The sequence below is a fragment of the Urocitellus parryii genome, chromosome 3, assembly GCF_045843805.1.
Source record: "Urocitellus parryii isolate mUroPar1 chromosome 3, mUroPar1.hap1, whole genome shotgun sequence".
In the NCBI taxonomy this organism is placed as follows: Eukaryota; Metazoa; Chordata; class Mammalia; order Rodentia; family Sciuridae; genus Urocitellus; species Urocitellus parryii.
Window position 1 is genome coordinate 198,659,538 of NC_135533.1, and position 71,097 is coordinate 198,730,634.

The 71,097-nt window shown below is 43.8% G+C and overlaps 3 protein-coding genes across 5 annotated transcripts; 2 read left to right on the plus strand and 1 right to left on the minus strand.

The window, feature by feature from the left end:
• Positions 1 to 12,190: 12,190 nt before the first annotated feature.
• Positions 12,191 to 26,935, plus strand: Ackr2 (atypical chemokine receptor 2). Its single transcript, XM_026408085.2, has 2 exons — positions 12,191 to 12,276; positions 25,087 to 26,935. The coding sequence occupies exon 2, from the start codon at positions 25,124 to 25,126 to the stop codon at positions 26,276 to 26,278; it is 1,155 nt and encodes a 384-aa protein (XP_026263870.2). The 5' UTR covers positions 12,191 to 12,276; positions 25,087 to 25,123; the 3' UTR covers positions 26,279 to 26,935.
• Positions 26,936 to 34,341: 7,406 nt separating this feature from the next.
• Cyp8b1 (cytochrome P450 family 8 subfamily B member 1) lies at positions 34,342 to 36,339 on the minus strand. 2 transcript variants are annotated; one of them, XM_026408101.1, is made up of 2 exons: positions 34,911 to 36,339; positions 34,342 to 34,507 (listed from the first exon to the last, which is right to left on the minus strand). In XM_026408101.1, exons 1-2 carry the CDS (start codon positions 36,232 to 36,234, stop codon positions 34,428 to 34,430), a joined length of 1,404 nt encoding a protein of 467 aa, XP_026263886.1. In that variant the 5' UTR covers positions 36,235 to 36,339; the 3' UTR covers positions 34,342 to 34,427. The 2 variants fall into 2 exon arrangements, with proteins under 2 accessions (XP_026263886.1, XP_026263885.1); XM_026408100.1 differs by having other exon boundaries at positions 34,342 to 36,339.
• Positions 36,340 to 59,288: 22,949 nt separating this feature from the next.
• Positions 59,289 to 66,442, plus strand: Znf662 (zinc finger protein 662). Of its 2 annotated transcripts, XM_026408098.2 has the most exons (5): positions 59,289 to 59,530; positions 61,046 to 61,172; positions 61,819 to 61,935; positions 63,933 to 64,034; positions 64,717 to 66,442. In XM_026408098.2, exons 1-5 carry the CDS (start codon positions 59,456 to 59,458, stop codon positions 65,745 to 65,747), a joined length of 1,452 nt encoding a protein of 483 aa, XP_026263883.2. In that variant the 5' UTR covers positions 59,289 to 59,455; the 3' UTR covers positions 65,748 to 66,442. The 2 variants fall into 2 exon arrangements, with proteins under 2 accessions (XP_026263883.2, XP_026263884.2); XM_026408099.2 differs by lacking the exon at positions 63,933 to 64,034.
• Positions 66,443 to 71,097: the final 4,655 nt, after the last annotated feature.

Sequence of the window (71,097 nt, forward strand, 5' to 3'; positions counted from 1 at the left end):
GTCTGGTATGATGGTAATGTGAAATGAAACTATTGTGAATTTTATGGGTGAAAGAGTCATGGGTCACATTCCCATGGAAGGAAATGCTAAATTTCCATCAGAGGTTAGAGAAAATAAGGGCGTAATCTTGTTCCCATCTGAGCCCGAAGATTACTCTTACATGCTAGGTGTGAGCCCACCAGGGTCTGTGGACCCTGAGTTAAGACTCTTGGAGTCTATTGCCTCTGACTCATTTCCCCTTACCCTTGTCTATTCCCAGGCTTCTCTAGAAACCTGCCTGCAAATTGGTAATAACTAGCAGAGAGATCTAGGTGCTCATTAAACAACAAGGCCAGACTCCACAGACACTTCCTGAGGCCTTCACTGCCTCAATGGTCTGTTGGACCCAGAGATACATAGAGGAATAAGATGCAAACTTCCCTTTAATAAGCCCCCTTCTGGTAGAGGTGAGGTCCCTTAGTAGCTTATGATGAAACTTCAAATGAATCAGCGACAAGATGTGAGGCTCTGGGAAAAGAAGCTTCATCCCATGGCCAGGAAGTCCAGGTGGAGTCTCTAAGAGGCAACACAGGCGCTGAGGATGGTGATAGGTTTGTGGGGCAGTGAGCTTAGTGGTTAGGTACACAGACTCTGTCATGAGATGGCTTGGGTTTAAAACATGGTTCTATTGCTTACTAGTTGTGGAACTTCATGCAAGTCTCTCTGATCCCTCTGCTCCAGTTCCTCATTTGTAAATGGAGGTGACTCTGATACCTCCTAGCAGTGGTATAAAGATTAAGTGACTTTAAGTGCTATTAATTATGATGATGGGTTTGATGGCCATTTGAGAAGTGGACAGAAGGGTGAGGCCTTTCTAGATGTCAGGGACAGCTCGAGCTGTGCAGAGACTGGAGCCTTTCCTTATGAAAGGAACTGGGTAGGGACTAGGGGCTGCCGGTCTGATGGCCTAAGGTGGAACACAGACAAGCATGCTTTTATTTTATTTTGCGTCGGGAATAACATCAAACCTGTGATTTTACCAATATTACTCCCAAAGACAGGGTTAGACTGAATAATTTAGGTTTTAAAAAGTGATAATTTGATTAGAGAGTGCATTGATACGCCCTACACATGGCAAAGGGCCATGGCAAAAAAACAGGGAAGTTGTAGTGATGGCTGCTTTGAGTCACTGTATTGGAAGATGGGAACTACCTTCACTTAATGGAATTTTCCAGATTCTCCTGGCTCAGCCCAAGAATCCCCCAAACTCTGAATAGGACCCAGAGGTTGATGCAAACACATGGTATGTGGAAAAAGCCCAGAAACACCACACCCTTTAATTTCTAGTAACACTAATAGGCAGGATTTCAAACCTCAGCTCACCACCCAGAAGTGGGTTATGAAATTAGGGTCATGACTAGCATTTAGAAATATGAAACAGATTAGAATAAAAGTATCAAAGTGCACCCAGATGACCAATAGAATGCACTTCCTACTGTTGGTTGCAGGTAAAACCATGTGCTGCATTGGAATCAGACCTGGCTTCTCCTCCTGCTCCCCCACTGCTATCTCACAGTGTGGTCCTCGGATCTCTGAGCCTCAAAGGCATCAAGTGGCTGAGAAGGTGAAGAGCTATGTTTATGCCAGGGTTTCTGATTTAGCCAAGGTGTTCCTGAGCCTGCCTGGATGCCATGTCTGTGGGATTGTGTTCTCTGGGAAGGAAGATGAGGATCAGGACAGTCATACTCCTGGGCTTTCCGCAGTCCCCCAGAGTTCCCTTTTCCAGACTTCAAGTCCACACCCAGGGTTTCTGCTTCCAAACATTCCATCACTTTTCCAGTTACAGCGTTTCCTTATCTCTCATGATTTCCTTCTTTTGTGGCCACCCTTCCCACTGTGATATGTGATTGGGTGGAGTGCTGCTCACTCTTGAAGTGGTCTCTCTGGGCTCCATCTCCACCTCTCCAGAGACCCACCCACTGTGCTGTGGAGTTGGAGGGTTTGGCGGGGGCTCCTGGGGACTTTGGCTCAGCAATTTCCTCCCAAAGACTCATTCCAAGTGTGGCTGGGTGGCGACCTGAAAGACAGTTTTTGGATAAAGTATGTATATAATTGTTGTAATGGGGTCATCCTGGAACAGCTCTAAGATAAAGATTTGAGTGTAAATTTTAGGTTGAGCTATATTACATTGGCATTTTTTTCTTTAAATTTGTTCTTTTTATACATGACCGTGGAATGTATTTTGACATATTATACCTACCTGAAGCATAACTTCCCATTCTTGTGATGTAGAGTTATACTGGTCATGGACTCATACATGAACATAGGAAAGTTATGTCCAATTCATTGTATTATCTTTTCTATTCCCATCCTCCTGAAATTGGCATTTTTTATAAGTCAAAGAAGGCCAAATATCAGTAATATCATATGATTCCATATTTTCTTACTTATATTTCAGAATTGAGGATTGAACCCTGGGGGTACTCTCCCAATGAGCTACATCTCCAGCCCCCCCGCCTTTTTTTTGAGACTCCATAAGTTGCCGATGGTCTCACTAAGTTGCTGAGGCTGGCCCCAAACTTGTGGTCCTCCTTCTTCAACCTCCCAAATTGATGGGATTACCAGTATGTGCCACCGTGCCCCGATCTGCTAATATTCTATTTGGCAGGTGAAGTAGACATGAACGGGAGAGTGCAGGAGTGAGGCAGGAGAGAGAAGGCAGCCAGCAAAAAGATTCATTTTCTAACCACCTTCTCTGTGGGCAGTTGAAGCTTCATCCTCTTGGATTAATTGAGGGAGACAGCACACATCACATACCTCATTATCCCACCAGAGGAGCAAGGAAAGTGAGTATTTATACACACTGACCTCAGCTTTGGTTGGGGGTTCTTGGGAGCCAGGGGCTAGGGAAATTATGTTCTTGGAACTGCTGGCACACTGCACTGGTGAGCTGGGGCACAACAGGCATCGTTCACTACAAAGATACAGCCAAAGACACAGCAGCGTTAGTAAGGACTGTTGGATGTCGGCCATGGTGTCCTGAGTATGGGAGGGAAAGGGCACCAGAGGTCTGCCAACAGCACGTGCTTCAGGAGCTGTGCCAGTGCATTCCAAAAGTGCCTCTAGTGTGCACTTTGAGGCTCAAACTCAAGTCGACAAGAAAATGCAATCACTTTTCTCCTGAACAGTTGTTTTCTATCATGGGACCCCATTCTACAGAACTAGGGAAGTGAAATCTCAGCACTTTGACAGTCTTACCCCTTTCCTAGAATTCCATCAATTCCAGGCAACTGGTTGATGCCCAGACCTAGGATCATGGTGGGCTCTGGTTCTTGGTGGCATCTGTCCTCATGAGCCTCCACTTAGTCCTCATGTCCTGCTTTCCCTGGTGATCACCAGCCCCACACATCCATACTCATGTTAGTCCACCAACACCTTCAGGCCTGACTCTTTATTGAAGGTATCATTTGTTTGCTTCGATGCCAGTCTAGGACACAGACTTGGGCTACCTGTGGCATAGTTCACCTTGGACTCACCATGTTTCAGGTCCCTCTGCCCTTGATTCCTACCAACTCTAGGATTCTGGCCAGGAGGCAGGAACAGGGTCCCTCTGATGTCTACACTGGTCTGCGTCCCTCTTACTTGCTCTTCCCCAGTTCTGGGAACATTTTTTAACTTTGTATGGGCTAGAAAGAGAACCTTAATTTCCTCTAATTCCTGTACTCAAAATCCAAGAGAAAATTTGGAGATCTTCCCTAAGGTCTGGCCATTTGGGTGGCAGGAAGGCCATATGGGAGAAACATGACTTAACGTTTTAAAAGGTTATCTTGCCTTAGCCCCCAAGGAACACACCCTGGCCCCAGATGAGACATTGCAGCACTAACCTTCCACAGGTGCCCTGTCTGCTACTTTCTGCCTTCTGGCCCTGATAGCTTGTGTGATGTAAGAGAGAAAGTTGTTAACTTAAACAATGGGGTCCATGGTATAATTAACTCAGAGTCCATGGTATAATTCAGGGGATCCCTGAATTTGGATGGGAAACAATTAACATTTTAATTTTCATTAGCTCCCTTCATTAGCCTCCTTCAATTACAACCATAGGCAACAAGGCACAGTAATGTCCGCAGGACCTGCCCCAAGGATCTTGAAATATCGTTCATATTCCTCACTGCCCTGGACTGAGTGTGTGTGTCCTTATACCCTCCATATGTTGGAACCTAATCCCTATTGGGATGGTGTTTGAAGGTGGAGGCCTTGGGCGGTGTTTAGGTCACGAGGGTGGAGCCCTCCTGGATGGGATCAGTACCCTTATGAAAGACCCCCAACAAGTTCCCTCTTTGCTCTGTCAGTGAGCTCACGGTAAGAAGGCATCACCTGAAGGGACCCTCAACAGACACCGAATATGCATGTGCCTTGACTTAAAACTTCCCAATCTCCAGAACTGTAAAAAATAAATTTCCAGAATACACAGTTTATGGTATTCTGTTACGGCATTCCCAAGGGACGAAGACTATCACTATTGTGGCAGTTGTAGGATCCATCACTAGGTCGTTTTTCATATGTTAATCTTGATAATGCATATATTGTCATATCATGAGGGTTTAAAAATGTTAGTAACTATTTCAGAATAAATATTTAACTTTTTTAAAATTTCTAAGTTGTGGATGGACTCCAGTACCTTTATTTATTTATTTATTTATTTATTCATTTATTTATATGTGGTGTTGAGGATTGAACCCAGTGCCTCACACGTGCTAAGCAAATGCTCTACCACTGAGCCCCAGCCCCAGGTTTAACTTTTTAAGATACATGCGGTTATGGATCTGTAAGAAATAATACAGAAATAATCAAGAGTACTTTCGCCCAGTTCCCTCAGCAGTGACCTCTTGCATAACTGTGGTGTACCCTCACAACCAAGGATTCCACATCGATTATTCAGATGTTTCAAGTTTTACATGCACCAGTTTGTGTGTGTATTTTGTTCTGTATAATTTGGTCACACGTGTAGATTCATGTGACCACCACCACTGTGAACACACAGCACTGTCCTGTGGCTACATGGATCCCTCACATGGTCCTTTGAAAACCAGACATTCCCCCCTTCTCCCTTCCCTAGGCCCTGCCATCCACAGATCTGTTTTTTATTTGTATAAAATTTGGATCATGTAAATAATGTCATGTAATGGCATCTCTTACCTTTAGAAATTCATGACTCTCAGAAATACATAAACTGTTGAAATTGTTTTTTTTTCCCCGTCCAGCACAGTCCTCTTGCAACCCATCCGACTTGTTTGTGAAGATCAACAACTTGTTCTTTTGTCTTATTGGGTGATGTTCCATAGCAGGCATGGACTGATTGCTTAACCATTTGCTTGTTGAGTGACCTTTGGATTATTTCCAGGTTGGAGCTATAATTGTTTTTTTTTCCCCTAAGTGTATTTATTATTTTGGTATTGAGAACTGAACTCAGGGCACTCTACCTCTGAGCTACATCCCCAGTTCTTTTAATATATTTATTGATTTTTGAGAAAGAGTCTGTCTCAGTTGCTGACACTGGCTTCAAACTTGTGATCCTCCTGCCTTAGCCTCCCAAGTAGCTGGAATTCCAGGTATGTTCCACCATGCCCGGTTATAATTTGTATTAAATATATTTTATTTTATATTAAAAGAATATTGTTCTGAGAGGGAATCAAAGGCTTTGCTGGACTGTCCAAGGGACCCATTGGTACAAAATGTGATTCTAAGGGGAGAAGCATCTTTCCCTTCACATGATTCCCTTCCATCCACAGAGACTGCGTGGGAATGGGAGCAGAAAGGGGCAGAAATCTAAGAGCTTCACCAGGTCCTCTGAGCTCTTGGGGTGATATCTGAAGCAGATAGTCCCTGTCACTGAAGGGACAACCAGAGTTGAGCTGCACTATAATGACAGGAAGTGAGCCTGTGGCCTAGGGAGTCATAAGATGACAAGGCACCCAGCCTCAGGGCAACTTGAAACCTAATCACGTCCCAAACCTCAGGAAAATCTGCCTTTCTCAGGGAGCTTTGAGGAGAGAAAGCACAGTGGTAGATGGAGCCCCACTCCTGCATGCAGAGGAATGAGAACAGCTGCAGTAAGTGAGCAGTGGGGAGGATGGGAAGTTCAAGGAGCAAAGGCCCAGAGCTAAAGTGACAGATCCCAGGAACTGTGCAGGGGCCATCCCCAGCTAGGGACAAACCCATTGTCAAAGGACAATGTGATATCAGCTGACACTGATTTCATCTGTTGAGAGTTTTCTTAGTTTAGTTGTAGAAGTGAGGAGAATTTTCTTAGTGATGACCTTCCATCCTCCCATCACCTAAAACCAGTCATCCATTGGGCAGTTTCAGGTGGAGTTTGTGTTCTGTTTCCTCTTTGTATGCCCAGCCCTGGGTGGTACTGTGGCTTGGGTAGGGATCTGGTAGCCAAGTGCTAAGGAATGCCAGTAGCTAAGAAGCCATTTAGGAGGAAGATGCTCAAGCAGATAGGAAAGGGTCTACAGGAGGAGAATATGTCATCAAAGTTAAGTCAGGTTCCTATCACATAGCCACAGAAGCACAGCGTCATCTGTGAAGGAGTCTGGTGAACATCTTCAAACCCAAATCTGATCATACCTTTGACTTTCACTTTAAAGGAAATGCAGAGGACAGAAAGCCATGCTAAACAATACCAGAGGATGCAGTCAACAACATCCAGACCTTGGGAAAATTAATATACAGCAGGAACAACCAGTTTCCTCAATAAATAAGTTGAAAGGGAAAGCATGAAGATGGAGTTGGAGAGGGACTGGGAGATGAAAAACATCTGTCTACAATCATCATCATCTTGTGCAGCTATCGTCTATCTATACGCATATATGTATACAGGTACGTCAATCACTCATAACATGTGGACTTCATTTGAATTCTGATTCAAAATACATGATAAATGGAAACATTATGGCATTTATATGGGAGTGACTAGATATTTGATGATAGGGATTCAGTGTTGACTTTTTTAGGTGTGACACTGGTCAGAGTCCTTATCTTTCAAAGGCACCTCAAATATTTACAGATTACATAATATGATTTCTGCTATTTGCTTCAAAATAATACCAAAAGTAGTAAGTAGGTGGCAGAGTAGGCAAAAGAGATCGGCTGCTGATTGGTCATTGGTGGGCTGGGTGGGGGATGCTTTGGGAGCTCATTATCCCCATCTGGCACTTTTGGAGGACATATTTCAAAATTGCCATAATAAACAACTTATATAATAAAATGGCACGAAATATCTGATGAGGAGGGGAAAACATCTGGATTCAGAAGGGAAAGTGCAGTAAACCAACAGGGTGGAGGCTGAGGGTGGAGTTGGGGATAGTCGGGTCCAAATCCCAGCCCTGAAATTTAGAATTACCTAATCACTTTGTGCCTGATTTTCCTCATTTTAAAATGGGGTTGTAGGAGGATGGGACAGCTTAATATGTGTGAGTCTTGGAAAGCAGATCTAGTCCAGTCAAGTGCAAGGCAAGCACGAATGAGTATGTTATTCTGCCTTTTGTGCTCTGTCTGGGGTGTGGCCCAGAGAGGTACTTGGGGAGGTCGGGAGAAGAGGTGAAGGAGTGGTTGGGGAAAGGTCTCCAGTTCTCAACTGTTGATTAGCAGCCAGCTTTTTGAGTTTCCAGAGACACTGAAAGTATTTAAAAGGAAATAACTCTAGAGAAATTAGACTGGCTACTCAAAGCTGGCAGCCATCCACCCACTTCCAAGCCCAAATGCTTCTATTTGCCATTCCTGACCTTGAACTGGCTGGGTGTCCAGTTTCCAGTCATGGGCTTGCAGAAGCACAAACAGCAATCTCCAAGGGTAAATTCTTAGAGTCAAAACAGGATGTCACAGATGATGGGCACATGGATATCTCTGAATCCCACCCTCTACAACTGGTCCATGGGCAGGGAAACTGAGCTCCTGGGAATCCTGGGGTGGTGGGATCTTTGTATATAAGAATCATTGAAACTGGTGTTAGGTAAAAGCAGGTAGCCTGGCCTAATCCCCAGAGAAGATATCTGGAAAGCCACACCATAACTCTAAAAAGTAACATATGGCTGGAATAAATGTCTTGATTTCAAAGAAATACATTTTACGTCAAGGCAAGAGATTGGGATCAGGGGAAGGGTTACAAGCTCCCTGTTTAGTGTCAGCAGCTCCCTCCAGAGGCCCTGAGCACAAGTCCCTATGAAGATGTACTAAAGAGGAGACATCACAGGTCTGGAATGGACAGACAGCCTGGGGGCTGTGCAGAAAGAGGAAATGGGAGAGGTGAGCTGAGAGACATTTGCTTCCTGTTGTGCCGTCAATGGAGCATGATAGGAAGAAGTTGGTCTGAGACTCCGGCAGAACATCTAATCAAAGTGAGTAAATATGGGCACTAACCAAGCTTCTAAATTGGTGAATAAGTTTGTGGTTTAGGAATTCAAGAGTCTTAAGGCCCTAGAGGAAGACTTGACAACCTGCTCATAGGCTCAGCTAGAACGGGATGAGCTTTGTCTTACGAAGACAGAGAAATGGAGAGAAAGAGACAGAGTGAGCTAGAGGATGAGGCAGGGCCAACCAGGCCTCTCCCATCAAAGTGCCAATCTGCAAAGTGCCAGTTGGGTGATGCTGGCAAATCAACTCCTGCTCTGCGTGGAGACAGTGCCAGGTACTCCGTGCAGATGAACAAGACCCTGACTGTGAGGAATTCGCAGCGTGGTAGGGAGATAGATGTGTCCCTAAATGACACAGGAATGAGAGCAGGGGAAGAGAGAGGCCTGGAGAAACTCATGGAGGCTCCCAGGGGGTGGTGGGCCTAGAGCTGAGTCGGGGGTGGGGGGGGATAGGGCGTGGGGGGGGCGTGGGAGGGTGCAAGACAGGAAGGATCCTCTGCAGCCCAAAGGTTCACAGGTGCACACTCCTGGCTCAGCTGAAGAGAGAAGCAGGTGTTTTGAAAATATGATGCTGATTTTCACTGTAACAGTGGATGTAGCCCATATGTTAAGAGTGGAAGTATGTTAGGAAGTACATCAGAACAGTGAAGGAGTCTAGGTCTACTCTAAAGGTGAGGCAGCATTGCAACCCTGGGAGGAGCCCTGTGTACCCAGCTCCTGACCTCAAAAACTGGGTTCACTTCTCTCCCAGGGCAAACAGAATCCTTGCATGTCTTAAAACAAGAGAAATGTATCCACAGCCTTCTCCCTCAGGCTCACTTCAACACTGGCAAATGCTTCCTTTCTGGCAAATGCTAGAGCTTCTCTGGCAGCTGTGTACTGCCTTGTCTCCTTTGGCTGCCCTTGTAACTGGTGGAGAGCAGCTGGTAATCATCCCTTGGGTGGAGAGTATTTCCTTTGCAAATTAGGAAAAAACTTTGGGTAGATGCTGCCAGCTGCCTGCTGCTTTGGCTTCTCAGCCCAGCAGGAAGGGGGATGCAAGCAGGAACAATTCAGGATGTGAGTTTGGTGGTGCAGGAGGGAGGATGAATGGCTGGATGGCAAGTGGCAGGACTAGAGGCCACCTGGCTGGGTTCAACCGTATCTGTAACTTCCTGCCTATGGAGCTCTGACACATTTTCCCTGACTGCAGCCTGTCTATTCCAGGAAAAGGTCCCATCCTTGCTGGGAAGGTGCCTTGGTGAGTTCCAGGGAAACCCAACTACCTGCCAGATAGTGTTTGATGTGTTCTGATTGGGAAGTGACATGGAAGGCAGGTGACTTAGCCTCTGGACATGTCTCATTAGAAAGTGGTGCAACAGGAAGCAGATGGGTTGAGATATTTTAAAAAGGATGAGACAACTTGATGAGCAAGATAAATAATGATAGTAATAGAATTAAATAAATGCCCTTGAATCCCTATTGATATAAAAAAATAAATAAATTAGGAGAAAGACCAAACTCTTTCTTATAGTAAAATTCCAATTAATAAATATGGAAAGAATGAAGGAAATGGAAAATTGTCAATTGGCAAACACCACAGTAATGATTGATTGTTGGAAAGTATCATCAATGGATACTAAAATTAGTGGGCAAAAGGATGATGAGAAACAGGATAGTTGCATCATTTCCAAGAATCTGTCCACAAAAGTCTTACTAATTAAAAGGAATAAATAGTAATTTTACAGTGGAAAAACCTGGCAGATACCAGCTTTCCTAAATGATCAAAGTTAACACCACCAGTAAAGAGACATACTGAAATTGTGTACCTCTGATATATGATGCACTGAGGACACCCATCACTTCTGTGATGCTCTACCCAAAATGCATAACCCCAGTTAGATCATTAAGAGACATCCGAAAAGAAGTGGACAGCATTTTTTAAAACCATCAAGGCCATGAAACATCAATGTTCACACTAACAGAACATTAGTGTGACAGTTGATGAAATTTAAATAAGATCTGTGTATGAGTCCATCTTATGTTGCTATAACAAAATACCCAAGCTGGATGCTTTATAAAGAAAAGAGGTTTATTTAGTTCACATTTCAAAAGCACAGTGCTATTACCATCTGCTCAGCTTTGGTGAGAGGACTTCAAGGCAGGTAATATCATAGTGGGAATCCGTGTGGAAGAGATCACATGGCAAGACAGCATTCTTTGAAGAACTAAGCTACTCTGAGAGACCAACATTAATCCCTTTCAATGGCAGTATCCCCATGACCTAACTACCTTCACTAATCCCACCTCTTGAAGTCCACTATCTCTTAATACCACTACACTGGGGGCCATGAATCTCTGGGAGGACATATGGCTCAAACCACAGCATTCTGTAAGTTAATAGTATGGTGTCGATGTTCATTTCCTGGTTTGGATCATTGCATTATGACTATATCAGATGTCAATGCTGGGGAAAGTTGATTGACAAGTACACAAGAATCCTGTATATTATTTTTTGCAAGTCTAAAAATAATTTAAAAATAAAAACCTAAAAAAGCAGGAGTGGTGAAGAAGGAGCCCAGTTTCTAGAATTTAATTGTTGTCTGAGAGGTAGCCAGGTCTTCATGGCTCTTTTGGGTAACTCTCTGGGCCTTATTCTCTGGAGCAATTGATAATTCACATTTGGCCTGGAAAGATTTAGAGATCCATCTTTCTAGAGGATCCCCTGGTCCCCTCTGTCTGAGTGAAAATTTGTCATGGGCTTTATCTCTACTCTGGGTGGCCTGTGGACCCCAGAGAAAGGCATTGTCTAAGTCCATGTCTACCCCTGGGGACATTCAATTTCCTGATGCCAGTCTGAGGGATCAACCCCACCCTCAATACAGATGCAAAACAGAGCCCCAGAGAGGTGAAGCCATCCTCTGTAGGTCACACAGCTGGTAAATACAGACCTAGATTCAAGGCCAGCTCTGTGTGACCTCAATACCAGGGCCTTGAATCCACTTGGCATTACTGCTGTACTGAATCTGCTATGTGTCAAGCAAACAGCGGCCCTAGAATTGAAGGTGTCCGAGACCCTGATCCTGGACCACATGGGAGAGGGACCTTCATACTTCTGAGCATATGCAGATATTTATTAAATCAGTCTCTGCTTTTACCCAGCCCTGGGCTTGAGCTAGAGAATCAGATATGGTCCTTGCTCTGAGAGCTCCTTATCCAGTGAGGACACAGACAACTAAATCTAGCTCTACAGTGCTGGGATGGAGTGGTGTTGGGAGAAGGAGGGGAGGAGGAAAGATGGTTTGGAAAGTCAAGGAGTTTGGATTATTGCTGTTACTCTGGTTGAAACTGACAGCATAACTTGGAGAGAGTTATGGCTGGAGGAGACTCCGGGGAGTATAGGGTAGAGGAAGATGGACAGGGGAATCCTGCTGGGGACATGTCCAGCATCTCTGACGCTGGGTGTGAGATATCTGGCAGTGGGGCTGGAACGCCATCCAGATGGAGGACACAGTCAGACCTTGAGGTCTGGACTGGGTGTTATTATCCTTGGTCCAGCTGCTAGGGAGTCATTCCAGAGAGATATGGTTGGGGATACACTTTTTCCAAAGTAGTTAGAATGTCCTTGGGGATTCTCCTCCTTGAGGTGCAATGGGGGTGGGGGTTCATTCAAGCTTGACACATTTGTCAACTTCTGGGCAGCTGATGGGAGGGCTGGGGCTCTAGTAAAGGGATGTCCTCCCCCCACCCCACCCCACCCACAGTCTTAAAGCAGGATGTGTGCAGCCTGCTGTTTAGAGAGTTGAGAATCACTCCCACAGCATTTCCCCGAGGAAGAGGCACCGGGACTGCTGCTCTCCTCCCAGGCTTGGGTTACATTTCCAGGAAAGTCTTTCTGACGCTGGTAGGTTATGGCCATATTCAGGGAAGGGTGGGCCTGCCCAGAGGCCACAGGGAGGGACAGATGCAATGGCTTGGGGAGTGGGCACCAGTTCTAGGAGAGGGAGGTGGTAGGAGAGGTCCTTGAGGAGCTTCCTTTCTGGTGCAGTTTTTGGGATGATTACCCCAGCACCTGGAGAGCAGGTTGGTTACCTGGCCTCTCCCCCCAACTCCCCTTGGCTCTGAGAATCTTATTTGCGGATTTTTTTTTTCAATCCCTGAAATTGGGTTCTCAGATCTTGCTGGGGATCTCAGGCACTCCCTTCTTTCTTGGACCTCTGTGCCCCTAGCTGTGACAATGGTCTTTAAGGGATTCCCTCCCAGGGTTGAGGTTCCCAGCACTGTGGTCTTCTTTCAAACAGGTCCCCTCTCTCTATGGACCCTGTACGCTTTTATTACTCCCCAAATTCTCAGCCCGTTCCTTCTGTTCCAAATAGCTGCAGGATCCAGGCAGTCCCTGGATTCTCTTCTCTCCATCCCTGCCTGAGCCAACTGTCTTTTAATAGTTTATTCGTGTCAAGGCCTGGGCAGGAACAACAGCTAGCCCTAAGCACTCAGTTAATCATAAAAACCTACCAGGGAGCTGAGAAAACTGTGGCTCAGAGAGGTTAAATAATTAGCCCAGGGTTACTCAGCCAGTAAGAAGTGGATTAATTGATCTTCTGGCTATGTATACCACTCTTCCTGCAGGTAGGGAGGTGTTTCATTTTGAACTCAGCATCCTGCTGAAATACAAATTCAAGGAGTTCTAGTGGTAATATTTCAGGCAACAATAAGGGAGGCAAAATTAGTTTAAAAAATGTTTAATTAGATAGGGGAAAAAACACTGGGAAAAGATAAAAGTCGTGGCTTATCCTGCCACAATGATTCCTCAGAGTGCTGAGCTCTTTGAAGTGTTTACTTCAAAGTGGGATAAGCTTTGGGAAAACAGTTACTGGTGTTTTTTTTTAAATAAATGTCACTAACATCCCCATTTATTGATAAGAACCAGGAAACATTGAGGAATGTGGGGCCCTGGGAGCGTGGGGAGCAGGGAGCCTCTCAGGAGTTAGCAAGTTGACCCCTGCCCTGCTGGGGACCGGAAGAGCCATTCCCTTTCAGCCAGACTTTGTGATTCCCAAATCCATGAGGTTTGGTGGGCCAACAAATCCTTGAGGATTTCTGGATAAGAAACAAGACAAACAAGGTACACTGAGATGTTTATAAGGGTCATCTCAGTGGGGTGGGATAGTGGGGTGTTTTTAGCCAAATTTTTTTTTCTATTTTCCCCCTTGTGTTTCTACATTTTGCATTGAACATATATTATTTTTTGAAGTCCACAAAATATAGCTTAAAAATTAAAGAGAGAGCAGGCACAGTGAACTGGGAACTGGAGTCCTGAACTCTGGAGCCTGCTCTGCCTGCCTTGCAGTGTGGTCCTGGGGTTTCTGTGAGCCCAGCTGTAGTGTCTACTGTCTCCTCCAAAGGGAGCCAGGAAGAAGCAAGGACCAGATGGAAAAGTGCCTTGGAAAGTACAGAGTCTCCCGCAAAATGTCAGGTTGGGTTGCTGCTGTTTTACCTTTTTTGGTGATGCTGGGTCTTGAACCAGGGCTTCAGGCAGACTAGGCAAGCACTCTACCTCTGAGTCACATCCCCAGCCCCTGCTACTGTTTTCACCACAATTTATAAATCATGTTCTATCTGAATATGCTGCTCCCAGGGTGGATGATGGACAGGCAGCCTCCCAGAACCAGAACCAGGCAGAGGCACAGTGTAAGCAGAACGAGGCTCTTTGCAGAGGGCCTCTGCTTGAACCAGAAGGCAGACAGGACTGATGGAGTGTGCCAGGCTGGCTCCGGCAAAGGACAAGGGTGCACAGCTTTGGCATCTGTCGGGTGGGGGCATTGCGGTCTCTGGAGGTCATCCCAGCCAGGGGTGGGGTTTCACCTGCACCTGCAGTTCTCCGTCATACTTATTCATGTGTCGCAGGTCTCACGACCATCTTCAGTCCCCTTCTGGGTGCATGCGTTTTACTCTGCTGATAAAATCAAGGGAACCGAAGTTTCCTTCAGTGACTATTCTATCCATGTGTTTGCCTCAACTTTGGGAAAGAATTGTTTTCAGAATGGGGTGTACTGTTGCCCTGACTCAGTGACCTCGTCTTGGTGCTTTTGCTGCCTGGCTCCAGCTTCTTGGTGTTTCTGCCGACATAATCCAGAAGGCTGAGCTGAGCTGACTTCCCAGCCCCTGGCATCTTATCTCACTCCCAAAGCCTTGAAGGCTGACACACTTTTTTAACTCCTAATTTTTTGACATTACTGTTAACCCTGCAAGAAGGAGAGCTAGCTTAGCTCTGTTATTTCTCCTGAGAGGTTATAATCCCTAGACCCTTAGAGGGCCTGCTTTTTATGGGAGGTCCCTGGCTGTGTCACAAGGGGGATTTGTTCCAGGACACCCTCTGCCCCCAACTCTGTGAAAACAGAATCCTTTGATGCTTTAGTCCCTTATAGCATAAACTAGCATAGTACTTACATATTACCCCACACGTCCTCCTGTATACTTTAAGTCACCTCTAGGAGACTTATAAACCCTAATGCAGTGTACATGCTACTATGTAAATAGTTGCTGTACTGTATTGTTGAGAATATAATAACAAGAAAAAAGTTGGTTCATGTTTAATACATATGGAATTCTTTTAAATATTCTTGATCTTTACTTGCTTGAATGTATAGATACAGACTCTGCGAATATGGAGGGCTGACTGTACTTCCTGTGTGCCCTTGGGAACGTTACTTTCCCTCTCTGAGTTTCAGTTCATCATCTGTAAAATGAGGCCTATCTTATAAAATTGTTGTGAGTCATCAGTTCATTAATACATGTAAAGCTCAGAGGAGGAAACCCACAACCTGCTGGCTATTTTCTTTGAGAGGTAGAGTATTTAGTGTTTAAGTGCACGGATTCTGGCTTTCAAATCCTGGTTCTACTACTCAATTGCTCCGTGACCTTGGGCCAACTCTTTACCTTCTTTGTTGCTTTTGTGTCCTCAGTTGTAAATCAGAGCTATTCTATCCATGTATTTACTTCTATAAGCTAAATGTGAAGATGAAATAATTTAATATATTTAGAGACCTTTCGCAGGGCCTAGTACATGGTTAGGGTTCAGGGATTACATCACATTGAATGTTCATAAAATCCTTTACTGTACCTACTAGGATCATTGTGTGGGTGAGAAATTTGACTAGTGGAAGACCAGGGCTCTGGATGAAAGCCCTGTTTTGTCCTGGGAAAACTTTGGCAGGGCCTGAAGGTTTAAGTCCGAAGTCACCTCAAAACAGACTGGGGAAGTAGAGCTAGGTCTGCCTCCCGAGGTGGCCATCCACAAGTTCTTGTCCCTAGTATGCCATTCCTAAGACACTAGATGGCTTTCCTGTCTTCCATGTGGGACTGTGCTGCCTTTTTCATTCATGGGCCATCAGCCTTCTAGCCAGCCTCCCATTTAGGCCTCCTAAGCAACAGCAGTGTGGTCTCCCATTACTTCTCCATCTCTAGCTTAGGCGTTGGGCCTAGATTCAAATCCCAGATTAACTATTTATTAGCTGTGTGACCTTGGGCAATTTCCTTAGCCTCTCTGTGTCTCAGTCTCCTCAGATGTAAAATAGAAATAATACTACTTGCCTCCTAGTGTCATTGCAAAGATGAAATGAATGAGTACAGGGAAAGTTTTGAGAATAGAGACTGTTCTGTAGTATGTGCTATATGATGACTGCATGTCATTGTTGTATAGAATTTAATATCTGGGGTTTTACTGGCCCAAGAGAAAGAAAGAAGAGAGCTACAACAGTTTCCAGCTTCCCCAGAGGCAGGTTTTCTGCCATCTGGGTTTAATTTCTCTGGGCCTCTTCCAAAGCCAGAGGGCATTTTGCAGCCAGGTGCTGTGGTTGGGGTGTGGATCATTTCAAAATTCCTGCCTCAACTTTTCCAGCCACAATCAGACCAGGAATGCAGGATGGGAAGGCCAGAGTCATGGGCAGAGGGCTTGGGGGCCATCCCAAGCTCAGCCAGGACTCCATCTCTGTGCGCGCGCACACACAGACACAGACACACACACACACACACACACACGTGCGCGCACGCGTTCTCTCCAAAGCAACTGCAGGGCTGCCTCCCTGACACAAGTCAAGAAGGCTGTGCCAGCTGGATGCAGCACTTAAACATGGTTCATGTGGAAATGGGGGCTCTGAGTCACACTGCCTGGTCACGGGCTCCCAAGGCTGCAGGGGCAGAGCTGGCCCAGGCTGGGGAATAACTCATAGAAGGAGGGTGTGTCTTGGAGAGTGGTGGAGAGGCTGAAATACAGGAAAAGAAAAAATGACAAGGGAGGAAAGAGGAGGTTGTGCTGATGGATTCAGCCATCATCTGCTCAGCGCCTCTCAGATGCCGGCCCTGTACTGGCATGTCCTGGAGACACGACTGTCACCCTGACTGACAGGGGAGGCAGGAGATCTCTGAGGCTGAGGAGTGGCCTTTGGTGAGTGCTTGCTCAGAGGTTGGGGCATGAATTCCCCAGACAGCAGTCTGACAGGCTCCTGGGAGGGGAGGGACTAGGGGGCATTTTAAAGGATTTCCAGAGTCCAAAGAAGCCAACATTAGCATTCTCCTCTAGGAATAATCCTAAATGATGTTCTTGGATTTACATTCCAAAAACTGGTGTGACCTCTTGGGGTCAGGTTTGAAATTGTTTGTTTGACCAGTGTGTTTTATCAGGTGCCCAGTAAATAGCACACTCAACACAGGTACACGCCTAGTACCTGTGACCCTGTCCTTAAGGGCTCTTGGCTGGACAGGGAGGGTGGCTGCAGAACTGATGTGGGAGGTGGGAGAGGAAGATGTCTGTGTGTGTGTGTGGGGCTGTGCTAGTGAGATCTCACAATAGCTCTGGGCTGGGAGCAGGTAGGTAGAAGAGGAAAGTAAGGAGGGGAAGCCCTAATTTAGAGTATTTGCCATGGCATCAATATTTCCCTTGCCAAGCAACCAACTTAACATCACTGAATGCAGAGTTGGTATATTCCATGATCAGTTGTTGAATGCCTCTGAGATGCTACACTGCTGGTTCTCATAAGCCTGTGGGAGCTGGCCCTGCACACTACTGGCTTTGAGTTTTCTCTGCCACTTGTTGCTGAGGCCAGAACTCCCATCCTCTGAGCCTCATCCTTCAAGTTGAAGTTGGATCCATTTAAAAGAGGAACCTCGGGGGAAGGGCTCATCAATTCCATCCAATCCTGGGTCCATCATTTGCTAATCTGAGGCTGTGGGCAGTTGGATATCAACTCTGTAAGCCTCAAGTTCCTCATTATGGAGACCATAATGATATTGCTTCCCAGGGCCATTATGAGGATCAATGAAAAGGTTACATGTAAGTGGTCAGTCACAGCAGGAGCTCAACTTACATGGCTGCCTCCTTGTCTACATGGACATAACAATATCTTCCCTTTAGTTGCCTCAACTGCAGCCTCTCTGAGAGGCCTTTGGTGGTAAACTGTGGTTGCCCAGCAGGAGATATTACTTTGTATCCAGAGATTCCTGCAAAGCCAAAGCTGCAGCTAGCCTATGCCAGCATCTCAGGAAGCACCAAAAAGATAATGTTACTGCCCCAGAGATGAGCTGTGGCTTGCCTCTTTGACCTTGACCCTCCTTATTCTATAAGGCCTCCCTCTCCAGTCCCTATGTAATTCTCTGGATTCCTCAAAACTTACTCTGCAGAATTTCACCCAGGATTGCCTTCCTACCTGCTGCTTTATACTAAGATGTGAATGACTTCACTCATTTCCTATCAAGGTGCTGCTGGAAAGCCAAATGAATTCAGGCAATAAGCAAAAGTGCAAACAAAAAAGGAAACAGAGGGGGGATAGATGGGGGACAGTTCAGAGAGAGGTGAATCAAGATCTGAACCATAGTCAGGAGCGTGGGGTTTAAAGGCTCAGACAAAATGCTCATTGCATGCTTTGTACCAGTCATTCCCCTTCTTCAGGTCTCAATCTACCTGCCTGTAAGTCAAGACAGGTAGACAGGATGCACTTGTGTTCTCTCAGGCCAAGGTTCTCAGAGCACAATAGGTCTCTGGAAGTGCATTAATTTCCAGTGCTGCCGCAACAAATGACCACACATTTGGTGGTTTCAAACAACACAGATTTATTATCTTGCTATTGTAGAGGTGGTAAATCTAAAGTAGATGGGCAGGGCTGGGCCCTGCAGGAGTTTAGGGGATCTGCGCCTTGTTTCTTCTGGTTTCTAGAGGCTTCTGTGCCCGCTATGGAGCCATTGTGCCATTCTGACCACCTCCCCCACACTTACTTCTCCATGCCTCCTTCCCTGTTTCTGACCTTCCTGTTCCCTCTCATAGGGACCCTTGGAATTTTGTTGGGCTACCTGTGTAATCCAGGGCAATCTCCCCATCTCTAGGTCCTTGATTGACTCTATAGATATTTAAGGTAATGTATCCACAGGGCTCAGGATTAGAATATGGATATCTTTGGTGTTAGGGAGGGGGTGTCTATGATTCTGGCTTCAATGAGGGGCTGTGTTTCACAAGGAGGCTCAAGAAAGCCTTGACATTGATGTCATTCTGACATCTAGAGTCTCTGGAACAACCAGCAAGGGTAACAATTCAGTCATACTTTCCTTAGTGTCTCCTTATGGTGACAGCTGGGTGGGGTAGAAAAGAGGCTGAGGATGAGAGGAAATCGGGGGCAAGGTACCATGTGTCCAGAGTCTGAAGACCCAAGTTTGGGGTCCTATGGACACCTAGACAAGTTGCTTTGCTTTCCTGGTTAAATAAGGCCACAGCCCTCCCTGATTTGTGTTATAGGATGATCACAGCTGACATGAAGGTGTCCAGCCAACTACAGTGTACATATGGGGTGCTGGTTGCTGAGCCATTGTTGATATTATTGATAAAAGTGATAGCTCGTTCCACAAGCAGGAGGACCTGGAAGGATTCCCAGAATCAAAGATCAGAGGGTTGGGTGGGTAGGGGTCAGAGTGTTCCAAGTGAAGAGAGACTTTCAAAAGTGGCCTGGACCAGACCAGGTTCTGCTGACTCTGACCTTGAGTTTTGATCTAAACATTCGTCAGTCTCATTTGTTTGCTAAAGCAAAAGACTGCTGAGCAAAGAGACTTTGGGAAATTGGGTGAAGATCAAGGCCAATGCTAGCAGCTCAGAAAAGAGTGGTGTGCAATTACTGTTATCCTGACTAATAAGTCCCGTGTAGACCTAAGAGCAGAAGGGCACCCCCTCCTCCTCCCTGGCCCTCCCAGCTTCTCACAGACTCCCCACATCAGTCAGTGCTAGGATGATCTTATCACTGCCCGTGGGTGAGGGGCTAGGGCTCAGATGCCCAGGATGGGAATAGAAGAAGGCACAGGACCAAGTTCCTGAGGCTAAGGCTTGTCAGAAGCAGAGCTGCTTAGATAAAGCTGCTCTAACTGAGCCCCTGGAGTGGGGATAGGGCACGTGTTATTTCACCAACATCTGCTTCAGATGCCGTTTGATAGGAGCTTAAGGATGGAGCAGAAGTTCATGGATGGGAAGACTCTAGGGCCCTGGAGAGAGATTCTGCCTCAGCAGCTGTGAAGGTTTCCATCACAAGTGAGCTCCCAGCATGGTGAATACTAAAAGGATCAAAAGAAGCCCTCTCAAGTCAACAGTTCTTTTAAAATTCTGCCTGTTAACATTTCTTAAAAAAAAAAAAAAAAAAAGGCAGCAGAGCAGGGTGGTACTATAATCCCAGCAGCTCAGGAGACTGAGGCAGGAAGATCAAAAGTTCAAAGTCATCCTCAGCAACTTAGCAAGGCCCTAAGCAACTTAGTGAAACCCTGTCTCAAAATAAAAAACAAAAAGAGGGCTGGGGATGCGGCGCAAGTGGTAGCACGCTCGCCTAGCATGCATGCGTCTTGGGTTCGATCCTCAGCACCACATACAAAGAAAGATGTTGTGTCCGCTGATAACTAAAAAATAAATATTAAAATTCTCTCTCTCTCTCTCTCTCAAAAAAAAAAAAAACAAAGAAGTTCTCTTCCTTAAAAAAAATAATAAAATAAAATAAAAAACAAAAAGACCTGGGGATGTGGTTCAGTGGTTAAGTGCCTTGGGTTCAATCCCTGGTACCCCACCCCCTGCCAAAAAAAGGGCAAAATTTCTTCCAGAAAGGACTAGGGAAAATATTTGCATTGCACATGAAGAAAACAAAAATCCATACTACATAAGACCTCTTATAAAATGAGAGCCCCACCCTTTGAAACCATAAATAATTCACAGAAAAATACAAACTGGCATTTAACGTATTAAAAATTTCAACTACAGATTAAATAAAAGAATATGAAATAAAATGCAGAGGTACAGAGTAGAGTTGATTTGCATTATCATCATCAGCTCTCGGGGCCCGCGTTAGTGACTCTCCATAATTGTCTCTTGGGTCCTATGCACCTTTTTAACTTCTTCCTCTTTTCTCCCCAAAGCCCCTTCGCCATTGGTGGACAATCTAATGTGCTCAATAATTCTTGGTTTATGACAGACTTGTATCCCTGGTTCATATGAGGTTTTTTTTTTTTTTAAATTACTTTCAGTCTTCAGGACATAGGTCTGGGCAAAGATTTTTTGGATATTACCTCCAATGCAAAGGCAATAAAAGTGAAACTAGACAAATGGACTTATTGCAAACAAAATCTTCTGCAAAGCAAAAGAGACACTCAATAGAGTAAAAAATATTTGCAAACTATCCATCTGATAAGTGATTAATATCGAGAGTTTATAAGGAACTCAAACAACCCAATAGCAAAAAGCCCCCAAACAATCTGATTTTAAAATGAGCAAATAATCTGAATAGACATTTATCAAAAGAACCTGTACAAATGGCCAAAAGGTATATGAAAAAAATTTCAACATCACTAATCATCAGGAAAATGTAAATCAAAACCACAATACAATATCACCTCACCCCAGTAAGAATGGTTAATATAAGAAAGACAAATACCAAATGCTGGTGAGGATGCAGAGAAAGGGGAACTCTTATACATGGCTGAGGGAATGTAAATTAGTACAGCACTTATCAAAAACAGTATGGAGGTTTTTTGAAAAACTGGAAATAGAAATACCATGATGCACTCAAATGTGAAATGTAAAAAAGTGGATCTCATGAAGGTTGAGAGTTAAATAGTGGTCACCAGAAGCTGGAGAGAGGGGGAAGAGAGAGGGCTGGGGCGAGGTTTATCAGTGGATACTAAGTTAGGAGTAAGAAGTTCTGCCTGCTATTGCACAGTAGAGTGAATATAGATAATTATGGTGTGCTGTATATATTTTTTTTAAATGTTCAAAGAAGGATTCTCATTAGAAGATGGTGGAAGAGAAGTACCCTTCACTGGACTCCACAGGAGAAAAGATTCAGGGCAGCAAAGGAGAAAGTATATTCCAAGGAGAGCGAAGAAGAACTCTGAGAACTGATAAAGTAGCCACGAGAAACCTAAACAGCACAGAAAATCGGAAAGGCCATCTAGAGAAATGGGCAAAGCAATTTGCAACCTCAACCCCTGCTCTCAGCTGGGGGCAGGGAACCGAAGGGTGTGGAACATAACCAAAACTGTAAAGTGCAAGTGGCCATGGTAATAATGGCATCCTGCAGTCCTAATTGTAAGAGAAGTAAATTCATGATCCTTACATGCTTTAAGGGTTTTGATCTAAATGCAACTCCTGAACAAGCTTGCTTTAGAGAACAGATTCACTACATGGTTCAGCAGATACTCAAGACCTAGAATCAGGAGCCATCTCAACTAAATTGCTCTGGGGTCAGAAAATCTAGAATACTCACAATTCAGAGGACCTGATTGGGTGGGAGAGGGTACTTGAGGCAGTGGTGGCCTGGAGATTGAGGGATATCTGACAAGAACCCTGGGGCAGCAAGGGCTGTGATACGAAGAGCAATGGAGGGAACAAGGTCAGTGATCCCACCCACTGTGACAAGAGTGACAATAGGTGTAGTGGTTTTGCACTGGGATCAAGTCTGGAGGCTCCAGGACAGAGGCTCGCAAATGACCAGTTTCTGCAACCCTTCACTTTCTAGTGCGGAACAGTGGTTGGCTCCTCCAAATCTGAGGCATGCTGGGGACACTTGGATGATTGCCAGGCCTCGGGGGCACACACTGGAAACCTCAGACTTGCCTACATACACTGAAACTTGGAAGAGAATCTGATGAAAATTGACAAGGCTCCCCACACCCTGGGGGACCCATACTAAAAACCTCCGGAGGGACTCCAGCCCTGGTGCAGTCAGCATTCTCTCAACCTGTCCAGCAAGAAGCTCCAGGCACAGCATATTCTGCTCTGTTCATTTGGTGTGACATGAGAGGACGCACAATAGGTAGTAACTGAGATCCACTACCCCCAACACCCAGAGCATCCCAGGAGGCCCAGAGACAAACCTCTCTGAGAATCCAGCTAAGAGCTATTTATTTTATTTTATTTTTTTACAGGTTTATTTTGGCTCATAGTTCTGGTGATATGAGATCTAAGAACCTCATTGACTTCTTGCTGACTGAGTCCTGAGATGATACAGAGTGTCATATAGCAAGAGGCAAGGATTGCCTAATGTCTGTCTGGTTTTGCTCTCTCTTCTAATTAAACCCCCAAGATCCGGTCATGCGGGCTTCACCCTAATGACTTTTTGTTGTTGTTGTTCTAATTAGTTACATGCCAGTAGAATGCACTTTTATATATCATACATAGATGGAATATGATTTCTCATTCTTTTGGTTGTACACGATGTAGAATCACACAGGTCATACAGTTATATATGTACATAGGGTAATAATGTTTAATTCATTCTACTATCCTTTCTACCCCCATACTCCCTCCCCTCCCTTCACTCCCCTCTACCTAATCTAAAGTAACTATTTTTTCCCTAGGCCCCCCTCCTTATTGTAAATTAGCATCCTCTTATCAGAGAAAACATTTGGCCTTTGTTATTTTGGGATTGGTGTATTTCATTTAGCATGATATTCTCCAGCTCCATTCATTTACCAGTAGATGCCATAATTTCTTCCTTCTTTAAGGCTGAGCAATATTCCATTGTGTGTGTGTGTGTGTATCACATTTTCTTTATCCATTCATCTGTTGAAGGACACCTAGGTTGGTTCCATAGTTTAGTTATTGTGAGTTGGTATAAACACTGATGTGGCTGCATCACTGTAGTATGCTGATTTTAAGTCCTTTGGATTTAAACCAAGGATAATTGCTGGGTCAAATGGTGGTTCCATTCTAAGTTTTCTGAGAAAACTTAATGGTTGCATCAATTTGCAATCCAACCAGCAATGTATGAGTGTGCCTTTTCCCTCACATCCTCACCAACATTTATTGTTGTTATATTCTTGATAATTGCTATTCTTACTGAGGTGAGATGAAATCTTAGAGTAGTTTTCATTTACATTTCTCTGAAATTGATAGTGATGCTGAACACTTTTTCATATATTTGTTGATTGATCTTATTTCTTCTTCTGTGAAGTGTCTGTTTGGTTCCTTAGCCCATTTATTGATTGGGTTATTTGGTTTTTTTTTTTTGGTGTTAAGTTTTTTTTAATTTAATTTAAAAAATTTATTCTAATTTGTCATACATGATGGCAGAATTCAATTCATTTCATATTACACATAGAGTACAAATTTGCAAGACACTGATTGTACACAAAGTATTTTCACACCATTTGTGTCTTTATACATGTACTTAGGGTAATGATATCTAACTCATTCCACCATCATTCCTACCCCCCTTTGCCTCCTCCTTTCCCCTCCCTCCCCTTTGCCCTGTCTAAAGTTCCTCATTCCTCCCATGCTCCCTGCTAGTTGTCATTATGAGTCAGCATGCTCATATCAAAGAAAACTTTTGGCCTCTGTTTTTTTGGGATTGTCTTCCTTCACTTAGCATTATATTCTCCAACTTCATCCATTTACCTGCAAATGTCATAATTATATTCTCTTTTAATGCTGAGAATATTCCATTGGGTATATACCAAAGTTTCCCTCTCCATTCATCTACTGAAGGGCATCTATGTTGGTTCCATAATTTAGCTATTATGTCATTTTAAAAGTGAGGAAACTGAGGGATGATAAGTGTTAGTTGGTTCTGGGTTCTTTAACATGAGGGATCACACTTTCTCTTATACATAGAAATATTGGATAAACTCTTTAAAATATTAATTGTTTATAAGTGAAACTATTGATACAAAATTAAATATTTATAAATTAAATATTTTAAAACTATCAAGAGCAAAGGAATTCCTTACTTGCTAAAAATGAAGAAAACCCCAAAACAGAGTGGACATGATGTACATTTATAGATAAGAGAAATCCCATTGAAGGGAAGCTCTCATTATAAAAAACTATAAGCCAAAGAAGGAAGCATAATTATGTGCATGAGGAAGATTCAGGAGACACAATAAATTGGTGAATTGGTATCCCTAAACAATAAAGGAAAATCTGAAAGACATTATAAATCATTTTAAATGATAAGGGAGAAAAATAAAGCAGTGAGACCACAATGAAAGAACTGAATACTTTACCAACACCTTAATGATTAAGACACTTATCCAAGGTGACACAATGGTAAGTGGTAGGGCTGGGCTTCCTAAGCATGAGCTCTTATTTGCAGGTTCTGCCCTAGATTTGAAGAGTCTATTAGACATTCCAGGGCAATAGCCAAAGTGGGTTTGGAGAGAGGCAGGGCATGTAAAGTCTCACCATATTTTTCTCTCACAGCACCACAGAACTTCAGTACTGAGTGTGTCTTCTCAACATGGCCACCGCCATCTCCCCTCTGCCACTCGCCACCGAGGATGCCAGTTCTGAGAACAGTTCCTTCTATGACTACTACTACCTAGATGAGGTGGCTTTCTTGCTCTGCAGGAAGGATGATGTCCTGTCCTTTAGTAGAGTCTTCCTGCCAGTCTTCTACAGCCTGATTTTTGTGTTGGGCCTGACCGGGAACCTCCTCCTTCTCGTGGTCTTACTCCGTTACGTGCCTTGCAGGCGGATGACTGAGGTCTACCTTCTGAACCTGGCCATCTCCAACCTCCTGTTTGTGGTGACTTTGCCCTTCTGGGGCATCTCCGTGGCTTGGCATTGGGTCTTTGGCAGTTTCTTATGCAAGATGATGAGCACCCTGTATACCATTAACTTTTACAGTGGCATCTTTTTCATCAGCTGCATGAGCCTGGACAAGTACCTGGAGATTGTTCATGCTCAGCCCCTCCACAGGCTGAGGACTCGGGCCAAAAGTCTGCTGCTTGCTGCCATAGTGTGGGCCGTGGCCCTGGCCATCTCCATCCCTGACATGGTCTTTGTGCAGATACATGAAAACCCCAAGGGTGTGTGGAACTGCTACGCGGATTTTGGTGGACACGGGACCATTTGGAAGCTCTTCCTCCGCTTCCAACAGAATCTCCTGGGGTTTCTCCTTCCACTTTTGACCATGATCTTCTTCTACTCCCGCATTGGTTGTGTCCTGGTCAAGCTGAAGCCCCCAGGCCAGGGCCGGGCTCTAAGAATAGCTGCATCATTAGTACTGGCTTTCTTCTTGCTATGGTTCCCATACAACCTCACCTTGTTTCTGCACTCACTGCTGGACCTGCATATCTTTGGGGACTGCCAGGTCAGCCACCGTCTGGACTATGCACTTCAGGTGACAGAGAGCCTTGCCTTTCTTCACTGCTGTTTTACCCCTGTCCTCTATGCCTTCTCCAGTCGCCGTTTCCGCAGGTACCTGAAGGCTTTCCTGGCTGCTATGCTCAGGCGGCGTCTGGTACCTGGTACTGCCCAGGCCTCATTGTCCAACTGTTCTGAGAGCAGCAGGCTTACTAACCAAGAAGAAATGACTGACATGAAAGACCCTGGGGAGAGGCAGACTGAAGGAGCCATTAACAAGGGGACTGAGGGGAATAGTTCAGCCTGAGTGGCCATACCACAGTCTGGAGAGAGAAGATGACGCCTACTCAGTTGGGCTTCTGCCTGAAGCAATCCCTCTGAGGATCTCAGTGACCATGCTGCTAAACCCAGTGGTCACTTTTTTATTCCCAACCATCAGCATCACCTTCTCTCTCCTTGTTTCTTCCTTCATTTTCTTCACTAGCTTTCAGGACCACACACTCTCACCTGAATTGCTGCAATAGTTTCCCAACTGATCTCTGTGTTCCAATCATCGTGTACTTCTGTTGCTTAATGTGCCTCCAACAGTCAGAGTGATCATGACACTCTTGGCTGTCCTTTCTTCGCCCTCAGAGTTGCAGCTCAAGTCCTTACAGTGCTCCTTAGAGGGCTCTGTGATCTGTTTCCCAGCCTCTGCCCTCATCTCCAGCCCACTCCCTCCTGCTCACTCTGCTCTGGACACACTGGCCTCCAGTGCTGTCTCCAGACATTCCAGGCATATCCCTTTAAGGAGATTCCTCTGTGCCATCTTCCTGGAATACTCTCCCCCTAGGAAGAGCTTGGCTCATTCTCTCACCTCGTCAGCTCTTGACTCAGCTCCCATTTTCTCTATCAGATGTTCACAATATTTAATGCCCAATCTGTTGTTTCTAATCTTCCTCCCTTGGCTCTCCTTTTTGTTTTTGTTTTTTTCAATAGCACTTACTACTCTCTCATATTCTATATATTTCTCTTATTTTTATGTTTATTGGTTATTGTCCCTATTATGGTTTGGATTTTCAGTGACCCCTAAAGGCTCATATCCCTAGTGCATGGTCCCCAGTGCAGCAATGTTCAAAGGTAGGTCTTTTAGGAAATGATTGGATTATGAGGGCTCTGACCTCATCAGTAGGTTAATTAATTGAGGGATTCATAATTTGAATGGACTATTGGGAGGTGGCAAAAACTGTAGGAGGTGGGACCTGATTGAAGGGAGTGGGTCCCTGGTGCCGTGCCCTTGGGGACTATATTTTATCCCTGGATTAGCCCTTTTTTTCCTCTTTCCTTCTTCCTGGATGCCATGGGGAGAGCAGCTTTTCTCCACAACACCCTCTCTACAATAATGCTGTGCCTCACCAAGGCCCAGAGTGATAAACCATGGACTGAAACCTCTGAACTGTGAACCAAAATAAACATTTCTTTCTTTAAGTTTATTTTTTTTTCAGGTATTTTGTCACAGCAATGCACAGCTGACAAACATAGTCCTCAATCCCGTTATTGCAGGTGAGCTCCACAGGGTGAGGATCTTGGTGCACAGCTCACTGTTCTTCCAAAGCCTCCAGCATAGGACCTGGAGTGTAGAAGGTATTCGGGAAATATCTTTGGGATGTGTGCATAGAGGGTTTTTTTTTTTTTTTTTTTTTTTTGTGGCACTGCTGGAGAAGAAAAGCCAGAGGTCCTCCACCCACCAGAGTGCCCTGTTTTCTGTATCTCAGTTGGGAAAAGATCCTTGTAACCTTGATGGCAGCTCCAGGGTCTGGCCATCAGAAGAGGCTGCGGATGCTCCTCCCAGGGAACAGCCCAGGAACATGCACAATCTACAGGAGGAAACACAGTGAACACACCCTCTTCCTGCCCTGTCTCAGGAGCCTTTCGGTCTCCCTGGGGCCTAAACAATCAAGTCCAGAAGCTTTGTCATTCTGCCCTGTGCTTTGGGTGGAGGTTGGGTACAACATAGGGCATAAACTGCTATGGTTTGGATAAGTGTCCCCCAAAGGCCCGTGTATTTAAGGCTTTGTCCCCAAGGTGGCGCTATTGAGAGTGGTGGAGCCTGTAAGAGATGGGGCCTAGTGGGAGGCACTTATGTGATGGAGATGTGCCCTTGAAGGGAATTGTGAGACCTTGGCCTTCTTTCTCTCTCTCTGTCCTTTTTTACCTTCCTAGATCATAGGGAGAGCAAGTTGCTGTGCTATCTACTCTCCATCATTACTCTGGCCCACTACAGGCCCAGAGTAATGTTCTGCCTGATCTTGGACTAGAATCCCCAAATTAGGAGTCAAAATAAACATTTTCTCTTTTTAAGCTCATTAGCTCAGGCATTTTGTTATGGTACCACGAAGCTTACAATATAGAGACCAGTTACAGCCTTCCATTTCCCTTGCCTTGGTGCATCATTCAGGGATGGGCATATGACCTAGGAAGAGCCAGTAAAATATGATGCAGCTAGAACATGCTAGAAACAAAGTATGAAACTGATGATTAGGGGGTATGAAGTCTGGAGCTTCTCCTTCATCAGCTGAACTTTGGAAGATGAAAGGAATAGCACAAGTGAGTGAGCAGAGCCTGGGGACAGTATCTGTGCCTCAGAATCAAGGCAGGCTGACACTCATGCCAAACCTGAGATTTTGACATTGCATGAACCAATAAAGCCCTTCCCAGTGTGGACTCATGTTGTTTTGTTGCAACTTAAAGATTCCTGATGAATATTCCCCACCCGGATGCTTTTCTCTTCACAGCTCCCATGGTTGCCATTTTCCTGCCCTCTGACAGGTCCCCTGAGAAACCTTTCTCTAGGAAGCCCCCAAGACCACAATGGCACTCTCTTTCCTGAGCTTCTAAAATTCTCGCCATTTCCCCTACCTCATAGAACCACCACAGCTTGGCCACATCTTGAAATTTCTGTCTTTTACGACCAAACAAAGAACCTGGGACACAGGAAATGAATCATCTAGGAGGATTGAATGAAGGGTAGCATTAGATGATTGGGTACTGCAAGAACAGGGACTTCACCATGTGAAAAATCTCTATCCTCCGTGTTGCTATCAGTGCTGCTCATGATGCAGTAAAGTTTCACTAAGTACTTCTTGTACTGTCTTCCTCTTATGTTTTGTTCTTTACCTCTTCCTCCTCTTCTTTTTCTTCCTCTTCCTCTTTTCTTTCTTTCTTTCTTTCTTTCTTTCTTTCTTTCTTTCTTTCTATCTATCTATCTATCTATCATCTATCTATCTCAATTTCTTACTAAGTACTATTTTGAATGAATGGCTAATGAACTGAGCCACAGTGAGAATTCTACCCACTCTTTTCTTCTCTTCCCCTGAGCTTTGTGTGGCCTACTCATGGTGCATAGGTTGTGAGCCCAGCTGCTGTTTGATGCTGCCTGAGTTGCCTCTGGTGCTCTTCCACCTCTGCCTTTCCTCCTCCATCTCATTCAGCTCTGGTGCCTTCAGTTCTCTCTTTCCAAGGCCCCAGATTCCCCACTGTCAGGAAGGACTCTGAGCTTACTTAGTCCCCTGGGAAATGAGGTGGTGATTTGTTTGAGGACGTGGAGGATGACAATCTATTTTAGAACTCCTGAAATCTTGCCCCACAATGGACTTCTGACCCGGTCACACACCAACAATGCTGATGTGATGCAGCTTAAGCTGTACCAATAGGTCTAGGTACACCCCCCCAAAAAAAAAATCCCTAACTTTGTGCCCTTGGTGCACTGATTAGATGGAACAAAGTATGCCAGGTAAGGGACATCTGTCAGGGCTTGTCACCAGCACTGGTAGGTATGTGGATGTGATTGTGTGTTAGCCTGTGGAGTCTGTGTGCATGTCTGTGTTGATATGCCTGCTTGTATTACTGTGTGAGCTATGCACAGTATATATGGATTCAAAATGAATATGTAACTATGTTCTTGTGGTGTGGGTATGTGCCTGTGGATTTTCTTTCTTCTTGTGTATCTTTGTGTGTGCATGTGTTTACACGCATGTGTGCACTCCCTGCAAAAGACAGATGTATAGTAAGTAGTTCCCACAGGGAGTAGTGGGTCTGGCCCTAAGTATATTTGTTCCCTCTCACTGTCTTAAGTGCTGTGTACCTAAACTCACCAGCTATCCCAGCCCAGGCCAAGACAGAGCCTTCTCCATGTTGACCTTACTTCCCAGCCTGGTTCCTCTTCCTGCTCTCTCTCTTCCCAAAGGTCTGACAAGGCTTGACTCCCCCACTTCACTCTCTGAACCTTCTCCAGGGGTCTCAGAAAAACCCCCTCAATTCCCTTGACCCTCGGGCTCTGAGAAAAGTCGAATTCTTCTCTAGGGCTCACTCAGGAGAAAATGCAGGAATGGCTTTGCTGTGGGCAGGGCTGCTGCCACCCTTCACTCTGTGGAGTGTTCTCGCCAGCAACCCTTGCTGAAGAGAGCTGGGTTCAAAAGAGCTGGCTGCAACATTAAGCTGAGAAAACGATGAGAAAGCACAGAACACAGAAGTTATTTTCATATCAAGGGTAAGACGGCCCTTCGACTTTAAGGGTCAGCTTCCATGCTGGAAGACGCTGAAAAGAGAGCGTGCACCTGGAATCTATTTTTTATGGGGGGGGGGCACACAAAGGAGTTTTGATGGAATGTTCTTCACCAAATAAGGCAGGGGATAAGATTTCAAAGGAGGGTTGTCCAACCCCATTGGGTAACACTCAGATCCAGAGCTGAGGCAAACTTCTTTGCTGAGCGAAGGTGAAGGCCACTTGTTTTGCACAGTGTGTGGCATGCGATGCCAAACCAAACACCTCCCTTACTCAAGGCTGAGAGAGGATGCTCAGCCCTGGACAGGCAACCTCCCACAGAGTGTGATGTGCATGTTCACAGCAGTCACTCTGTATGGAAAAAAACATCTCTTTTCTCTGCCAAGAATTCCACCACTGGAGAATAATACCTGATCTTATTTTGTTATAAGTGATCCTCAGAGAGAATACATTTTCAGGCTTTACTCTGAGGTCCTCATGAGAAAAGGGGTAAGAGGGAGAGAATATTCGGTGCAGAAATGAGGAAGCGGGGTGCAGAACTACTGGGTCAGGGCAGGTGGTGACTAGTTGCACCTTTGGGGATCTCAATCTTCTTACTGCCTCAGGGCCTCTTCCAGGATTGTTTCTAGCAATCCTCATGCAGAAGACACAGAATCAGAGGTGTCCCAATTCCTCCCCTGCCAGCAGGTGAACATTGGGCTCCATCTGCACACCCCAATCTGGGATGCGTGCTGTTTCCTGGGAAACCCACTGTTTACATTGTGTATCCCTGACTGTGGGATGGAGCACCTGCAATCACCTTACACCTAACCCTCTGAAACTTCCCTTGGTCCCAAACATTCTTTCTGGGCTCTCAAACAGGACACAAAGTCCATGAATTTCCTTGAGATCTGCATATGGTCACTCCTAGTTGAGACTTTTTAGTCCTGACTCAGTGGACCCAAGCCTTCAGCAGTGTCCCAGCCTTTCCACAGGCCAAGATCCTGCTCCATTTTCTCTTGGGTGTGGAAAAAAGGAGGGGACACGGCACTGAGATCTCAGCAAGTGCAAGGAAGGTACCTTGTCCTCTTACCCCCATCTCTATTGGAACACAGGGCCTGGCTGCCTGGGGAGGTTGTTGGTAAGTCCCTTGCAGATGGCTTCTGATTTCCAGCCCCCTTCTCCTTCTCCTCCTGTGCCCTCTACACAACTCCTCTCCTTGTGCTTCTGGCCTTTGTGGAATAGGATGGGATATCCTAGCCTGTTCTCCAGGCAGACATCATCATTTGGGGACAGCTAAACCCAGAGAAAAGCAGGCTCTGACCCAGGGTCACACAGCTAATTGGGGGAGAAGCCAATGGGAGATGCAGGATAGGAGAGAGAAGCCTCATTGGCTGGACCTTGCTATGAGGTTCCATGCTGCCTGGGCCCACCTCCAGGACCCTCTATCCAGCTCCCACAGTTACTCCTCGATCTGCCCCAATTCCAGATGGCTCTGCTATCAGATAGCTGTAGTTCTGGCGGCAACACCCTCCCAACTCCTCTTGGCCATGATAAGCATGCTTCCAACGGGAATTACCTCCATGTCTTATATCAGAAAGCTGAGGCCAGGGAGGGGCAGGAAGGGATTTGAGGACACAAAGTAAATTAGCTGAGACTAGAAGTCAGGGTGCTAGCATTTAAACTACATTTAGAGAATTAGGAATCATGAAAATGAATAAGATATCATCCCCTGGTGGGCTCCAGTCTGGGACAGGAGGAGGCAGTCAAGACACAAAGCAATGACATATATGTTCTGTGATACCAGTGGTACTAGGGAACCCAAGGGGACAGAGGTCATTTCTGGGATGGGGTGGCTGAAACACAGGAAACCTTCTAGAAATAGCTGGCACTCGGGTTGGCAGAAAGCAATACTTCTGCTTTAAGAACAATTCCATCAGAAAAAGTTGAATTTCACTGGATGGAGATATTTGGGGACCAAATATGGCAAAACTCAAATGTTCAGTGTGTAGAGGTGATGGGGAGCCCGGAAAGTAAAAGGGTGGCAATCAGAGGTGCTTTTGGAAAAGGGCCTCTGGTGGCTGTGTGAAGCAAGGACAGGCAGGCCTGGTGTAGAGAGAAATGCAGAGGTGTTACCAGAGTCCTAAGCTTGGGCCTCACTTATCCCAAAAGCCAAATGGGAAAAGGAATGGTGGAAAGCAGGAAAGGGACTCTCATCAATGTGACCATATTGGGAAGACCAATGAAACCAAGCACCTCAGCCCATCTTGGGGTGTTGACATGAACTTTAGGTTTAAATACAGGAAGTACTGAGGCAGGGGTGAGAGGTGAGCATAATTAAGCAGTCTCGGTCAAACTGTGTTCTGGTGGATCAGTATCTCAGTTCTGGTTCTGTGAGGTGACTCCGGAAAAGTCCTTTATTAATTGAGGGGGCAATCTTCATCTGCGTCACAGAATTCTTATCCATCAGACTTTTGTTTCTGGAAGGAGGACATTCAGTTCCCATGAAACAATTGCTCCTAATTGCTGGGGACAGTTTCATCATACAGCGATCTGCCTGGGAGGCTCTGCTGTTTCTGGAAGGTGTAGGGCAATGATTGGAGACTTCTAGGCTCCATTCTAGGAATCTGGAACAGATTATTGTAAAAGCTGTCCAAGATTTTTGATGTCGCTTAAAATCTTGAAAATACCCTGGTTTTCCTTATTTTGATGTCTTCGGCCTCGATAGGGGGAGGATTATTAGCTTTGGATGAACATTCCTTAAATATTTACATGCCTATATACAGAGCTGAGCAGGGATGAGACCCAAAGCTTAAGGCAATAAAGGAAACATACAAAATGAAGGCAGAAATGCCAAGTTTTATGCTGTTTTCAGTTACCCACTGAGCATCTGCATGCCCAAGTAAAAAGTGAGTGCTTTTAGCAAAAGCAGCTTTTAATTCTCATTATAAAGTCATGGGTCTAAGAAGTAGCTGTGGGTAGGAGGAGAGGATACATTTCAGGGCCATTACAGGGGATTAAGCTGACTGGACAAGGGCCTAACTATATGTGGGGGAGGGCAAGAGAGGGTGAGGGTGTGCCTTTGGCAGTGGGATGTGGAGGAAAGTCCTGAGCAGAGAGAGGCAGGGAAATCAGGATGGAGTGGTCTGGACAGCGCTCAGGAGAGATGCTTTATTCTGGTGGGGACAAGCTGGATCAAAGGTTGTGGGTTTCCCATGGGGAGATGGAGGGTCTGGGGCTAGAGAAAGCTCCAATTTAGCAATGGTTGCGGTAACTACGGGGAGATTGAAACCACGCTGGGGTGGGGGGCACCAAGGAGGGACCTAGAATAATTCTTACATCAAAGGGAGTGTTTCTCTAGATCTGTGTGATAGCCACCACCCACCCTTGACTACTAAGTGCCTGGAATGTGTCTATTTTAGATTGAGGAATGCTGCACTACCAGATTTTGAAGATAGGACAAAAAAAAAAAGGAATGTAAATTATTTCATTATTTTTTTAAATATTGGTCACAAATTGAAATGTGAGTTCTTTAGATATATCGGGCTAAATAAACATACAAAAGAAATTTTACTTTTTTTATTTTTGAAAAATATATCTACTAGAAAATTTAAAATGACATACGTGGCTTGCCTCATATTTCTATATGACAATACTGTTCTAGAACCTGAGTTTCAGGGCCAGGATGTAGCTCAGTGGCAAAGCTTTTGTCTCACATACATGAAACCCTGGGTTAGACCCCCAGTTCCAAAAGGAAAAGACACACACACACACACACACACACACACAAAAAAAATACCCACCCCACCTCCCCAAACCCCACAAACCCCCAAAAGGATGTGGAATAAGTGTTGTGGAACAATGTGGGGTGAGAGTTCCATGTTTGCAAGATACCGTGTTCTACGTGGGAGCCGGCTTCTGTAGGCAGGACTACTCAAGGCAGGCACCATGTCTCAAACTGAATTGCTCTTAGACAAGTCCCCTTCTGCTTGGACTTCCTGCGAGACGAAGGTTCTGCAAAACCCGTTGGGAGAGATGGTGTTTTAAAGGAAGAGTGGTAAACCTGACAGATGGCTAGGAGGTCAGATAGCAAGGACAACAGGATAGAGTCAGAGTGGCCATAGAACCAGAAGGAGGGATGGATAGTCAGAGAGGGCCTGGAGCTGCAGAGGAGTGAGAAAAGGCGAGAGACCACAGTAGGCCCCTCTGACCAGGCTTGACTGCCTTGGCAGAGCTTATTCCATACACTTTAGGCGGTATCTGAAGCGCACGTCGTGCCTGGGCTGTAAGGTGCCAAAGCCCCAGCGCTGTGGGTCCATAGGGGGCACAGGTGTATCAGGGTCCATCAGCTCCAGGTCAAAATATGTAACCATGATCAAAATAAAGAGTTTCATTTCACTGAGGGCAAAAAACCTACCAGGGCAGATGGAGACGCCTGAGCCCCAAGGCATGTTGTAGTGGTGGATCTTCTTGCCCTCCTTATAGAAGTGCATTTTTCTGCTGCCATTGGGGTTCAGGAATCGATCATACTTGAAGGTAGTGGGGTTGGGGTGGATGTCAGGGTCCATGTGCACTGAGAGGTAGGGGAAGAGAGCCACTTTATCTCCATGACGGAGCAGGTACTCTTGTCCATTGGCCATCTTCAAGATATAGTCCTTCTGTATTGCCCTGAGGAGGGTGGGTGAAGCTGCCAGCCTCAGGGTCTCCTCCATTACGCTGTTCAGCACTGGGGTGTGTTGTAAGGCGCTCAGTTTGAAGGTGAAGAACTGGGTGGCTTCCAGCCTGGCTTCACCTAGGACTTCAGTGGCCTCCTTCCTCACAGCCTGCATGGCTTCTGGGTGCTTCAGGAGGAACAAGAGAGCCCAGAAAGAGGTTGGCCCTGTGTTCCCTTGGGAAGCCCAGAGCATCATGAAATTGAACTTGTCCTGCATAGCTGGGGCCACTCCCTGCTCCCTCAGAAACTGAAGCATGTAGCATAACCAGCCGCTCACGCCATGCTTCTCCAGGTTGTGTTCCACAGAGAGTGTCTTGTGAAAGAGACGCTGGAGCTGGCCCACTTCTAGCCACTCCCGGGGACTCAGCAGGGAGTAGACAAACCTTGGAAAAAGAAGATCAAACCTGCGGAAATTCATGAATAGCTCTTCTGCCTGTAGCAGGTCCTGTGCCACGTTCTTTGTATAGCCAAACAAGCTCAGGTAACCAGCCTTGAACAAGGTATTGTAGCAGAACTGGAAGAGACCATCCTCATGCCAGAAACTGGCATCCAGACTCCAGCCTTTGGGCCCCAACATTATCAAGGACAGGCTGTTCAGCATGACCTTATTGAGATCCTCCAAGCCATCTCCCATCAGATGCTTGCTACTGGCTGAATGTACCATCTGGTGGTCCCCCTCTGTAGATTGGTATCCAAATACCTTTCGTACCAGTTCTTGCGCATACTGCACAAAATCTAGTGTTCTCTGAGTGTCCTTGATGATGGGGCCAAAGGAGAGGGGATCCATTACAAAGGTGAAGTACTGGCCCCCTAGCTGCACTGTGAAAACATCCCCATGCTTGGCCCGCATTCCCTTTAAGAATTCAAACATATTCTTCCGGAAAGCTATGGCATGGCCCAGCCAGGGCACGGAGCCCTTGTCTAGAGGAGGTTCCTGGGGCTTGCGTCGTCGGAGTAGCCCTGGAAGACACAGGTATCCCACAAGGATCACCAGCAAGGCTCCCAGCACTTGACCCCAGAGTACCATGGCTATGCTCCTGCAGGCTAAGCTCTGGTGTTCTCTGGATGCCAGAAGAGTTTTGTGAAGCTTTGACAGGTCGGTAATGCAAAGGTCTGTCCACCTGAACCTTGCTCTGTGGATGAAAATTGTGGTAAATAACCCTAGTGAGCTAGCACCTGGGAGAAATATATACTCCTGATTTAACACGTGACTGAGCCTGATCAGGTGAGAGCAGGAGGAGGTGCCCAGAAGGAAGGTCAGAGAGAAACCTCTAGTTATGGTCACAGCCTGCTTACCAGCTGCATTCTTTGCTGTGAGCTGGCACTTCATCTCTAAGCCTGGCTCGAGTCTACTCCTACCTCTATGACCTATTGACAGCTCATGTTGTGTTAGTCATCTTTTTGTTACTGTAATCAAAATAACTGCCAAGAACAACTTAGAGGAGGAAAAGTTTATTTTGGGTTCATGGTTTCAGAGGTTCAATTCACGTCAGCCTGCTCCATCGCTTTGGACAGAAGGTGAGGCGAAGCACAGTGGTGGAAGGGCATGGTGGAGGAAAGCTGCTCAGCTCATGGGAGCTCAAAAGCAGAGAAAGAAAATGAAGTATGAGGGACCAAATATAAACCTCAAAGGTATGCCTCCAATGGCCTACTTCCTACATCCTACCTGCTTACAGTGGTAAGTATAGTAATACTCAACATAGTAATCTTTTCACAATTATTAATCAAATGGGTTTATCCACGGATTAGGTAGTACAGCTCTCTCAATCTAATCATTTGGCATCTCACCAATCCAGCATTATCTCATACATTAGCTGCCAGGGAATAGTCAGATCCAAACCATAATACAAATCTTTATTTACTCACATATTCATTTGCTAGCTCATTCACTCAGCAGATGTGCACCAAGCATTTACAAATTTTCATATGCACCCCTTTTTCATTCTTAACAGCTTGACTAATGCTCCCCTTCCTAGTTGGTTAGGTTACTTAACCTCACTGTGCCTCCATTCCTTCATCTGTGAAATGGGTACAGGGAAAAAGAGATACCACATGGAAAAGACTTAGAATAGTCCCAGGCTCAGGTTAGTATTCCATACATGTTAGTTCATATATTGAAACCTCTTCTCATATCTCTACCCCCTCCCCTGGCCCCCAGGGCCACTTTGTATTTATTGCTTCATCTTTCCCCTAGTCTGTCTGCCATTCTGGCCTCAAAGATCTTTTCTGGGGGTGGGTGGAGCCTTGTGGGAATCATGTTTGATATTTGCTTCTAGCTGCGTACACAGTCCAAGGCCAGGGAAGAATCAATGTATGTCTTTCCATGGTGACTTTTGCTATTCTAACCCTGAGGAAAAAAGCAGCAATGCTGGGCTTTAGACCCTAGAAAAGCTGAGCAGGTGGAGGGGGGTACTGACTTCATTTGGAAGATACTGTGAGTGAATTTCATCTGAGGGGCTCACCGAACTTTCTAGACTGAGGATCCTTCAAGCAGAAGCTCAGCCCTTAGTCTCTGAGCCTCTCACCTGGAGCCCTCCCTCCCGTTGGCTCAGCTGCCTTTTCTGTGCACTTCTCTAACAAAAAGTCAGAATACCAGAATTACGAGATGTCAAAGCCAATGGGGACCTCAACCAATAGCTTCCTTTTACCCCGAGGCTCTAGGTTCAAGTGCAGCAGGGACTTTCTCTGATAGCTGCTCTTGGCCTGTTGACCAGGGGTCTTCCAAGGGGTGTCAGGCCAGTTCCTGCCAGCAGGCTCACTGAAGAGAAAGCATGACATTGACATCAAGGCTTTAGTCAAGCAGCCTAGCCCACTGGTGCAATTGATGTGGTTCAATCAGTTCTGAAAACCTCTAAATTATTCTTTAACTTCTTCACCTGCAAACAGGAGCTCTGGCTCCTCAGACAAACATCAGTCCTTATGCCTTCCTGATTGAGAGCTTCCTTGCTGGTGTGGTTCTTCTTGGCAGAGAGCAGGAACCATCCACACTCTGCCTCCAGAAAGCCTGCTCAGACTGCAGCTATAGCAAGTACTTAGCACCATCACTTCTTAGCTTTAGAATTCACAGTCAGAAACCTTGGGCCAAATCCAGCGAGCTGAAATGCATCCCCTGGCTTTTAACAGGTGAAACGCTATTTTACATTTATTCTTACCTTCGTTCATTCATTCTTGCTCATGTCCACTTGTTCCCTCCTTTCTGGAGTAGCCCTATCCATCCACTCAATAGGTATTTACTGGTCACTTACTGGCAGAAACTTAGCTAAAAGCTGAAAATATAGCCATGATGAGAGAGACAGTCCCTGCACTTTTGGAGTTTATGGTCTAATAGAGGGAGAAAGATATTAAATCATTGCTCAAATTAAATAATTGTGTTAAATGCTGCACGAAGGGTGGTGAGGAGTCAGGAAGTCCACGTGGATCAAGTGGTGACCAAGCACAGTGCTGGAGGGCTAGGAGACCAAGTCCACGTGTGCTGTGAGTGGCAGTGGTGATGGGAGGGGTGGTGCTGCTCAAGGGACACTGACAGGTTTATCCCAGGGTGCAGGAGCACTGCCCTCTGGGGCACTGTGGCTGCAAAGCTCAGAACAGGAGTGAGTCTCTCGCAGGGTCTTGTCCGGCAGGCATAGAGGGGATTCTGTCTTTGACACACCATGCGACAATGATTCCTGTAATGCCAGCCGGTCCAGCCACCTTTCTGAAGGGTAGTGAATGCTGGCTCTTCCTCCAGCAGAACCTGGCCTGTTCCTGGGAAATCTGCCCACGGGCTGTCAGCCTGCCAGCCCTGGGAGGGTTGGGCACTAGCGATCCCCAGCTCCGCGGGAGGTTAAGGGCGGAGCTACGCGGGTGGGCGGAGCCCAGGAGGAACCACCCACACGCAAGCCGAGGGGGCCTCTAGGTGTGCTAAAGGGGGCGCGAGCTGAGGGTAGGAAGGTGGGTGATGCATTTCCGGCTCTGAAGACCTCCGCGACAGCAGGCCTGGACAGGTGCTGGGGTCCTGTCAGTGCCAGAGGCGACCTGACCGCTGGTCTGCAGTCTTTGCGCCCCAGGCGAGGTGTATCTGTCAGGCGCGGAGCCAGCCGGGAGGGGATTGGTCCGGGGCTGGGGAAGGGCGCGCGGAGGGGACTGATTCCTCCCCTCCACGGTGGCTGCTCTCTGCGCGCCCTCAGCCAGGTCATCTCTTCAGTCCACAGCCCCGGGAGTTTTCATCGCCCAAGGTCCGCGGGAGCGTCTTTTTGGCTGTCCTGCTGCATGTTTTGAGTGCTCGGTTCTTGCTCACTCATTGGCTCATTCCGTGGTGGGCAGGAGGGTGGACTGGGTTCTCTAGACTGGGCCCAAGTGGGTCTCTGGTCCCGTCTGATCCCGTCTTTTAAGTTGCATATATGGTCCAGAATTCTGAGAATCGACCGAGGATTCTCTTAACAGGCTCTGGTTCCTATATTGGAACTCTTTGCTGAAGGCTTCTGCTCTCTCCTTAGTCCTTTTTGTGCCTTTTTCCAACTCTGGAATATATTAACTGTTCCCCAATGTGTGCCACCTTCTGCTCACTGCTTTACCCCTCATCCCATCCCTGGAGTAATACTGTTGAATTGGAGATGCAGAGGAGAAATCATTTCACCCTGCCTTTAGATCAGATAATGTGCATTTTCTTTTTATGGCTCCTTTTCCTTTCTAGCTTTTCATGTTCCTCGCCCCCCACTCCACTCTCGCTCACGAAAAAAAAAAAAAAGAAAACCCCTTCATGGCAGCTAGGTTCTTGACAGCCTTGCTCAAGGCTAACTATATCTATTCGTAGCCTGCCTCACATATACCAGGCGGCAGTGAAGTCAATGTAGGACATAAACGACAAACTTGGTTTCTTCCCTCAGCTCTCACTGATCCATGACATGACTTGGACCATTTCATTTGATCTCTTTGGGCCTTGCTAATCTGATGTGGCACAATAGGAGACTGAATTTGAGATACTTGTTAGTAAAATACTATTACAAAGGTGTCAGGTTGAGTATTCAATAAGAGGCTAAGAGATATGAGAGTATATAGTGGGAGAGGATGGAGGGATAGGGTTCATGGTTCTATGAGCACCATCCCCACTGCCACCAAAACCTCCCCATTCTTATTTTGAGAACTGATCATGACCTAGGCATTATGTTAAATGTTTTACACATATTAGGGCATTTAATCTTCATATTAACCCTTGGCAGGGAGTACCCAAGACTATCCTCACAATCCATTCCCTAGAAGAATTCATGGGACTCAGCATGTGTATATTCATGACTTAGGATTTATTCCAGTTGTATAGTAAGGACACATATCCAGATGATAAGGGGAAAAGAAACAAACCGAGTGTAGGAATCCATGTGAAGGCTTTCTAATGCTTTCTCCCTCCCATTATGATCACACAGTGCTCACTCCTAGCAATGAGAATGCAGCAACATGTATGTCACATCTGTAGCCAGGGAAGTTTGTGAGAGAGTCAGTGCCCAAGGACCCTCTGCCTAGCACCTACCCAAATTCCAGACTCTAGGAGGAAAGTAGGTGTTCAGGATGGACCATATTGTTTATGTAAATAGTCTAGGCATAATGAACTAACACTATGGTTCAGTGTAGGTGTATTTTAAGTGGAGTTAGATGAACACAGGTTGTCTGGGAAGGATAATTTTAGGAGCATGTTGGAAGATCCCAGGGTTACATTAAAGAAGTTGGCAGAGGGAAAAGCACCAGGAATCTGCTCATCTAAACAACAATTATATTGGTAGAACTGTTAGAGGTGACTTGTTTTGAATTCTAGAGTCTATTTGGATGCTTGCTGCTTCCAGAGGGAAGTTTGACTGGTACTATGCTGTGGTAGTACCAGTTGATTTCAGTTGATTTTAGCCTTTTGCCTGGTAGCAGCTACCCACCCCCCAAATCTCATAGCAGACAGCTGCAGCCTGTTTCTGACGTGGCTTGCTGGAGCCAGGGTACACTGGGGCCAGAACCTGTCCTCCAAATATCAGGATTCTGTGTTGTAATTGCTGGTAGCTGTTCCTGATCAATAAAATGTAAGCACAGAAGCTGGCTACCATTGTTTGGAAGCAGTTTCCAGAACACTTAAAGCAGCTGTTCGTGTGTGTGTGTGTGTGTGTGTGTGTGTGTGTGTGTATGTGTGTGTGTGTGTGTGTGTTTAATTAAAATCCAATTTTGTACATGGGGCTGGTTGGAAAGCCATTATGCATACCCAGGGAGAGACTCGGGTTCAAAAAAGACCTGAGAAAACCTTAAACTTTTACTTAAGTCTGTTTCCTAGCAGAGAGATACCCTAAATAACTTAAAAAAATTTAAACTCTGAGATAAGCAGGGAGGATATGGTTTCCAGAATTATTCCAGTATAAGATTCAAGTGTCCAGTTTCAAAAATCACAACAAAAATTAACAAAAGCTTATGAAGAAACAGGAAATACAAGCCATTCAAAGAAACAAGATAAATCAATAACAATAAAAAATAACCAGAGTAAACACAAAAATTGGACTAAATAGACAAAGATTTTTAAACAACTGTCTTAAAGATACTCAAAGGGCTAAAAGAAAACATGGAAAGAAAGGGAAATGATATATGAACAAAATCAGAATATCAATAAGGAGATAGAAATTATAAAAAAGTAATCAAAAAATTCTGGAGCTAAAAATAAATTCATAACTGAAACGGAAAATACACTAGAGAGAGTTAAAAATGGATTTGAGCAAGCAGAAAAAAATTCAACAAATTTAAAGATAGGACAACTGAAATTATTGAATCATTAAAAAGAGTGAAGAGTGAACAAAGCCTAAGAGACTTACAGAATGGCATCAAGCACACCAACATGTACATATAATGGGAATCCTAGAAAGAGGAGAGAGAGGCAGAAAATCAGGGAAGGGTTGAAAGAAAGAATATTGGAGGAAATTTATGTCTGAAAACTTCTCAAATTTGATGAAATAAATGAATACAAATCCAAGATCCTCAGCAAACTCCAAATACAATAAACTCAGATTCACATTGAAATACATTATTATCAAGTGGTTGAAAGTCAAAGACAGAGAAATGTGAAAGTAGTAAGAGAGAAGTCCCTTGTCACATGCATGAAGTCCTAGATAAGGTCATCATCTGATATCTCCAGAAAGCATGGAAGCCAGAAGGCAGTGGGTTGATATATTGGCTGGGGGTGGGTGGGTGGGCAGAGTTAGAGAAGAAAGAGGAGGAGGAGGTGAAGGAAGGATGGAAAAGAGGGAGGGAGGGAAAAGAAAAGAAAGTAAGTCTATTTGGCAAAACTGTCCTTCAAAAATAAGGGAGAAGTTAAGGCATTCCCAGATAAATAAAAGATGATGTAGGTTGTTACCCACTAGACATATCCTACAAGAAATGCTACAGGGAGTCCTTCAGGTTGGAATAAAAGTTAACTGGATAGTAACTCAAAGTTGTATGAAGACATAAAATCTTTGTGAAAGGTAAGTACATGGACAATAGGCAATAATAAGACCTAGTATTATAATCTTGATTTGTAACCACTTTAAATTTTCTAAATGACTTAAAAGACAAATACATACCCCTTCAAATCCAATAGGAAGGCTACTATTTAAAAATATATAGAAAATAACCAGTGATAAGATATGGAGAAATTGGAAGGTTTGTGCTTTGCTAGTGAGAATGTAAAATGCAGCATGCATGGAAAATGTTATGGATAAAAAATTAAACAGAATTACCACATGATCCTGCAATTTATCTTCTAGATATACACCCCAAAGAAGTGACGTAAGGTATTTGTACACTTATGTTCACAGCAGCATTATTTCCAACAGCCAATAGGTGGAAGCAACTCAAGTGGCCATTGCCAGATGAATGGATAGATAATATGTAGTATTGTACATACAATGGAATATTATTTGGCCTTCAAAATGGAGGACATTTATGGGGCTGGGGATGTGGCTCAAGCGGTAGCGCGCTCGCCTGGCATGCGTGCGGCCCGGGTTCGATCCTCAGCACCACATACAAACAAAGATGTTGTGTCTGCCGAGAACTAAAAAATAAATATTAAAAATTCTCTCTCTCTCCTCTCTCTCTCCTCTCTCACTCTCTCTTAAAAAAAAATGAAGGATATTTTAGGCTGGGGTTGTAGCTCAGTGGCAGAGCACTTGCCTCACACATTTCATCCTCAGCACCACATAAAAATGAATAAACAAAGATATTGTGTCCATGTATAACTTAAAAATATTGTTAAAAATGAAGAGCATTTTGTTTTGATACTAGCTATAACAGAGATGAACCTTGAAGATATGTTATATGGAATAAGCCAGTCATAACAAGACAAGTACTATGATTCCTTTCACAATAGTTTCCTAGACTAATCAAATTAAGAGAGACATAAAGTAGAATAGTGATTTCCAGAGGCTAGGAGAATAGTGCTTGATGGGTACAGTTTCAGATTACAAGAAGCAGGTTACAAGAAACAAAGAAGGACATTATATATAACTAAAATATTGGGGCTGAGGTTGTGGCTCAGTGGTAGAGCACCACAGCACCACATAAAAATAAAATAAAACAAAATAAAGGTATTTGTTCATCTACAATTAAAAAATAAAAAAATAATATGTTCAATACAGCAGGAAGGGTAACAGTTATAACACATCTACTAATAGACTCTTAAAACACATAAAACAAAAATTGATAAAATTGAAGGGAGATATTTTTACAAAAATTATTGAAGACTTTTAAAAATATATAGACCAATCAGAGGATAAATAGGAAAATAGAGAATGTGAACATCTCAGAAAACCAACTAGACTTAACAGATGCATTTGGAACACTTTACCCAACAACAGCAAATGACATATTCTTTTCAAAAGTACATTGAACATTTTCCCAGACAGATCAAACATTAGGCCACAAACAAGTTTTAGTAGATTTAGAAAGACAGGTATTATAAATTTCTTCTCCAATCACGGTGGGATGAAGTTAGAAGCCAGTAATGGAAGGAAAATAAGTAAAAGATATCAAAATTAAAAAGGAAGAGGTAAAATGATATTTAAAGATAACATAAACCTATATACAGAGTATCTCAAAAGAAACCAAAAGAGAACTATCAGAGCTAAAAAAAAACATCAAAATTGCAAGGTATCAAGTCAAAACACAAAAATCAGTTATGTTTTTATATACCAACAATGAACAAAAAGAAAACTAAGAAATCAATTTTGTTAAGAATACTTAGAACTAAATCTAACCAAATTGATGAAAGATTTGTATGCCATGACTACAAGACATGGCAGAAAGAAATTCAGAAGACCTGAATAAATGGAAATATATCCAGTGTTCATGGGTAGGAAGACTTTTTAACATCATTAAGATATTAATACTGCTGGGCATGGTGGCACACGACTGTAATCCCAGTGGCTCAGGAGGCTGAGACAGGAGGATTGCAAGTTCAAAGCCAGCCTCAGCAAAAGCGAGGCACTAAGCAACTCAGTGAGACCCTTTCTCTAAATAAAATACAAAAAAAAAAAAAAAATAGGACTGGGGATGTGGCTCAGTGGTCAGTTGCCCCGAGTTCAATCCCCGGTATCCTCCCCCAAAATATGTTAATACTACCCATAGTGATCTACAGATTCAGTGTAATTCTGATCAAAATTCCAACAGCCTTTTTCACAGATATGGAGAAGCTTATTCTTAAATTCATATTGAATTGCAAAAAAGCACTTTGTCTTACTCTGTATCTGATACTATATCAAAATAATAATTTATAAACACAAATTTATTGTACATAGTTCTGGAGGCTAAGAAGTCTAATATCAAAGTACCAACAGATTTGGTGTCTGGTGAGGCCCATTCCTCATGGATGACACCTTTTTGTTGCATTCTCCTATGGCAGAAGGGACCAGGAAGCTCCCTTCAATCTCTTTTATAAAGGCGCTAATCCCATTCATGAGGATGGAGACCTCATAAGTTAAATCAGTTCCTAAAAGACCTTACCTCTTAATACTACCACATGGAGATTGAGCTTCAGCATGAATTTTATTTTCTTTATTTTTTTGTTACTGGGGATTGTACCAAGGAGCACTTTACCACTGACCTATATTCCCACTTCTTTTTATTTTGATACAGGTTTTCACTAAATTGCTGAGAGTCTCTCTAAATTGCTGAGGCTAGCCTTAAATTTTCTTTCCTGTTTCAGCTTTTGAAGTTGATAGGATTATAGTTATGTGCCTTTGCACAAGGCTCAACATGAATTTTAAAGGAACACATTCAGACTTCAGCACTGTCCTTGACACTCCAAAATGCATGCCCATCTCACGTGTAAAATGTCTTAATAAATTCTAGTATCAACCCCAAAACCTAAAGTCCAGAGTTTCATTTAAACTAGATGTGGCAAAACTCAAAGGTGCAACTCATCCTGAGGCAAATTCCCTTCCTGTTGGAAGTTTGTGACATCGAATAAATTATGTGCTTCCAAAACACAATGGTGGGACCAGCCACAGGATAAACACTTCCATTCCCCAAAAGAGAAACAGGAAATTTGAAAAGGATAATAGGTTACAAGTAAATTCAAAATTTAAAAGGGAAAACAGCATTAAATTTCAAGGCTGGAGAATCATCTTTGACCCCATGTTCTACCTTCTGGACCCATTGGGGTGATGGTCTGGTCCTCAGGGCTCCAGCTCACCTCACCCCCACTGCTTTGCTGAGTACAGTTCATGAAACAGTTTCCTTGGGTTGGTGTCTCATGAGTGGCCTTCCTAGGCTGGAGTTGCACACAGATGGCTTTTCTAGTCTAGGATCTTGGGAGTGGCTCTGCCACCGTGGGTATACTCCCAACCTGTGGTGCCACCAGGACTGAACAAGGAACTGGATCTGCAGTCTAACCTGGCAGCAGCAAGATGGGGTGAGTTGGCCTTGTTTCCCCAACTGGCAGAAGAGATGAACATGGAACTGAACTTCCACCTCATCAAGCAGCAAAGCAGCAGAACTAGGCAATACAAAGCAGTACTAGCTGGTACTTTGGTTTTTCTGCTGGGGAGGAGTCATCGGGTCCCAGTGAAACCTGACCTTCCACCCCCACCTGGGACCTAGGTAATATGGTATGGAGCACTGCTAGCTGCCACTCTATTCCCCCAAGCCCTAACCAGTGTCAGTGGAGTCCAGCAGGGCATAGGACTTCCACCCTCACTTCAGTAGTGTACAACTCAAGATCATAATTTGACAAGTCCCCCTCAAAAGTGCTTCCCACTTAAATATAATGCGTAATCATGAGGTTCAGGAGTGGGAGAAGGTCCCAATTGGCTGCAAGAGTCCCAAACCACATAATTCATCATTCTCACCCTATTTTTCTTCTCATGCCTATTCCTGAGAAACTGGACTTCTAAAATTTGAAAGTAGGAAACATGAGCTAGGGAGTGGGAGAAGAATGTGTTTGTGTGTTTATTGCTATTGTCACACCGATATACTTACTGGATGTGGGCAGTTACAGATGATAATAATGATAGTGATATGAATATGAGATGATAGCTCATGAGGTAGTTTTGGCATGGCCCACATGTCAGGAGGGGAGGAGATATTCCAGGATGCTACAAATTGCGTAAGAAAGGAACTACTGGAGCTAGAGGTGTAGTTCAGGGGTACAGTGTGTGCTTAGCATGCATGAGGCCCTGGGTTGAATTCCCAACATATACATGGGTGTGTGCACATACACAAGAAGTCCCGCGCTAACTAAGGATGAGTCTGAGTGTATTGCCGAGGTCCAGCCCCATTGGTGGGTGGAGGGGGGGTAGTGGGATTCCAGGGGTCCTGAAGGAGGAGTGGCGTCGGAGAAAGAAGAGTTGACAGGTTGCAAGTTATGAGCAGCTACCAGAAGAAATCTCTGCTGCCCCTGGACAGATCTTTATTTTTATACCTTTTTTAACAGCTTTTTTTTTTTTTTTAGGTAGTTAATGGATAGCTTCAAAGCCTGAAACTTTTTGATTTACATAATTTTCAAGAGTTACAATCTTTTCTGACATATATTGATTACCTAAGATATTGAGTACATTGTTCAAAATATTATTTCTGTAACCTTAGTCAATCATGATTAAGCTTTTACGTTTTCACCTCAATCACTATGTGCTAGGCAACACAACTAGACTATATGACTCCTGACTATTATTCACTTCTAACTTTAAAGCATACCTATAATTATCTCATTAATCTTTAACTTTAAAGCATACTTATGGCTGGGGATGTGGCTCAAGCGGTGGCGCGCTCGCCTAGCATGCGTGCAGCCCGGGTTCGATCCTCAGCACCACATACAAACAAAGATGTTGTGTCCGCTGAAAACTAAAAAATAAATATTAAAAAAAAATTTCTCTCTTTCTCTCTCCTCTCTCTCTCTCTCTCTCAAAAAAAAATAAAGCATACTTATGATTATTGGTAAGCTTTCTTACTTCTAAACTAAAATCCCAGTAAACACACTTAAAGTAGTGAAAGTCTATTATTTAAAGGCCTACCTCTCTGAAGTCAGCCTCTAAACTATATATCTATGTTAATTTTACATTATTCTATTTTTAATTTCCAAGGTAATTTCTTTTTTTTTCATACGACCTGTTCAACTGCTTTCTTAAAGAACTTCCTTGATCCTTGGTCAAAGCACACCAATTCTCACGTCTTAGTAATCTTTAACTAAAGGGCATGCTTTACGCCTCAATCCATTTGTCATTTATATTAACTATGTGTTTTCCATTTTCATCATTAGTTTCTGTTTAAGGCAAAGGAGGGTCTATTGGTTGGAGGAATGTATTTTTATTTGCCTCTTGTCCTCAAAGAGGATACCATAAACTACATAGATGGTCCTTGTACTGTTGGCACAGCAATTGTTTTTCTGTAACTAGGCTATTGTGCAAGTTGTGGCTTTAGCATGGGGTTAGGTGGGGGCTAGTGTAAATTGTTAACCATGGGATAAATATTTCTGTTGTTTAGGCTTGAGGAATAACACCATTGTTTGTATCCTGAGAGGTATTGAACCGCACCTCATGGCGTGTCTCAATTATATCCTTAGTCTCATTCTGGGAATTTTCTTGCAATCTCAGGCAATACAATTGACGTATGCCCTGTTATCCATATCATGAGTATCGTAAACAAAACACTTAACATTCCTAATGGTTCCAGTTTCCAGATGGTGCGGCCCTGACGCAGCATCCCCCACACTGTGACCCTGTCAGACAGCGAGTGCAGGAACGCCTTCACCAGTGTATGGTGTGGGAAAGACATGGGGAGGGTTAGGGAAAAGGTGGAACAATCGTCAGAGAGACTGGTCATATTGATTATGGCTGTGGAAGGTAAGGAACAACCCTAATTGGTAAGAAAAGAATATCTTCAGCCCTGGAGGAGTCAGGATCAGAGGGAGGGACCATTAATTTCTTTCAGCCATTTTCTGAAAGATATCTGGTCAATTTAACCCAGTCTTCTGCCACCACTCTCAACCACTGGCCAACAAATAATCTTAAATATTTTCAGAATCATCCCAGTAGGCACCAACTCCAGATGGAATACTCTCAGCAAGAAACAACAGAAGAAGGTTAACTTTGAAGACCGACAAATTTCTCTTTAGCCTTATTCTGATATTCTTGGTCTCTTTGGATGCTTTTTTCAAAGACTACTTACTGTTTGAAATTCTCTAGCACAACTGATAGTAGACAGTTACACTGCTCTGGATTCCCTACTGGTCATTTTCAGGTGGGGCATGTGCCATTGCCAACACCTATTGAGAACATATTTAGCTGGCATGGTTCCAAATGGGAAGCCTGGCTGTGGTCTACCCTCCAGTGGGCCTCTTTAAATCATAATTGTAGTCACTGTAGATCAATATTGCTTAAGAGAATTGGATTTCATCAAAGCCCCTATCAGTAAAATTGATTAGAATATCTTATGAACTTAGGTGGTGTCTTGTGAGCCTAAGAATTATTAACTGTTTGTGTAAATGTTGAGGTGGAGTTCTAGGGGAATGCTTCTACTATGCTACCCTGGCATTTTTGTATGAACTGCAACTAATCTTAAGTCTTGAAAGATTATTTTGAGATCCTTCCAGAACAGGAGAGAGATGAGAGGAGATTTTTTTTTTTTTTTTTTTTTTTTTTTTTTTTTAAGAGAGAGTGAGACAGGAGAGAGAGAGAGAGAGAGAGAATTTTTTTTTAATATTTATTTTTTAGTTCTCGGCGGACACAACATCTTTGTTGGTATGTGGTGCTGAGGATCGAACCCGGGCCGCACGCATGCCAGACGAGCGCGCTACCGCTTGAGCCACATCTCCAGCCCATGAGAGGAGATTTTTAAAGTGTTCTCCCATTCCCTTCCAGGTCTTCTGTTCCACTCTCACCAGGCTTCATGTTGAAATGTAAACCCCCCTTGTGAGGTAGTCAGAGGATGGAAACTTAATCTATGATATTTAGAAGTGTTTAGTTATACTTTGAAAAGGGATTATATTTAGATAAGTTCATTAGGGTGGCTAATCACTGATTCTGGTGATTTTATAAGAAGAGTGAGAGAGACTAGACACACAGACACACACACTTCTTCTTGCCATATGATACTCTGAGCTGTATCAGGACTTTGCCAGAAAGAAGGCCATCACCAAAGCTTTTTAGACATTGTACCTCCAGAACCCTGAGCTAAAACAATCCTCCTTTCTTTATAAAGTAGCCTTCCACTGGTATTTTGTTATAGTAAAATGGACTAATATATTTCTTTTTGGTGCCCAGGGCAAACATCTGGGGAGCTGGCATATTTGACTACTAGTTTTTGTTATCTATTTTAATAATACATTGTTTGAATCTTAAAAAAAAAATGGCTTTTTTTAACCTTGCCTGCTACTGTGTGTTTTTACAGAAAGAATAGTGGAAAGAGTAAAAATATGGCCAAGTAAAAGAGACTATTTATTCCTCTCCTCTTTAGTTTTCCAAAAGTTTTGAACCAAAACACTGCTTATAGCAAGAGAAGATCTTCCTGGTGGACCATGGCTGAATAATCACACATCTCAAAGAGTTTCTTGTTCAGACCTAAAACCCTCTGAGTTGTTTTGTCACCAAGTACAGTTTTCTCCAACTTGTTCTCAAGAAAACCATGGGGGCCTTCGTCATATTCAATCTACTGAAAGACCCTAGCCCAGTTAGCCCAGTTACCTAAGGCCAAGATATGAAACCAAGATATCAGGCAGGCCATAAACAGGTTCAGGCGCCAGGCATGCTTTCCGGACAACCGGTTGAAGAACAGAGCACCCGCATCCTGAGGCATGAATGAATAAACCGGAACAGATAAGCAGGAACAGAAAGAATAGAATGCAGACCTGTGGTTTTTGGAATGCAGACCTGTACCCCCTAGGTGGCCTATATGCTAGATTTAAACAAACCAATAAGAAACCTGTTGCTTCCCGAGCGCGCGAAACCTGTCCCAAACCCTATAAAAATCTCTGTATCCCCAAGCCCTGTGTGCCAGTTCACCAAGGCTCCGGCTGAGGTTCTACTGGGCACCCGCAGGCGCTTGTGTCCCAATAAACCCCCTCGTGCTTTTGCAGCCAGTGTTTCGTGTGATTCTCCTTGGACAGGGAAACGGGGGTCTTTCTTTAACGGGGTTGTCTTTCATTGGAGGTCCCACCGAGATACCCCTCCCCCACCCCGTCCGGATCCCTGCCCGAGGACCACCAGCATCACTGGGAGGTAAGCTGGCCAGCTCATGTCGTGTTTGTCGTGTTGTCTGGTGTCACTTCTATGTCTGTAATGTTTGTAACTCTTGGCTGATACTTTGTTTCTATGCGCTGCATTTGTACGATTACGCGTAGTCGCTTTGTATTTTGGGCAGCTTGAGAAGGAGTTGACGAACTCGGACTTCTCCCCTGCCACCCCGGGAGACGTCCCGGGGAGCACTTTGTAGGCAGCGGTGAAGCTCCTGCTTCGCCTAAGCCATTTGGTCTTTGTAGGCAACGGTGAAGCTCCTGCTTCGCCTAAGCCATTTGGTCTTTGTAGGCAACGGCGAAGCTCCTGCTTCGCCTAAGCCATTTGGTTTTGTAGGCAGCGGTGGGGCTTCTGCTCCACCTAAGCCATTTGTTTTGAAGTTGGGCAGTGCTCTTTCTATTTGGTCTGATTGTAGTGTTATTGTGATTATTGTGTTATTGTTTCCGTCTCTGTATTCTATCTCCTCATCTAAAACCAACATGGGGCAATCAATCACGACTCCTTTGAGTCTCACCCTCCACCATTGGCAGGACGTCCAGAATCAGGCAGATAACCTCTCGGTAGAGGTCAAAAAGAAGAAATGGATAACACTCTGCACTGCGGAATGGCCAACACTCAATGTGGGCTGGCCTAAAGAAGGAACATTTAACCTTGATCTTATATTACAGGTGAAGTCCTAGGTTTTCATCCAAGGTCCTCAGGGACACTCGGACCCTATATCGTTACCTGGGAAAATTTGGCCTCTGACCCCCCCCCTTTGGGTCGCCCCTTTCTCTCCGCCTAAGCCTGCTCCAGGATCTCCTTCCGAAGCCCCACCCCCACCCTATCAGCCCCAACCCATACAGGCTCCTGACTCCATCCAGGTTTCCTCGGAGGAAGAAGAAGAACAAGTAGATCTAGTCACCAATAACCCCCCGGGTCCATCCCCCATGGTCGGGAGACCCTAGCCCCTTTCTGGGCTCTGAGTGGATTGCCTGTAGTATTTTGTGAAGTATTTGGTAAAGTGTTTTGTAGCTGACGGATCCGTGGTCCGCCTGAGCCTTTAGTTTCTAGGTAGCAATCCACGACGCGCTGCGAATTCTGTGGCCGCGCTGCGAATTCTGTGTTTTATGTTTTTGTTTCTGTTGTCCTGTCTGTCTCCACCCCAACACCCTGGCGAGAGAACTAATCTCCCAATCTGGTGTTGTGCTCTCCCAATCCGTTTGTCTGAAGGGAAGGCCCCAGTTGGCTTGGGGCCAGCACCCATTTTCATTTTTTTGACAATCTGAAGAGGGAATCTGTCTTTGTGTGTGTCCCTGTGTGTCTTTTTGTCTGTGTCTCTGTTAAGTGTGATGGCATTGTTTTACTTTGAACCAATGCAGAGTCCCAAATTCCAATCTGCCTTAGAGGTGTGGAGATACACCCTTCCCCCTTTAAGACCTAAGGCAAATTAAAAACTGACTCTACTGGAAGGTTAAGAGATGCCTAGTGCCTAAGGTCAAACCAAACTAGAGAAGCTAATCAATCCTGTAAGTGCAAGGGAAAACTGAGGAATTCCCAGCAGCTGCCAGAGCATTTTTCCGCTTTGGGGAAATTTCCTCATTTTTTTCTCTTCACTGTAAGGATCACCCCACCTAAATGCAGTAAAGTCAGTCACACTGAGACCCTATGTGAGAACATCTGGTCCACTCATGGGAAATCTAAGGTGCCACTGATAGGAGTCATAATTAAATGGAAGTTCAAAACCTGGAGAGATTTTTCTTATCTGGTCTGTTTTAAAGGTTATTATAGATTGTTTCTTGGGGATAATCTAGGCTAAATGTGTGTCTAAAAGATGTTTCATCTGGTATCTAAATGAGTTTGAAGCATTGCATAATCTTGCAGTTAAAAGTTAGGGTTAAGTAATTGTTTAGTTTGTGATTTCAGATAATTCATGCCAGAGAACTTAAATACTTAGGATAGAAAATTAAAAGAACTCTACTTCCAAGTTGGCAAGTAACTCCCAATCATTCAGTTTTATTTTTTATCAATCTTTGAACTGGGTAGCCTAAGGAGATTTTACTAGGTATACAGTGCATTGATTTGGGCAAGGATAGTAGATTATGATTTGTATCTGTTTCTCTCAGTGTATAAGATTTAGGAAAAAGTGTTGAATTAAGACGTTGGTCTGGCTCATTGAAATGACATTTATTAGCAACAGTCTTGGGAATTTTCAAAGCTTAATTTTAGATATACATGGTAGTGTGGATTTTTTTTCCAGGTGATTTAATGTAACTTAATACTACTTTAGGAACTTCAGAACAAAGAAAGTAGCTTAATGATCCTGAAGGAACTTCTTCTGATGGTGGCTTTTATATTATCAAGAAAGATCCTATTTTCAGTTTTGTGTAAGCAAATTTTTCTAGTGTAGGAAGATAAATTGTGACTTATGGTTAAAATGCCTTAGGCATAAAGTTTCTGCTCAAGAATTCTGGCTTTCCCAGTCCCTTCCAGACCTCAGCCAGGGCTTTAAGCTGATATGCAAACAGAAGCAGCCTGGAGCTCAGGCCCAAGGGAAAAAAAAAAAAATAAAAGAGTAAAAGTGTCTTTTTACCTGAACTCAAACTAGACCAAACCAAGAAGTAAATTGTATGGCATTTACTAATTACTGGCCGGTTAATCTTTTTAGGACTTTTGCTTTTTTAGATTCTGTAATTTTTTTTTTTTTTTTCTTTGAGCTCATGATTTTGTTCCTACAGACAAGTTAATGTTTTTCTGATAAGTTCTATTTTTGATCAACTGGAGTTTTTTTTTTTAACATTGCAATGAGATTTCACCTGAGGAAGCTGCAAGGCCTCCACCATTGTGTTATGTGTTACACTTGTGTTACGTGTTGTATGTCGGTATGTCTGTATATGTGTATGTCCATATATCCTGCAGTGATATAACAATTGACAGATGAGGAGCGCTCATATAAATTAAAAAAAAAAATGGATCCAAATATCTTTGATTCACGTGATTCAAATGGTTCAATTTAAATTGGGTAAACAGATGAAAGTAAAGATGTCTTTAAAATTAAGCTTATAAGTTTTCCTAGGTGTTCAAAAAGGCCCTAATAAAATGTTGATGTCTATGAAATAATCTGCTAATCTGCTTAGATTCAAAGGTTTACAGGTATTGTTTCAAAATGTGAACAGAAGGAGGTTAACAGATAAAAAAAGAGAAACTAGAAGGTTCTAGGTATGGATTTAATAAGAGGGAAAATGTGTTTCTGGATAAGAGTCTATATGATTAAGTAATTAAGAGGGTTTAAGTAAGTGATAAAGAAGGTCTGTGTAAGTTTTTGAGCAAGTAATCCTAAAGAAATTAAACAGCTGGTTAAACAAGTGCTGTTGTTTTAGAGAATTGTGCTATGTTGTTTCTTTAAAAGCTAAACTTGGTTAATATAAAAACATCAATGTAATTGGTGCCATTAATGTGTTCATATCTTCCAGGTATACAAGTCTATAAGGTAGAAGCTTTAGAAAGAGCATTATATCAAGCTGGTATTCTAAAAGTGTATGGTAATTTAGGCTTAAAAGAAAAACATGTTGGAAATTTATTTATATCATTTGTGTTCTATAACTGTACTTATTATCAATAAGTTATGTAAAGTTCCATGTTACTTTTTACACTGACATACAATTTAAATGTATTTTTAAGTCAATAAGAGCCTGATCTGGGTAAAGGTTTTATTGTAAAACACAAAAGTACTTTGCTACTTTTCTACAAAAGGTTAAAAGTTTTCAGCCTTTCTTTAATTCATGTTTTAGATGTGATATTATATTGTGTTAGCTAATATTCATATAAATTTGAGCAACAATTTATGTAGATGTCTAAAAAGCAAAGATCAGCTTCAGAACTATAGTATTTAAGACTTATGATGAGCCCCGCCTTACTTGAGATAAGGCTCTATGTCCCATCTCATGTGAAAGTGACTATGGAAGAAGTAGGCCAGATTTCAGTGCATTTAAGGTTGTGTCCAAAAGTTGGTTTTTGTCACGATTGCCAGGACCTCAAACAGGGGATTATAATGTATAACTCTGCCAGAATTCAAGGTAGCTATTACATAAATTAAATATGTTTTTATCCTAGTTAGTTTTGTTTTGTAGTTTGCTTTTAGATGGTCTAAAGATTGCCTGTTAATGTTTTAAAGAGGTACTGCTTTAAGAACTCACAACCTGGGTTAACTTAAGATAAGGAGTTATCACCTACAGGATAGAGAGATAGGTACTAAAGCCCAGTACTTAGTATAAGGCTGTTGAAGTTTATTTGCTAGATGTTTAAGATTAAGTTTTTAAAATTAAAGTTAAATTAAAGGGCCAAGAAAACCAATATTTGGCTCTTGCCCTCTGAGTCAGTCTGAATCAGGGATAGGGGACTTCTCCAAAGGGCTTTGCAACTCTAGGCCACATAACCTCCTGATCAGGGAGATTAATGAGACCAGTGGAGGACAGAAAGCCAATCAGTGCATTTGCTGTGGAGAGGAGGGTCGTCAGAAAAGGGAGACATCCCTGATGCTTCTGAGGGAAGCCACGTGGTCAAGCAAGGCCTGGACCCATCCTAGCGCAAATGGCACTAGCAGAACTGAGAAGCTGCTGTGAAGTTCCCGAGGACTCCCAGGAGAGACTCAGCTGACTATTAACAATAGATGGAAACAAAGTCAGTTTGACTTGCTTCATCTTAAACACTTAGCAAAGACAGTCAAAGCCAAAGCACAGCTGTTCCTGGACATCTTAAATAATAATAATAGTTAAATGTAACTTCCATAAATAAGTAGACTGGAGGCTGCAAAAGAGACTCTTAGGTAGGAATGCCTGATAACTATCAAAAGGGACTGCTAGAGTAGTTTTAGTCTAAGGCCTTTATTTCTAAGCAGGTAGGCTTAATGTTTGCAGAATTAAAGATTTCTCTATTAGACACAGGTCATACTAGTAAAAGGATTTTGCAATATCAGATGACATTAAATTACTAAACTATATCTTAAGGGAAGGACAACTGTAACCCTAAAAGTTAAATGTTGTGTTTACATCCCTGATAATTCTGGCAATGTGACAAATATCCTTAAAGATTTACATGCTCAGATAGAAGCCATGTCCTCAGCAACTTTATCATGGAAACAATATCTTAGCTTCTGGTTCTTGGTACTTCCTGGTGGAAAACATTGTTAGTCTTTGTCTTTGCCATCATACTCATTGGCATATTTCTGTGCTGTGGCATTTCTTGCTGCATCAATCTGGTTCCAGTACTAATGAATTCTTGTTTCTCTTATAGACCACCTATCACTCGAATGGCCCTCCAGCCTATTACTTTCAATTGGACTTTTAGCATGGACCACTCGATAGACCCGATATTTTTAAGGGGGACTCCAAACTGCTTGCCCCACACCGTCCCTTTTCAGCCTGAAGAAGCCAGAGAGATCATCTTCGTCCCCCTTCCTCACAGCAGTAAGGAGTTCCCAAATTAGAGGGGGGAATGAAGCCAGATTTAAAGTTAGGTAGTCAGTGTAGTTAGATAAATTGGGGTCTAATATCGAGTGAAATCTAAAATGGAGGCCATGCTGGGAATGACTCAGGGAAAACACAGGACAATGGATATAAGATTCTATCCATGATAAAGAAAAAGGGGGGAATGAAAGACCCTAGCCCAGTTAGCCCAGTTACCTAAGGCCAAGATATGAAACCAAGATATCAGGCAGGCCATAAACAGGTTCAGGCGCCAGGCATGCTTTCCGGACAACCGGTTGAAGAACAGAGCACCCGCATCCTGAGGCATGAATGAATAAACCGGAACAGATAAGCAGGAACAGAAAGAATAGAATGCAGACCTGTGGTTTTTGGAATGCAGACCTGTACCCCCTAGGTGGCCTATATGCTAGATTTAAACAAACCAATAAGAAACCTGTTGCTTCCCGAGCGCGCGAAACCTGTCCCAAACCCTATAAAAATCTCTGTATCCCCAAGCCCTGTGTGCCAGTTCACCAAGGCTCCGGCTGAGGTTCTACTGGGCACCCGCAGGCGCTTGTGTCCCAATAAACCCCCTCGTGCTTTTGCAGCCAGTGTTTCGTGTGATTCTCCTTGGACAGGGAAACGGGGGTCTTTCTTTAACGGGGTTGTCTTTCACTACCTAGTAATTTTCCCCATGGTAAGAATCAATATTTCCTTCTAGCACTCACAGGCTATCAGTTAGTGTCCATTTATGAGCCTCTTAAGTACCCTCTTGAAAACAAACCAGCCCTGGAACCCACTGAAGGTTTCCTTTGCACTGTATTTTTTTTTTTTCCATGTTCTGGTAAGTGTTTAGTACCTGGGGAACTAGTAAGGCACCTGAGCATCTCAGCCTGTGCACTTGAATTCCTGTGAAATAGACATCTTCCTACTGTGCTCACCCTGGCTATATGAATGGTCAATGAGTAGCCCATATAGGAAAACAGAACTCTACCTACAATTTGAATCAACCAGTCCATGAAGCCAAGCCTTTTTTTTTTCCCCAATAACCACATCAGGAAGTCAAACTACTACCTGTATCAGCCAGTCCAGGAAGAAAAACAATGACTCCTGTTGCAATCAGCCCCAAACAGCAAGGATTTGATTAATAACTGACAAATTCTTTAATTTTTGCCTCTGCTTCCAACTTGGGACCAACTAGAAAAAGTCAAATATGCTCCCCTAACCAATCACTTAAGATGCTGGGGTTCTCCTTTGAGAGTCTCTAGCTTTCCAGGTCAACAAGTCCCAATCAGGATCCACCTGAAGTTTTCCCTCTTTACCACTATAAAGCTCTCCCTGATAAAGCTCTCTCCTCTCTTCTGCCTGATTTTCAGTCTGCCAGATGCAAGTGGTGGTGGCTGACTCCCTTGCTATAGCAAGTTCTGAATATATAGTGTTTGCTTGTTCTGATTTGGGTGGTCTTCATTTGTTGCCACAATTCTGTTTAAAATTTTACCTTCCTGGCATGCTGTGTGATGTTAGGCAATCCATTTCCTCTCTTTCGACCTTACATTTGTTGTTTTTTTTTTTTTTTTTAAAGTAGTAAAGAACTGACTTGGGGAAGTTCTTTTTTTTTTTTTTTTTAAAGAGAGAGAGGGAGAGAGAGAGAGAGAATTTTAATATTTATTTTTTTTAGTTATTGGTGGGCACAACATCTTTGTTTGTATGTGGTGCTGAGGATCCAACCCAGGCCGCACGCATGCCAGGCGCGCGCGCTACCACTTGAGCCACATCCCCAGCCCCATCGACCTTACATTTGTCAACTGAAGAAACTGGTTCCATGCTTAGTTTTCTTCTATTGAACAAATATTCCTTGGTGCTTAAAGAACTGAGGCTCATGGGTGTGAAACAAATGGTGAGAATTTGAATTGATAGTATTGCAATTAAATCTACTTATCAAGTAATGTTCATGCCCTGATATTATATACTTGTATCTATCCATAAACATTGTGATACTTGAAAAAAAATTAGGCTCCCAGACATGCTAGATATTGTGATATTGGCGGTTATCGGTGCAGAGTCCTGCTTCCCCACATGATAAAGTTTGAACATTAGAGAAGCACATGAGGCAAGATACAAAGCAGTGTTTATTTAAAAAGGAGTGACATATACTTCTTCCAGGAGGGAGAAGTGGGTCATGGCTGGTATCATGGATCCCAAAAAGAGAGGTGTTCTACCCTTTTTGTGTCCTAGGCTTTCTTTATTCTCCTGTCTCTTCCTCCTTATCTTTCTCCTTCCTGCGACTAAGCTCAGGAATGCTCCATGGGACAGTCAAAAGGTGGGAAACAGGTGGGCTGAAGAGGGAAGGGCAGGATGGAGTAGCCAAGGACACATAAACAACCTTATAGCTCCCAGTAGGGGGACTGGTTACTTTGGCAACAGGTTGGAGCAGGGACAGGTTCTTGATAAGGGCAGAAAGGAATCTGAAGCAATTAACATTTCAACCCCTCAGGGGACAGTCTCCAACTTTCCAAGACTCACTCAAAATTGACCACCTTGATCCAACCTGACTTACTTATCTACACTGACTGCCTGTCTAATTCTGGCTTCAATTGGGTGACGTTAGAGTCACAAGGATGAAAAAATCCTGGGACATAATCAGCTCTTAGATAAGGGAGAAATTAGTAAACGGAGGCAGGTAGACGAAGGTTGCAGTCAACATGCTACCTCCTTGCAGCATCACAATGCAGCGAGGTGGAGAGGAAGGGGCGATCAGGAACACGGGAAAGGATTCCCAGAGAGGCCTGCTTCGCCAACTGCTTCCCCCCAGCGCCCCACGGTGCAGCGGGGCTGCTGGTGTCTGGGGAGACCCGATCACTCTCTCCTCCCGCCCAGGGCGGGAAGGAGAACCACAGAGACGCCGCGCCTCCGCCGTCCTAGAGAAGCCGTAGCGGCGAGGCGCGCGGCTTCGGCCTCCAGCTGTTGGGGTCCGGGGCGCTGACCGCGGCTGTCCAGAGCTGGCTGGCGGGACGAGGACCCGGCTCTCATCCGGCGGCTCCCAGGACTAGGGTGTTGCGTCGGGCCACTGGCCCCTGCGCTCGCCTACCCGGGGGGCCACCGGGCCATGGCGGCCGCGGCCCTGGAGAGCGGAGCGCGCCTCCGCCGGGTCCTCGAGCTGTTGTCGGGACGGGCGCGCCCGGTGAGTGCGGGCGGGCGCTCCTGCAGGCTCGGTGCTGCAGGGCTCCAGGCGCAGATCGGAGGCGGGGAGGGGGAGGGAGGCGGCCTGGGAATGAGGTGTAGCCCTGAGGGCGGGCCTCGAGGGACTGGCAAGGACCAGAGCACTGGGCACTCTCCACGGCCCACCCAGGAGGGGAAGCAGGCATGCTCCGCGCAGGCGGGAGTCGAGCGCTGGAGCGCTGTTCTCTGATCAGTGTCAGTGTGGGCGAAGGCGAAGGACAGAACTGGTCCAAATTCAATGAGCCTGTTTTTTTTTTTTTTTTTAATAGAGCTGGTTATGTTTGAGCTGGGTTATGGATAAACCGGAATTGACAGGTACAGGAGGGAGCACTTGTTCAGGCTGGGGAAGTTGCAGGTGCCAGGGCACAGCCATGGAGAGGAGAGTTTGGTTTTCCAACCGAATGGTGAGAGAGAAAGGGATGGTGCAGGTAAACTAGCTCTCTGAATAGTGAAGGAATTCTCGTGGTGCCCAGGAATTGGAACTTTTATTAGGTAGGCAGAGGGGAGCCGCCAAAGCCTTTGAGCCCGTGGTGCTTAATAAATCACTGTGGGGACTTTGTGGGACAAGGACGGCAGTAGAATGGAGCAGAAATTGCTCCTCCGTAATATAAAGACAGATGCTGAGTGAGGTAGTGAATGGAATTATAAGAAGTCTTGATGGCTGTAGGTTAGCACTGTTGGTGTTTCCTGAGGAAGAGGATGAGAGAAAAAAGAAGATGCAGAGGCTCCTACAGATACAGATCTGTAGGAGATAGGCACTTGGGGAAGAGAGTGGGGTGGGACGTTTTATAGAGTTAATAGGGGTGGGGGAATTCAGGGAATAAGGCCACAGATTAGAATTTATCCCAGAGTAACCTGGGTGGGTCAGAGGCATTTTGGTGGCCAGGAGGGAAAAAGAGGAAGGGTCCTACACAGCAGGGGTGGTGACATTAGAAGGCAGTCTGACACAGTATACAAGAGTCAGAGAGTCACACAGACCTGGGTTCTGTTTCAGCTCTGTAGTTTTGGAGGAAATTAATCTCTCTGAGCCTCAGTGCCCTCTTCTGTAAAATGGATTTGTACCCTTCTCCACAGACAGTGAGATATTGAGTAATATGTGAAAATATACTGAACTTGGCACAGCTCAGTAAAATACAGTTGTTACCAAGGGGTGGTGAACTTTGAAAGAGGACCCCTTGTGGAGAAAGGATGGGATCTAGACCACAGAGGGTGGTTTTGGAAAGAAAACTTTGGCAGAGATTCATGAAAAAGAAGGATGTTTCTATTACTGAAATAAAGATGAAGAGAAATGAGAAAATTGATGGCTGATCTCTTATATGTTTGTAAGTAGGGGGCAAAAATCTGAGCATTTCCATAGATGTTCAGAATTCATAAACACAGCTGATATCCCTGCCAGTACCTCTTGGTATCCTGTCTGTCATTACTGCAAGCCTGAGCCTGGGATTGACCTAGGACACTTAAACACATGTTGTTTCAGGAGTCAGTGACCTTTGAAGATGTGGCCGTCTACTTCTCTGAGAATGAATGGACAGGGCTGGCCCCTGCTCAGAGGGCCCTGTACAGAGATGTGATGCTGGAGAATTATGGGACTGTGGCTTCTCTGGGTAAGGATCTCTTCCCTTTGGCTCTGCCTCTGTCCTTTAGAGTTTCCTGACTCCTTCTTAAAGGCTCAGGAGTTTAATAATACCCAGATCAGTGGTAGCTTCAGGATCCTAGATTCTTAATGACCCAACCTGAGCAGTTGCTGGGAAATGGGAAATCCTGGGATCAGTTTGGGCCTTGCACAGGATTCCCTTGCTGAGCAGTTAGTGCTGCCCAATGTCTCACCCCCATTGAGTGCCCCACTGAGCGCCCCACTGAGTCTTTGGTTCCCCCTGTAGGGAGATCCTGCCCAGTGGCAAACATCTTCATGTAGATGTCTAAACTTGATTGCTCTAAAAGGGAGAAGATAAGAAGATTCAGTTCCTTAATCAGTGGAATCAGGCATTTCCTGACTGAGACTGTCATTGAGCACCTCTTATGTACTCTGTCAACTTCTGAATCTTTGTAAGAATAAAAAATATATAAAAAGCTTCCTGATCCCTCTCCCCTGGGTCTCCTGCTATTTTCCCTGGACTTCCTTTCCTTGTTCTTCCTGGTTATTTTCCCTTTTTTTCCCCTTCTGCCCCTGAAGACACAGGCCTGGGAGGAGCCCTGGGATTGCTCTGTGTCACCCCACTCACCTGCCTGTCCCATTTCCTTCCCCTCAAGCGGCATTTCCATTTCCCAAACCGACTCTGATTTCCCAGCTGGAGCGAGGGGAAGCACCCTGGTGCTCAGCTCCTTGGGGAGCTCTGGATGGAGAGGGTCCAAGGGCCATCTCCTCAGGTGAGTGAGGACATATGCTAGTCATCATGTCTTTTAAAAATGTAATGGATATGTGTTCTTTTAACCTAGTGCCATAGATACTAGTTGGATTTCCTTTTTACTCCTATTCTCATGGTTTTCTTTGAGTTCTTGTTTTATTCATTCTAGCTCCTCTGAGCCATCTTTATTCAACTCTTTGCCTCTTCCTCATCTCTGCTATTATCATAACCACCATTTATGTATTCCCTGACTTTCCTGATTACTCCTGTTTCTACTTTCCTGACCTGCTTAGAGACTTCCAGCAAAAGATTCTGGCTGCCCTTTGGGACATGAAGGCCTTCTTTATCATTAAAGAGCACAGAATCTTAATAACCCTCAGCCAAATAGTTCTTATTCTTCAGGGATTGCTGATAGGGAAAGCCCCGGTATTACTTTTGCCCCAAACAAATCTTTCTTGTTTTCCTAGAAAGAGCTTGTTCTCCTGCTCTCCTAGTGAGAACTGTGTCTCCCTGTTGCCTTTCTGGAAAACTTCCATCTTCCCCCACAGAGCTCTTCGACAGCTCAGTGAGACTTGAACTGTGCTTGCAACCTCCATGTTCTGGTTCTGGCAGTCCTTTTTTATATCAGGATACTTTTGATTGCAAGTATTAAACCCCATTAAAACTGGCTTAAATAATAAAGAGGAATTTATTGTTTTATGAAACTGGGAGGACTGTTGTGAGCTGCAGGTACACTTTAACAGTTTCTGCTCTGTCTCCATGTATTTGGTTTTGCCTACAGTCTGGGCTTCTCTTGTGGTTGTAAGGTGATTGGTAGATGTAACCAGGACTCTGCTTCTTCCTACCTAGGGAAAGAAAATAGGACAGATCTTCCTTAGGCTTTATCCAGAGAAATTTAAAAGTTTCAAGTATTGCTCTAATGGACCTTCTTAAGTCATAAGCCAGCCCTTAATCAGTCACTTGACCAGGGAAATAATGTACACTGATTGACTGGGCTGAATTGCTGATCCCTGTACCAGTTTTCCATGGTGAATGCTTGGCTTAGACCATTGCAGAGCCTAGTCTAGGAGCTGAAGTTGGGATCACTCCCCATGCCTGTTGTAGCTACTCCACAATGGTGAGGTGTAGAATGAATGCAGAGGGAGTAATCAATGTCTCCTGCATTTTCTCAGGATCTCAGTGCTTCCTTTCCTCTCCACCTATGCGAATTTATCCTCTTTGCCTTAGTTAAAAAATCAACAGCTAAGTTATTCCTTGAGCAAAACTCTAACTCCCTGACCTGAAGCAGACTTCCTTGGAGTAGATCTGTCTTCACTCAGTCCACTTTCACCTTAGAGAAGATGATCTCAGGGGACACAGAGTCTTTGGCTTCAGCCATATATAAGATTGTCGTTTGAAGGTGTAGAACTGACCTGTTGCTTAGGCAGTTATGGAGAGAACTACACAGTGACAGATGTTAGTTAAGCCTGAAGTAAAATTGCTAGAGTGAACTTTGAGATATCTGTCACAGACTAAGAAGTGACTTCTAGAAATGGCTTAGTGAGGCGGTGATATTATTTCTTATGGATGTCACAGACAGACCCATCATTGATCCTTTGTGGAATAAATGGTATTAGATGGAGAAGAAGAAAGGAAACCAAGAGACTATGGTTTCCTAGAATATCCTGCCTAGACAGAAAGTCCTTAGGAACAGCTCTTCTGAACTCTATCCTATCCTGATTCTTTTGTATGTGAACTTTTTACAACCTATAGAAGAGGACCTGGTCTTTTCTATTTCTTCTTGACATTTTACAATGAGTGATATGCTTTCATATCATTGGGAAGGGATGGAATTGCAACTTCCCTATACCACTGTTTTCTATGCGTTATATTCCTATCTCCCTTGCATTGCTGGTCATTTGTGTTATCTATCTTTCCACCTACCTTAATTCTTCCCTCACCACTTCCATTTCTGCTCCATTCCTAATGGGTCACACTCCTCCAACTGAGCCAGTCTTATTTGTACCTTGCCCCTGGCAGGATATCCATTTCTAAAGCCTGCTGGGATCTCCCATCTTGAGCAGCTGGAAGAGCCACTGAACTTGAAACTACCAGTAGAGAGTCCAGGCCTAATTTATACTGGTAAGAGAGAAAGAAATGAGCATTTTTCTTTCAGTCATAGAGTTTCCTCTGTCTTTTCTTTTTTTTTCCTTTTTTTTCTTTTTAAAGCCCATTTTGGCTGAGCACAGTGGTGCATGCCTGTAATCCCAGCAGCTCAGGAGGTTGAAGCAGGAGTATCTTTATTTCAAAGCCAGCCCCAGCAAAAGTGAGGCACTAAGCAACTCAGTGAGACCTGAATCTAAATAAAATAGAAAATAGGGCTGAGGAAGTGGCTCAGTTCTTGAATGCCCCTGAGTTCAATCCCCAATACCCACCCCCCACAAAAAAAACCCATTTTGCCATTCATGTTCTAAATAAATGACCTTCCAAAATTTTCATATCAACCAATTTATTAAGAGGAAACTGAAGCCCAGAGCTTCCACATTTTAATAGGATAAGCTCAATTAATTAAGTAGTCATGGGTTGGGGTTTTAGGGCTTAGCTTGGTTTTGTGGAATTACAGTCCCTGAGGAATCTATCTAGTGTCCACCTTTTATTTTTGGTTGCTTTCCATGTGTTAGACCTATTTTTGTCATTTTTTGGCTAAGATGGGGTCATTGAGACAAGGGGTGACCTTGGAGAGACAGGAATATATTTATATGACTTAGTGACCTTTGTCATTATTATAGGTAATGATATTTGCAGCTCTGATTTCTTCTTTCAGAGAACATGTTGAATAGTGAGAAAGAAGATTTTATTCTGAAAGAGGAAGTTTTTGAGGAGGCACAGGACCTCATGGTGCCATCAAGTGGATCCCGGTGGTATGGCTCCCAGGAGTTGTCCTTTGGAAAAACCTGTGAAGAGGAGAAAAGCAGGTTAAGGAGATGGCCTAGCTACTCCAGTAGGAGAAATTTGGAAAACACTACAAATGACATTGTAGAAGTGATTGTCAAGGATGAGATGGTCTCAGTAGAAGAGGTTTCAGAGAATACTGATGTTAGTAACTACCTCAGGATGCATCAGAAAATTCTAAATGAGCAGATATTCTACATATGTGAAGAATGTGGCAAATGTTTTGATCAAAATGAAGACTTTGGTCAACATCAAAGAACTCATAATGGAGACAAGGTCTATGGATGTAAGGAATGTGGAAAGGCTTTTAGTTTTAGATCTCATTGCATTGCACATCAAAGAATTCACAGTGGGGTGAAACCCTATGAATGTCAAGAATGTGCCAAAGCCTTTGTTTGGAAGTCAAATCTGATTAGACATCAGAGAATACATACTGGAGAAAAACCCTTTGAATGTAAGGAATGTGGGAAGGGCTTTAGTCAGAACACAAGTCTTATACAACATCTGCGAATCCACACTGGGGAGAAACCATACACGTGTAAGGAGTGTGGGAAAAGCTTTACTCGAAACCCAGCTCTTCTTAGGCATCAGAGAATCCACACTGGGGAGAAGCCTTATGAATGCAAAGATTGTGGAAAAGGCTTCATGTGGAACTCTGATCTTGCACAGCATCAGAGGGTCCACACTGGAGAGAAGCCTCATGAATGTACTGACTGTGGGAAAAGCTTCATTTGCAAGGCGCACCTTATCCGACATCAAAGGATCCATACTGGGGAAAGACCCTATAAGTGTAATGACTGTGGGAAGGCCTTCAGTCAGAATTCTGTCTTGATTAAGCACCAAAGGCGCCATGCTAAAGAGAAACCCTATAACTGTTGGACCTCTCACATTCTTGAACATTAGAGATGCATATTGGTGATCCTTGCTTATAATTTATAGGCTACAGGAGCCCCAGAGACAAATGAGATGCCCTTCCACAATTTGCTATAACCGTAATAGCCAGTATTATCTTGCCCCTTCCCTTGAACAGATACCACTCTAGTAAGTCTAGATCCTCTGTACTGCTGTATTTATATGAAGCACCACTTGATTGAGCACCTACTCAATTAAGCAGACCTTTCTTCCTCTTCTATGTGTAACCAGTACCACCCAAGTTAGTATCTAATTATATGCTATCTCATGTTTTTCAAACAGTATCATGTCTCTTAGTTTTGACTCCATCTGATTAACTCTTTGAAGACCAATATTGCATTTCTTTTGTTTCTCAAGTTTTAAGCTTATTGTTTAAATACTAGATAGAGCATGCTCATGATTTTTTTTTTTTAAAAAGGAGTTCTGAAGGGTGCTCAGTGAAAAGTAAATTTTCTTGTCATGTCTGTCTCCCAGTTCTCCCCAGAAGCAATCACTTTTATAGGTTGTGAATCTTTTTGGAGATTTTCTGTATATGCAAATTTTAATATTGCTTTTCATAAGTCTTTCTCACAGAAAACCTTATTTGATATGGGTCACATTTGCCAACTTCAGGACCTTCCCTTACTCTGAAGTTGTGGTCCTTCTGGAGGTCATCAGGGTAACTTAGGGAAAGCAGCAGAGAGGGGTTCATGTTGTGCAATGCTGAGAGACCACATTGTCCTATGTTATGAGACAGCACTCTAGGATTGGGAAAATGTAAACCCTGTCAAGATTTTTTTTTTCATAAAAATATGTACAGTTAAAACCCTTTACTGCTGTATTATCCTAAATCTCCCAGCCTGTCCCCTACTCATCACCATGATAGTCCATATCCTAAAATAAGTCATGGGGCCATCACCAAGGGTGGGAGATAGTGGTTACTCTGGTGGTGGTTAATGCTCTGTTAGGTAACATCCTTCAGTTAGCAGTTGAAAAATTCCCGTATAACCCAATGTCTTGGTATCAGAATTAAATTCTTCCTAGGCCCAGAATCAGAGAAAACAAATACTAGGAATACATAGATTCTATGCAGGAAAGTAAGGAAGCCTAAAATTAACTCCTTTTGAAATCAAGAGTCTGATTTCAACATTTTAGAAGGAGAATACAAACTGCCAGTACTGTGAAGATGCAGGATATTAGAAAGTGGCCCTAACCACTTAAAGGTTGAGAGGATGAAAGGCCTTGTTCAGCGGAGAATGTTGATCCAAACAGATTTGAAACACGAGTCTCTTCACCTGTAGAACCACTTTTTGTGGATGGTGCAGTTTGCTTCACTGTTGCTGAGGCATCCCGTTTTGTTGACCGGGGAGCAAGGAAGAGAAACCATGGGCCTGCCTGCATCAAACTTCTGCTTCCTGAAAAATCATAAATATTGGTAACTTTAGAGTTCCTGATTGCTGAAACCTAATGTCATTTAATAAAGTGAACTTTTTCCAGGGTAGCCCAGCTTGGGTAACATCTAATAAGCAGTAAAACTTGTGTACCACATGGAACCAAGAAATGGAAATGACTGATGTGAACAGTGGGAAGTTGTATGCAAATATTATTTGGGAAACAACTTGTGTGAAAAGCACTCTGCCAGATGCTTTTTAAATAAGTCAGACCTGTTCCTGCCTTCCTGGAACATTTAACCTAATGGGAGAGAGTACCCCTTCAGGATAATTAGACAAAATTATTAAAAGTCTTAATGTGATGAAGAAAATGAGCAAGGTACTGAGAGGGACTGATGGGAGGGGCCCACTTAATATAGGTGATCAGTGAAGGCCTATCCTAAGAGGTAACATTAAAACCAAGAATGTGAGACAGCACTTTCTACATAGAAATCATTTTGGAAGAAATGTGAGAAAGAGCCTCTTAAGAACAGGAAGAACAGCAGGCAGAGGGAACAGCTGTGAAGACTCCCTGCTGTATGAGGAGCTTGGTATGTTCAAGAAACCAAAAGAGAGGCTGGGGATATATATAGCTCAGTATAGAGCATATGCTTTGCATTTGCAAGGCCCTGGGTTCAAATAAACACACTACCATTCACTCACACACACACACACACACACACACACACACACACACACACACAAGAGTTTTAGATATGGTATAACAATGAAAGGTGTAAGGCACAAATTGGGTTTGGAGGGAATTAGGCCAGAATATTGTTTTTCTTTGAATGAAAAGAAGCCATCCAACGGAAGAGTGATATTTTGAGTCATGCTTTAAGATGGCCACTCTGCTACATAGAAATGATTTGTAAAAGGACCAGAATGGAAGGAGAGATTATGTTGGAAACTGTAGTAGCCCAGGTTGGAAAGGATGATGGCCCAGAGAGACTGGTGGTAGTGGAGACAGAAGTAGGTGGATGTATTTTGGAAATAAAGCCATAATGTGCAGATGGATTCAATACAAGAAGTAATGGACTAGGAGGGGTCAGGGATAATTTTCTGATTTGAAAAAGTGAGTGAGCCATTGATTGTAATGGATGAGACTAGAAGAGGAATAGGCTTGGGAGGGGAGAAGTCAATAACCCTTATTTTGGATTAACACATTTGAGATATGGGTGAGATGTTCAAGTTGGCCATTGTATATTATGGGCTAGAACACCATGTTAGCTATGATTAAAGCTGTTTATTTGGGAGATATCAAATGAGCAGGAGACATAAAGGATGGGAAGCAATGAACAAAACCCCCTAGAGGATGGGAAGAAATGTATGAAATCTAGAGCTGTACTGTCCAATACAGAAGCCACTAGCCACATGTGGCTATTTAAAATTTCAAATGCAGTTCTTTTAGACACATTTCAAGCATATCATATGTGGCCACCTTTCAAGCATACCATATATAGCCATCTTATTATGTAGCATGGATTTAGAAGATTTTCATCATTGCAGAAAGTTCTGCCTTCAAGATGTAGCAAGGTACCAAGACCCCAGGATAGAGAGCTATGGAATATCAATTCAGTATTTAGGGAGCTGGATAGAGGGAGGTACCAGCAAGGCATGCTAAGAAAGGGCAGCCCTGAGGTGTTGACAACACTACAGGCAGCTGTTGAAATAGGGTTGAAACAAGGACAAGGGCTGCTAGAAGGTGATGGTTGAAAGCCTAAATATTCATAAGCTCCCAAAGTCAGAATGATGAATATGTGCTGGATGAGGTCAGTATCTTAAAAATTGGAAAGAGAGTTTACACATCAGAAGCCTGAGGAAGTAGAATCATGAAAGAGAAGGAACAGTTTGGACCTACCAAGGAGCATCAGGGAAGGTGATCCATCCTAGGAATGCCATTTCTCAAAGATGGAAATGTTTGTAGGTTGAGTGGTTGGGTGGCAAGATTCATAAGTAACATCACGAGAAGTACCAAATACAGCAAAAGATAGGTATTCTAAAGGATTAAGAAGATGCAGGTGGAAATGGGTGGCCCCTACTAGGAGAGTTCCAACTGTTTTTTTCCTTACCAGAGGCCTGCCTATAGGCAGGACTTAGAAGCCCTAAGTTCCTATCATAGACTACATAGGAATCATAGCATGAAAGATGTAATTTGTAATGACACTTTCTAAACATGTAAAAATCAGAAGATAAAAAAATTAATACTTAGTTTCTAAATTTTGGAGAAAGATAAACAGTGGAAATTAACATTTTCTGATAAGTTACAATAATAATATATTAAAAGCAGAAAATTGATTATGGTAAAATTTTGTCTTCAATTAAAAAAAACCATAGGATTAGAAAATGTGGATGTAGGGAATTGAATACTGAAAAGTAGCTAACCTACCCAGAATTCCCTAGGGGAATGAATAAGTCCCTGCTATATTGCAAGCTGTAGCCAGTTAAAAGTTGCCTGTGTTAGAAGCAACTCAGTTGCAAATTCGTGTCTGCAAGTCTGAGCATCTGCCTTTGAGGCTTTCAGTTAGGACTCTGTAATTGTCATCTCTAACTTGTTTTCTATCATCTGTTCAACTCCTTTCTGGCAAGAGTAACCCAAATATTCTTTGGGAAGGTATCCGTTCTCAGCTAGGTGGTTTGGATCCTCACACAGTTTCATGAGTTTCATGTCACAACCCTGTTTAGCTTGTCAAGTCAGCTTCCCCATCCCTTTGGCCACAAAGCTAGTGTGGCATGAGATATTTACTGAGTCTTCTGGAAAAATGACTTTTTCATCTTTGAAAGCTACCAAAATAGATATTCTCTGTCCCTTGTGTGTCATGTAAGAAAATGTTAGGCCTGGGACCCTAGGAACTATTTTTTTTTCTATGAAAAGGGGAGATCTAAAACTTCCAGATGATACCTCGTAGAGCCTGTGGATAAAGCTAATGCCAAAGAGAACAGTGGCAAAACGGGGAAACTAGTTCCTTGCCAACATCATTTGAGCCACTAGGTCAAGCATGGCCTGAAGCAGACCTACTTCTAAACTTTTTAGCTATATGAGCTGATAAAAATATTTTGTTAAACTAGATAGATTGAGGGGCTGGGGTTGTGGCTCAGTGGTAGAGTGCTCACCCAGTATGCACGAGGCACTGGGTTCGATCCTCAGCACCACATAAATGTAAAATAAAGATATGGTGTCCACCTAAAAGTAAAGAATAAATAAATAAATAGCTAGTTAGATTGAGTTTTCTGTCATTTGTAACAGACTTTTATTTGTAAGCTCTGTTTTATCATACAGCCCCTTACTATTGCATTTCCTCCCTTATTTTAGTAGTAATACAAGCTACTTATTTTTATCTCAGTTGCACAGAGGTTGAGTGACTAAGGTGACTTTTGTGTCCTAAAGTTGATTTCATAAATACCATCTAACTGATCTTTTAAGTCACTCCATAACATTTCTTCCAAACTTGATGAAAACAAACTAATTCCCAGATTCTTTAGTACATAGCTTCCTATCTTCCTAACTTGCTCTATGTAATTTTTTTTAACCACATTCACTTCTATGTTAAGTCAGATCATTGTGGAATAACAAGGTGTTAGGTTGAGATCTACTAAGTACTTAGTTATTATTGCTGAGTTCATACCTCGTGACAGAGCCTATAAGGCTCAAAGTCATCTCTGTAGTTGAGTTGAAAGTTGCTTTATAGAGTGAAAAGTTACTTTCTTATTTTAGCAACAAAAAGAAAAAAAACTGGCTTTAATCATTTTTTCTTCATATTTTTTTTTTTCCCTAAAGAAAGGCTGTCTGTGTCTGGTTCAAGTGATACACACATTAGAGTTGAGCAGTGGTATTTCTCAGCCCACCCTCATTCCAGCATGTCCAGTCCAATCAGAACTATAGTATCCAGCATGAATGGAGTTTGAGACCCAGTTCCTTCTGATTTTTACCA

Bases quoted from the DNA above. Each gene is read 5' to 3' on its own strand.
- Ackr2 (XM_026408085.2), top strand. From the start codon at position 25,124: ATGGCCACCGCCATCTCCCCTCTGCCACTCGCCACCGAGGATGCCAGT.
- Znf662 (XM_026408098.2), top strand. From the start codon at position 59,456: ATGGCGGCCGCGGCCCTGGAGAGCGGAGCGCGCCTCCGCCGGGTCCTC. The intron at 61,173-61,818 runs GTAAGGATCTCT...CTTCCCCTCAAG, and splicing joins TGGGACTGTGGCTTCTCTGG to CGGCATTTCCATTTCCCAAA. The intron at 64,035-64,716 runs GTAAGAGAGAAA...TTCTTCTTTCAG, and splicing joins TCCAGGCCTAATTTATACTG to AGAACATGTTGAATAGTGAG.
- Cyp8b1 (XM_026408100.1), bottom strand. From the start codon at position 36,234: ATGGTACTCTGGGGTCAAGTGCTGGGAGCCTTGCTGGTGATCCTTGTG.